The 72,089-nt window shown below is 47.0% G+C and overlaps 1 long non-coding RNA gene across 1 annotated transcript; it reads left to right on the forward strand.

The window, feature by feature from the left end:
• The first annotated feature begins 29,228 nt into the window (after positions 1-29,228).
• LOC142584202 (uncharacterized) lies at positions 29,229-47,629 on the forward strand. The gene is made up of 3 exons (XR_012828724.1): positions 29,229-29,297; positions 30,962-31,000; positions 47,545-47,629. It is a non-coding gene; the product is annotated as an uncharacterized LOC142584202 (long non-coding RNA).
• The last annotated feature ends 24,460 nt before the right edge of the window (positions 47,630-72,089 follow it).

Genomic DNA, 72,089 nt, shown 5'->3' on the forward strand with positions numbered 1-72,089 from the left:
CGAAATTTCCGGAGTCCTCCACTACGGCGTGCCTCATAATCAGAAAGTGGTTTTGGCACGTAAAACCCCATAATTTAATTTTTTTTTACATGCTGACAACGTCCGGTGTAATCTTTGAAAAGACCACGTAGCAATGGCAACAGCAGCCACTGTTGCCAGTGAGAAAGACCGGACTGTTTTTATGTATCCGTGAACGGATATCCTCGCCCGAAGAAAAACGGTAGGACATAAGTACGCGTACTGTAAATAAAGTTTCTTACTGAGCGATGTGAATCTAATTGTTATCGCGCATATAGGTTTTGGTGACGTTGCTTCCGATATTGCATTAGCATTATGCTCTATCCGAGACACTGATTTGGAAGCATGCCTGCTGGCTCCGAGTTTAAGGATTCACTCGACAGATCAACGACGTAGCTCCTTTTCACAACCGAGAGAAATTGCTTGGACGCAGAGCACGTAGTGCGGTGTAGAAAATGTATGACTGTGCACTTTTCGGTATTACGTCGGCTGCTGCGGGTCATGTGCACACGTAATAGTTTCTTGCTACGCTACCACTATATCGCAAAAATGTATTTTGGTATGAGGCACACGCACTTACATTTTTCTTGCTTACTGCAACTAACGCACTACTATTTGGCCACGAACGGCGGCAGTGTGCTAAGTCGCTTCAGCACTCGCAGAATGGCATGCTAATTTTGAAAAATTACGTTATTAACTTTTTCTCTCACTATTCTGAATTAACAGTTTTGTGTTGATTAAGGTATTCTGTTAATTTCAGAGAGGCAGATCTCGTATGAGCGAGCATGTGAGTCGTAATTCTGAAAACACCACAGCTGCTCCCTAGGCGGTTTCGAGGCACACAGTATCGTGGCTATATATGCTGGCAGCGTTGCTTCTTGAGTATCGCGTGTACGTGCGATGTCTTTCAAAGTTCTGCATTGGGCGTTTCTGAAATGTTTATGTATGTCATGATATATGTGATCTCGCGGCTAGGGGCCAGGAACTGCTGGACGCATATGGGACCTGAGGAGAAGGTTCCACCCCATCTGGTGCCAGCACCAGATGGGGTGTACAAAAGTTGATTCTCTCTCTCTCGTTGCATTTGACGCTGTCTTGTGTGTATATTTCGAAATTTGACCAGCAGCATCTGCATGTAAGGATCGTCGCGCAAACTCACGCGAAGCCTATTATTATACTCCCGTTGCACTTCGAAAAATCTCCGTCCATTGCAAAGCAAAGACAGAAAAAAAAACTCCCGTTGTTCCACGCGAAAATTCCGCTCGCGCGGAGTGAAATTTCTATTCCGATCATACGGAGCATAATAAACTCGCAACCGGGTGGTCGCTAATGGACAAGCATTATACTCCCACCTGGGAGTTCTTTCCGTTTACAGTGCACGCCGGGCTGCAACCGCGCAAACTTACCCGCAGCCCGTCGTTGTTGTGTCTGGTTGCGCGCTGAGCGCAAGAAATATAATGATGAGAGGAACATCTAGCCTGACAGGATGGCGGAGAGAGAGTAAAACATCTTTATTAATAATATCTGAATGGCGAGAGCAGTGTGGGAGGAACCCTCAGTGCAGGGTCCCTAAGATGATCTCGGCGATGTTTCGAGCCCGTTGTATCACTGCTCGGAGGACCTCGGGAGGTCCGTCGTGGAGGGCATCGTCCCACAGCTCTTTGTTGCGTAGGCGGTAAAGGAGAGTTGGCAAGGGAGGAAAGAGGTTTGCAGTGCACTCAATCGTGACGTGGAAGATTGTGGGCGAGCTGCCACAGCCAGGGCAACGATCCGCATAATAGTGTGGGTAGAATTTATGGAGAGAGACAAGATTAGGAAAAGTTGCGGTTTGTAACTGGCGTAATGCCACTGCTTCCTCCCGCGAGAAGAACGGCGGTGGTGCGGCGTGGGTGCGACGAATGCGTGTATAATGACGGAGTAAGTCTTTATAACGGAGCGAGGGATCCCCCCCACTCTGAACTAGTCGCCTCACCACGCCGAGTCGCCCGGAGGGAAATTTCTAGGGCAACCGCATGTGCGCGTTCGTTACCCGGCAGCGAGGTATGACCAGGGGTCCAGAGTAAGTGGATGCGGGGAGGTGTGGTTAGTGTATTTTGCGGGATCTGTTTGAGAATTTGGTGCGCCGCTCTCGGGATGCCATGTCCTGATAGGAACGCCCGGCATGCCTGTTGCGGAGTAACACCGACTTCCGGCGTCACTTTGTTTCACAAAGAGGGACGTCAGGGCCTCTCCTTAAATTTTTCTTCTTCCATGTCGGCTCCCTTCGCGTGCTTTCACTTGCACAAGCAGCATAAAGCGCGCGGCGGCGGTGTTATCGTCCTTGCACTTTGTACGGAACCTCATGGTGACGGCGACCCAGACGGCAGAAATACGCCAGGATTGTGCATATAGTTGCTGTCGCAATAAAACGGTGTCTACACCGCTTCGCTCACCTTCGCAGATAGCCGTTCAAAGCGGCGCGCGGGTTGGGTGTCGTTGTTCGCGTGCTCCCTAGGGAGCAGCCGACGGCGCACGCGTCAAAGTATTGATCCTCTTTGCGGTGATCCCGTGGGCGCTGCCATGTTTGATCACGTGGTGAGGCGTTCATTGCTTGCCTCAAGTGCCTACTTTGCTTCTGCGTTTACTATGGAGGCGTATTACGGCGGTGCTGCTTAGCAAACCTCTGTTTCAGGAGGTACCGTAGACGCTGACTAGGTGGACGACACGAAACTTGGGGCACAGCTTCAGAGAAAAGAGCAGAGCTTTCGAGGCTGCTTAACGGCGCGAGCAGCGCATTATGCGGCGCTTGTTCTAAAATCGGGGCCAAGCATGTGCCTTCCAAGCTACTGTGCGTGAAACTTACTATGACAGCAAGCGACGCTACTCCCTTTGTGATTTCTTAACGAACGGTACTCCCTCCTGCCGACATTCCAGGGATCAAGCCCTTTGTTTGAAGGTTAGCGATACAACGCGGGCGGATGAACAAATTTCTGTATGCTATGATCGAAGAAAGTGCTGGTGACATGTATGGGCACTTGCAGCAGTGGTCTGCGAAGTTGGCCACACGGATTCATTCATTGCTTAATATGGCAGTCAAAATTCTTGTAGCCAAATACTGTACACGTCTTCAATTGACATGATTCAATCGCGCATAATTGTAGCACAGTGTGTTAGCGAAAACTCAGTTGCATTTCCTACAGCTGATCGTACTGAAGCAAAGTAGAAGAGGTAATGGTCTCGTATTCGTGCGCTATCGCTGAGGCCACGTGCGCCACGCCGCCGAATGCACCATCTCGTTTCTGCAGAACAAACTGCTCCACGAGAAGGGTCTATAGAGAAGATGGGATTTCGGCTGGCGCAGCGCAAGCTGTGTAACGTGTCTGGCGGTAAAGTACGCCTGCAAGCGCTCCGAAAACGTCGGACTATCAACGCGCCTTTAGCCCGTGCCAGGGTTCGCAGCCATACCGGCACTTGTTAAGCATGCAATTGATTTCCCGGCGGTGCAAAGTAGTACGTTAACCCAAACGAACTGCAACAAAATTTTAGGCCTCCTAACAAGCTTAGTTCATGATAATGTAGATATAGAGAAACCTCCGCTGAAAATGTGAGGTTTGCCATATCAGGGGAAGCGTCAAGAACTCGCAAAAAGTTACAGGGACGTTTGACTTCGCGAACGTGGGTAACGCGCAAGCGTACGGGTGCTATAGCTAACACGAAGCTATCGGCCCTTGATGCGCCTCGACGCCTACACCGTCCGCGTCGTAGATCGTATTCAAGGTAGGGCTTGCGTGGCCGCGCTATACGCAGCAACAGCCGGAGTAGAACGCCCCGTTGTAAGCCCTCGACTACAATCTCTGATGGCACTGCCCCGACCTTGCTGATAACTGAGAAAATCCTGTCACAGACGCCATTGTTGCGGAGTGTTTCGCGGAACAGGCTGAACTGTGGGAGTCAGAAATGCCTCCGAGGGCAGTAAGGAAAGAACGGCCACAATCGCCGCCCAGAAACATATATTCCAACATACAAATTGCAAGTACAAGGTCACAGGGCATGGGGGCAAGCGAGACCAAACTTCCCAACGCAGCCTTCGGATTGACTACCACAGCGCACTCATAGCTTGACTGGCGTTGCGTCGCTCGACAAACTGTACGTGCGGATAGTGCAGGCGAGCTCTTGCACACTCTGATGGGCCGGCTGGTTGACGAGAGTGGAAGACGCGTCGATTGGACGTCCCCTTGACCGGGTCCCTCAGACAGCGGGTGGCCTCCCAAACGTTTACGTCCAATCCAAGCCAAAGCGTCTTCCTTACTCCCCTTCTGAGCTGCATCTGCCTTCCGACGTGGCTTTTTCGCCTTTCGTAGGTTGCTTGATGATGATGATGATGAAAACGTTTTATTGACAGGAAAAGTGCAGTGGAGTTAGGAGAATTGTGGTCGTATTCTTATTCCGGAATTTCGTTGGCTAAGGCCGCCTCACTGGCTCTTTCCAGGAGGGCTTGCTGGTCCTGGAGGGTTGAGCTGGACAAAGCTGCCTCCCATACTTCCTACGTTGGCTATTGTATAGTGTCTAAGGCACTATTAGCCTGGCAGCCATAAGGTACAGATCTGCTTTCATCATCATCATCATCAGCCTGGTTACGCCCACTGCAGGGCAAAGGCCTCTCCCAAACTTCTCCAACAACCCCGGTCATGTACTAATTGTGGCCATGCCATGCCTGCAAACTTCTTAATCTCATCCGCCCACCTAACTTTCTGCCGCCCCCTGCTACGCTTCCCTTCCTTTGGGATCCAGTCCGTAACCCTTAATGACCATCGGTTATCTTCCCTCCTCATTACATGTCCTGCCCATGCCCATTTCTTTTTCTTGATTTCAACTAAGATGTCATTAACTCGCGTTTGTTCCCTCACCCAATCTGCTCTTTTCTTATCCCTTAACGTTACACCTATCATTCTTCTTTCCATAGCTCGTTGCGTCGTCCTCAATTTGAGTAGAACCCTTTTCGTAAGCCTGCAGGTTTCTGCCCCGTAGGTAAGTACTGGTAAGACACAGCTATTATATACTTTTCTCTTGAGGGATAATGGCAACCTGCTGTTCATGATCTGAGAATGCCTGCCAAACGCACCCCAGCCCATTCTTATTCTTCTGATTATTTCCGTCTCATGATCCGGATCCACCGCCACTACCTGCCCTAAGTAGATGTATTCCCTTACGACTTCCAGTGCCTCGCTGCCAATTGTAAATTGCTGTTCTCTTCCGGGACTGTTAAGCATTACTTTAGTTTTCTGCAGATTAATTTTTAGACCCACTCTTCTGCTTTGCCTCTCCAGGTCAGTGAGCATGCATTGCAATGGGTCCCCTGAGTTACTAAGCAAGGCAATATCATCAGCGAATCGCAAGTTACTAAGGTATTCTCCATTAACTTTTATCCCCAATTCTTCCCAATCCAGGTCTCTGAATACCTCCTGTAAACAGGCTGTGATATAGCATTGGAGATATCGTATCTCCCTGCCTGACGCCTTTCTTTATTGGGATTTTGTTGCTTCCTTTATGGAGGACTACGGTGGCTGTGGAGCCGCTATAGATATCTTTCAGTATTTTTACATACGGCTCGTCTACACCCTGGTTCCGTAATGCCTCCATGACTACTGAGGTTTCGACAGAATCAAACGCTTTCTCGTAATCAATGAAAGCTATATATAAGAGTTGGTTATATTCCGCACATTTCTCTATCACCTGATTGATAGTGTGAATATGATCTATTGTTGAGTAGCCTTTACGGAATCCTACCTGGTCCTTTGCTTGACAGAAGTCTAAGGTGTTCTTGATTCTATTTGCGATTACCTTAGTAAATAGTTTGTTGGCAACGGACAGTAAGCTGATCGGTCTATAATTTTTCAAGTCTTAGGCGTCCCCTTTCTTATGGTTTAGGATTATGTTAGTGTTCTTCCAAGATTCCGGCACGCTCGAGGTCATGAGGCATTGCGTATACAGGGTGACCAGTTTCTCTAGAACAATCTGTCCACCATCCTTCAACAAATCTGTTCTTACCTGATCCTCCCCAGCTGCCTTCCCCCTTTGCATATCTCCCAAGGCTTTCTTTACTTCTTCCGGCGTTACCTTTGGGATTTTGAATTCCTCTGGACTAATTTCTCTTCCGTTATCGTCGAGGGGGCCACTGGTACTGTATAAATCTCTATAGAAATCCTCAGCCACTTGAACTATCTCATCCATAGTAGTAATGATATTGCCGGCTTTGTCTCTTAACGCATACATCTGATTCTTGCCAATTCCTAGTTTCTTCTGCACTGTTTTTAGGCTTCTTCCGTTCCTGGGAGCATGTTCAATTCTATCCATATTATATTTCCTTATGTCAGCTGTCTTACGCTTTTTGATTAACTTCGAAGGTTCTGCCAGTTCTATTTTAGCTGTAGGGTTAGATGCTTTCATACATTGGCGTTTCTTGACCAGATCTTTCGTCTCCTGCGATAGTTTGCTGGTATCCTGCCTAACGGAGTTACCACCGACTTCCATTGCACACTCCTTAATGATGCCCACAAGACTGTCGTTCATTGCTTCAACACTAAGGTCCTCTTCCGGAGTTAAAGCCGTATACCTGTTCTGTAGCTTGATCTGGAATTCCTCTATTTTCCCTCTTACCGCTAACTCATTAATCGGCTTCTTATGTACCAGTTTCTTCCGTTCCCTCCTCAGGTCTAGGCTAATTCGAGTTCTTACCATCCTGTGGTCACTGCAGCGCACCTTGCCGAGCACGTCCACATCTTGTATGATGCCAGGGTTAGCGCAGAGTATGAAGTCTATTTCATTTCTAATCTCGCCGTTCGGGCTCCTCCAGGTCCACTTTCGGCTGTCCCGCTTGCGGAAGAAGGTATTCATTATCCTCATATTATTCTGTTCTGCAAACTCTACTAATAACTCTCCCCTGCTATTCCTAGTGCCTATGCCATATTCCCCCACTGCCTTGTCTCCAGCCTGCTTCTTGCCTACATTGGCATTGAAATCGCCCATCAGTATAGCGTATTTTGTTTTCATTCTACCCATGGCCGATCCCACGTCTTCATAGAAGCTTTTGACTTCGTGGTCATCATGACAGGATGTAGGGGCGTAGACCTGTACAATCTTCATTTTGCACCTCTTATTAAGTTTCACAACAAGACCTGCCACCCTCTCGTTAATGCTATAGAATTCCTGTATGTTACCAGCTATATTCTTATTAATCAGGAATCCGACTCCTAGTTCTCTTCTCTCCGCTAAGCCCCGGTAGCACAGGACGTGCCCGCTTTTCAGCACTGTATAGGCTTCTTTCGGCCTCCTAACTTCACTGAGCCCTATTATATCCCATTTACTGCCCTCTAATTCCTCCAATAGCACTGCTTTATGCGCGCATAATAGACATTGGGCTGAAAAGGATTGTGTCTGGATAGCATGTAGCTTGACTGAGTTAATGTATGACATGGTTTGTGATCTTCGCAAATGAAATTATGCGGCTTTATTTAATCCCTTGGCTGGGCCCGCGTATTTTGCCCGCGTAAATGCTGTAATGCATCTGCATAAGTTACTGATGACAATGGGAAGTCCGAGTATTCGGGAAGGAAGGAGGAGGGACCCTGGGGGAAAAAGCTCATGTGGCAGCCAATGCACGCTCATTTCCCTGTACACCCTCACGACATGGCATCCAAATCAGCTCTTTGCACGAAGCGAAGTTCCCAGATTTCTTCAGGATCCTGCTAGCTAGCGCTGCATTTCGGCCCCACGTGTAATCTACATATGCAGCTTGAGAGTGCGTGACGATGTATTCGGAATTAGGAGGCGAAGCTGCCGTGGCGATCGTCACCTCTTCCAGTTCTGAAATTTCCCCGTGCCGAACATAAAGTACATTGATCGTCTGCCCTTCATGCATCACCGATATTGTGTACACTCCTCCTACCGGACCTGCAGCATCCACGAAGGCTCCCTCCTTGCATGATGATGTCCTGGGTGCATGTTTTAGCAAAGGGCAGTGTCGCAAACTTGTTGCTCCACTCGTTCGCAATGTCCTGTCTTGATGCCGCACAGTAAGGACAGCTGACATACAAGTCCTCCATCACTTTGCGTCCAGTTTTCGTTCCTTCCAATCTGGCATATTGACTTAATAGGTGGGTCTCAATTATCTTATCTGTTGTATTGTGCGCCCCCCAACTGCAACAAGCGCTCTGTAGATGTTTTTACCGACAGTCCTCGCGCCTTCTTATATGCTGTTCTAAGCACAACATCGAAATGGCTTAAATCGCACCTTCTAATCCGGAGGTACGGAGCCGCGCACATGATTCGGCTGCCTACAAAGGCTTGGAACAACCGAAGAGTGTCGCTCTCTATCATTCCTCTGGTCTTATTAGTAATACCACTGAGAATTTGCCTTACTTGTTCGCATGATGTACGGAGTGGAGTAATAATTGCTGCGTCGACACCCTTGCTGTTAGCCGGTAGCCCGAGGATACGCACTGAGAAACGCGTTATATGCCGATTCACTGTGCCCTCTTTTGCGGGGCTTGCTTATTCGTAGTTTTCTTCTTGATTTATTATTTCTTGTACGCGAAGAGCGCACGTGCAGAGAGGTGTCGTGCTTGTTGCGGATGATGCAGATGCTGCGGTGCACGTGCTTCCATGTTTTCGACGCCACTTCGTCGTCGACTAGGCGTCTCTTAGCACTTCATCACATCTTACGATAAAGTAGGGAGAGTTGGCAGGTGTGCTCCTGGGGTTGGACTTGTGCTCATATTGTTTTCGTATCGGCAAGCAGGCAGCACAAAAAGTTTACTAAATAGCAGATAATCGAGTAGTTTAATTAGCTAATCAAACTGCGAAATATGTGGCGAGTCAGACTCCAGTGTGTTTAACTTGTTACTTACATTGTTTTACGATCGCCAAGTTTACTATCGCTAAGATTAGCCCTGATAGTGTTGAACAGTGCCACTGACGGCCGCAGCGGTGCATGTGGAATGTTCTTTTTATGCGCCGACATAAAGTTAGGGGGCAGAAACCTGGAGGCTTACGAAAAGGGTTCTACTCAAATTGAGGACGACACAACGAGCTATGGAAAGGAGAATGATAGGTGTAACGTTAAGGGATAAGAAAAGAGCAGATTGGGTGAGGGAACAAACGCGAGTTGATGACATCTTAGTTGAAATCAAGAAAAAGAAATGGGCATGGGCAGGACATGTAATGGGGAGGGAAGATAACCGATGGTCATTAAGGGTTACGGACTGGATCCCAAGGGAAGGGAAGCGTAGCAGGGGGCGGCAGAAAGTTAGGTGGGCGGACGAGATTAAGAAGTTTGCAGGGACGGCATGGCCACAATTAGTACATGACCGGGGTTGTTGGAGAAGTATGGGAGAGGCCTTTGCCCTGCAGTGGGCGTAACTAGGCTGATGATGATGATGATGATAAAGTTAGGCATTCTGCACACGTATACTTGTGATGCTCTAATCAAGTCATGTTATCGTTGTATTAGTCACACTTTCACTGTGCGAATATCTCATTTGAGGGCAGCCGGCTGTCCTAGATACTTAAGGAAGAAAGCTGGGCTAGTTGGTGGTTATTCGTATAAGGAGACATTGCACTAGCGCATAAAAAATCACAGGGACAGGAGCATGAAAAAGACACACCGAACGCTAGACATCAACAGGCTTTATTCTCAGGAGGACACAAATGTATGGGCAAAAAGGACGCGTGCTACAGGATCAATCCCCGAAGCGCAGGCGCAATGGCGCCCTATTCTGCAAGAATTTTATTTCCTTTGCTGCCAAAGATAAGTTAGGTTTGCTGACGCAGGATGGCGTGGCCGATTGAGCGACAAGCTCATGAGCGGGCTAGATGCGGGGCACTACCCTATGTTCACCAGCTGAGACATAGCCTCAAAAAGGTGGCGGAGAAAGGCAATGTCCGAATTGTGCTCACGGCACCGAATAAACTCGGGAAACTTTGCAAAGTTGTCAGTGGCGCCACTCGCAGTAAACCACCCTGCCCAAATAAACATGAGCTGCCTTATGTGGAGTGCAGGGAAAATGTGGTTTACAGAATTCCGCTGTCATGCGGAAGTTGCTACATCGGCCAAACTGGCCGGTGTATCAACGTTCGTCTAATGGAGCACAAGCTGCTTGTAGAGGCACCATCGCGATTTTGGCACTTGGCGGCACATTGCAAGTGCTGTGAGATGAATGCATTTCCGATCTTTGATAAGGCTCAAGTGATTACTTCAAGCACAGATCAGAGAGAGGGTGAAATACTCGAGGCCTTCCTTATTCATCGTGAGAAACTGGCCTGCGTCAGCAAACCTAACTTATCTATGGCAGCAAAGGAAATAAAATTCTTGCATAATGGAGTGCCATGCGCATGCACTTCAGGGATTGATCATGTAGCACACGTCCTTTTTGCCTATATATTCGTGTCCTCCTGAGAATAAAGCCAGGGATTGTCTAGCGTCGGGTGTGTCTTTTTGATGTTCCTGTCCTCGGATTTCTTTACGCGCTAGTGCAATGTCCCCTTATACGAATGTCCTAGATAGTCGCCTGCCTACGACTATATGTGACCAGTGTTGCACAGGCAGTGTAAAGAAAGCGAGCACAGCTTGCTATGTTCACAATGCACGAAGAACATCACCATCGGAAGAAGACTATACTGTCCTCTTATACCTAAAGCGAACTTCTTGTAGACTAAAAACGGAGCATTTGGGGCTTTGTTTTTTTTCTGCTTCGCACAAGCTCTAGCGATTGCGTGCCAGGTGATGACCCTTAAAAAGAAAACACGGATGTGCAAAGAAAAGTATAAAACAGTTTTGTTGTACGCTTTTACCACTATCGTGTGGCTAGAGACGCATCTTGGGGCAGACCGGCAAATGACGAATTGTGAGACTGCATGTATAATCGGCTGGGCTCTTTATATAAAAATGCCGCAGTTTTGGTGCCGTTCTATTTGTTGTGCTTGATTTCGCACCAAATGCGTTTCCATCTTCGTTAGTAAGCAGAAAAAAAGAGACAGACAAGAGAAACGCTGATATCTCTGCTTGATGTCGTTTGCCTCGAGTTGGAGAAAATTTTCCTTGTCCAGACTAAGACCACACGGGAGTTTGCGGCTTCAACAACGCGCATGCTTGCCTCTCGCTCTTTTCTACTTGCGTTGCTGTAGGGCTCTCGTCACGTATTTTGATTACAATATTGTCCCAATCGCCTTTAACTGTACAGATGGTGGAATGAGCTCTGGCCGCGTCATTCCTGACGAAAAAAGAAAGTAAGACAGAACGAACAGCGCGTCTCCGTTTGCAGCGCCATTTCTTCGTATAGCGTAAGCTTTTCTGCATTCGGACTCGTCGCTCTTTGGTTTAGCGGTTGGCAACAACGGTCACATAGATAAAAAGAAATTTCAAGGAGCGAGCGAATACCGTGAGTCAGTATTTGACCAAACCGTCCATTTGAGGCACAATTAAGTCGCGCGTCCTCCACGACCGGCCGGGAAGTTTGCGCTTTTTGCTTCATTATAGCGACAGAAATATCCTGGACGATTATGCAAGAGTACGCTTTATATCAGTTTTTATCCACGAGTCTCGTCGTAGATTCTAAATATTAGTGGCCTGGTATAAACAACGCTGCAAGTTTTCGCATGACGCTTCACGAAAAGAGCGTGAACGAACACGCTACAGCGAGTTTGAAGGTGAGATAGTTGTAAACGCTCATGATGGCATCACTTGAAAAACAGTTACACTTTCTAAAGTTAGACTTAAGCCTTTTATACATAAGAGCTCTCAAGTGCGCACTCCGCATCCTTGTTTCTATCATATTCTCTTTTAGATGACCATACACATTAATATTTGTGCATAATTTTCGTAGTAACATAAGTTGTACGTTTAGCTTCATTATACGTTTTCCTTTGTCTATTTTTGGCCATTCATTGTGGCCGTTCGTCTTGATAAATTTTGGAACAGTAACATTTTTGCACGTGGAATCCCTATTTTATAGCTCCACAAAATAGGTTCACGCGGTCTAAATGAAGGAAATCAGTCAAATAAAAAGAAAAAAGAAAACTGTATTGGTGTAGTCGACAATGTTTTTTTTTTTTTCAACAGTTACAGTTTCGACTTAATACGTGAGGAAACAATCTGGTCTTGCTTACTCGGCTCTACGGCGATGTCAATATACCGTCTATGCCTGGATCAAATGGTAGCGCAGAGGATCCTGGCGTCTCGAACACTGGAAGAAGCTCAAAGGTACGCTTGGACATTTCGCTGGTTATGATTTGAAATGCGTTAGATGATATTTTATAAAACAAATTGCCGTGTCATTTGGAATTTCTCTTTAGCCTCTCGCAATCTATAGTGCGCACTTACAGCACTTGCAACAAGCGTGGTCCAATTGATGTTTAATTTTATTTCAATGGGGACTTGCTATGAGTCAATACATAATAACTATCAAACATTACTCATTATACCAAGGCTGTTCAAAAAAGAGAGCATCGTACTTGGCCAATTACTCGCGAGACACGTCCAATTGCCGCCGCACGAAGCTTCGTGACTGAAGTTTTGGAAATTTAAAACTGAAATTGCCAGCAGTGTTTTCTTCTTGTGCTCATTTGTGTAGAGAAAGCTTTGAAGCCTAAATCTCGTAAAATGTCATATATTAGTCTAGTTCACAAATTTTACCATAATTCTACGCCTCATGACGAACTACATTTTTCACGATTATATTGCTGCTCTCCGTATTGTTCTCATCGCGTCTACCACCATTATAAGGTTGGCATCAAATCCTGCAATGCTGAATCATTTTACGTATCTTAGTGCTCGGCGTGTCCTTGTATAGACTGGAAGCACCTTTTCGAAGACATTGTAACTATTTCTGACAACAAACCTATTCGTCAGACTTTAGCTAGCACTGCCGCTTAGGTTATATGTGGTGAGACAGCCGAATTCCATGAAACCACTGCCATTACAAACATTTGGGCAACCGGATAGGGAGTGTCGGGCTGATTCTTATTGTGAAAGGCAGCGGATGCGTAGAACGACGAGCTTACGGATGCATGAAATTGTCATCACATGCAGCGAGGAGGTCAGGATACACTGGCTCGCTAGGTTCCTGCGATCGCTGTGGATGGCACACGGAAGCGTAGCCAAACTAAACGCGCGAAGTACTCTTGCATATACTTCTATGAGTAACGTAATTATTCCTAACATCATTGGTACTGAACGTGAGTAAATCATCCTCTCTTTGTAATGACTATCTCATAATGCCTATAACTTCGGGAACTGCAACACCAAATTTGCAAAATTTCTTGCCTTCTTAGGTTCCGCGTTTGGGAAGTATCATTTATTTTATGTGCGAGAAACGTGTGGTAGAGTTTTTACAACTTAGAAAATATGTTTTAGTACTTCTTTAGAACACTACAGTGGTACTGAAAATTTAACAAATGATGTGCGTTCCAGCAAATTTAAGCGTTTAGTGAAACTTCTTTCTTTAAAAGACGCCTTTTAAGAAGGCATTCCATTGTATGCGTTTCTGCTGTTGACTAACGCTAAAAATTGTTGCTTTAACCATTCTTTCTTACTTACTGCTTGCCACAGAACAACCTGTGCTGGTGCGGTCCTCATCGTTGTGTTTTATTTTGCCGCTTTTTCTCTCGGAGTGGCGATGACCATCTGGTTTCATGGCTGTGACCCCAGCCTAATGGGAGCCATTTCGGGCATTGACCAGGTGATGCTGGCAGCTAGCCAGCCTCTCGTTTCTTTTTTTTTTCTAGTGGGAGCAACAAAGTGTGTTCTAAGTACAGATGATTACTGAGACAAACTAGTGCAAAATTTAACAAAAGTAAGATTTGTAATACATACATAGATGACCTGTATATAGTTGTAAGAATCGTTGCTTGATAATACAAGATAATATTATCCATGTCTTTAATAATGCATATCCTGCATTATGCGACCTTGTATACGTGTTTCAGACCTTAAAGGGACACTAAAGGCAAATACTAAGTCGACGTGGACTGTTTAAATACTAAAAAAATTTTGCGCCAAAACAACACACACAAGAAAGACGGAAAGACGTATTCCCGCAAAATCTTTTTAGTATGCAAGATCACCAACTAGCCCAGCAGTTAACTCTTATAATGTTCAAATACCATTACTGAAACCTCCAAATATTCGTTTCGAGCCAAGAAAATACTTAGTTTACGATAAAATTGCATCTGAAAGGTCCGAATACCTTTATCGCAATTCAAATCTCCCGCCACCCAACTGGGGGAGTAGTGACGTTGAATACGCCATCACCCCCCTTTACTGCCGACGTTGAGTAAAGCGGCGCCTTGCAGACGGCGGCACCGAGCCAAGACAGAGTAGCGGATTTGCCGCTGCAAGTGCTTTTTGGTCAAGTGGCATGGACCGTTCGGGCACCCAGCAACATCACGTGGAAGTTGAATTCTCTGATACTTGCTTTGTGCGATTTTTGCGAGCTAGCAAAACCAGTGCAGCCCTACGGCATAACTATCGAAACGTGAAAGCGTGGGCGGCGCGAAGTCGTGCGAAAACGAAACCTTTCGACCGCCCGCGTCGTTGTCAGGGTTATTTCAATGAGTTCTTTTTTCTAAAAGTGAAATAGATCTGGACAAGTAGCATTTAATTTCGTCTCATAATACAATACAAGAATGTTTTGTGCAACAAGTGGTTGAGTACTAGCGACAGAATTTAACTGAGGAGTGCTTTCGTCATCGGGCAAGTAATTGAATGCCCCTGGGAAGTCTCTAATCAGGTCCTGCATTTACCTCAATTTCTCGATTATTAAGGCTCTGTTCGCGATAATATTGACGCCTTAGAGATTCTCGAGGACTAATCTATTACTTTAGCTTGACTTAATATTTGCCTTTAGTGTCCCTTTAGGCTTTCGAAGGCGTGCTGGAAAAGCTTTTTTGCATGTTGCAAAGTTGCTGTACGTACGACAATGCGCGCATACAAAACACAGCGATGGCAGAAACAATCTGCGTGATTATCGAGTTGACAATGCTAGCTTGGTGAAAGGTGAAAAAGACTGCGATTTATTATAATTACCTGCACTGCGTTGAAGTTCTTTCTGTGGCCGTGACCTCCTATCGAATGAGCAATATGGTAACGAAGACTTCCTTTTCCAGGTCTTGCCATACTACGTTAAAACGTACCTCGTCAATGTGCCCGGTCTTTCGGGGCTCTTTCTCGCTGGAGTCGTGAGCGCTGCAACCAGGTAGCACAAACATTTTAGTAATAAGGAACTGAGACAATGTAATATATATCTTAATACATGACTTGAGAGATATTACGCGAGTGCTTTCACAATAATGCAAAACAAATTAAAATCACGATTTTTTTTCAGCAGACCACTTTTTGAAACGCAAGGCAACGTCCAGAAGTTTCTCTTCGGTGCTGCATGATTAAGACAGAAATTGTGGTTGGCGCGCGACAAGTTCGCGGTGAAAGCAAGGAAGAAAGATATTGCGTAGGTTTAGAGAGGGCTTGATACGAAAAGTTACAAAAAAAAAATGAAATATAGTGCAAATGCAAATTGATTCAGTAGTTGGCTCCGTGTAAAATCCTTAACTTTGCGCGACAGAGAATTAAAGGCTTATATACACGTTCGGTAGACAAAGCCATCAGTGGGATGTCGCTGTGGGCGCCTTTTTACATCGCAAGATCGCACGGTAGGAATTCGTCCATTACACGAGACGCGATGTGGAGACCGCAAAAAAAAGAAATAAAAAAATTGCCTGCATATGACACACACACAGCAAAATAGATACCCTTGGCGTGGTACCCCAATGGCACCTAAATCGCTAAACGTACCATACCGAAACTACACAAATTAAGCAGTCCCTCCAATAACCCAGAACATGTGACAGTAAATTAGGGTTGATCGCTTTTTCATAGAAATTGGTAGAACACGAAATTCAAACGTCTCTAGACAGAGGCTGTCGAATGTTTGCTTCGTGAACTCATAGTTCGCTGCAGCGAAGGGCGCATGATTTGAGGGCCAGCGATCGTGTTGCAGGTTTGCTTGGCGTGCGGCGTCTTGTTGTCGAGCGGCGTCGAGCTGCCGAGTCACTTCGGCGACGGTAGAATTGCATTTCGGTCCGACTGCAGTGTCTTGGGTAGGCAGTTCAGTTGCGACGCGCTTAACTTCAGGAATGCGAGTGACGGAGTTCGCAGGGTACGCCGCGAACGCGCGAAGGCGTTCTGCTTCACGCTGGCGTATCTCTCGCCGGACCAAAGCGAGATAGATGATTCACCTGTTGACCACGTTGCCTTTCTGCGCCGCTTAGCATAGCTGTTTTCTTAGTTACTGCCATCGCAAGCGAAGCAGTAACCGGCGTGTAGACATGCCGATGCATGTTCAAGCTGCACTCCGTAGGCGACGAGGCGCCACAGGCTAATTCGAAGCGAAAGACAAACCATGTGCGCAAATTGCCAACACCAGGCTATACCTTGTTAGAGTTTCCGCTGTGCTTTGTAGTTGAGGGGCTTTAGCGGATGGGTGGATGGATGGATGTTATGAGCGTCCCCTTTGGAACGGGGCGGTGGGTTGCGCCACCAAGCTCTTGTTATGATACTGCCTAATGTCCTACTTAGGTTAAACAAGAAAAAAAAAAAGACACTATGAACTCCCACAACCAAATTTTCTGATTCACTACTGCGTACTTTGCTTTTGTACGTCTCCGTTTTCAACCACTCCTCCAACCGCCTCTTACTAATCCCTATTGCGCACATATTTACTTTTCCACTCCTCTCGCGGAACCCAAGGGCTTCAAGGAGGCCATCATCATCATCATCATCATCATCATCATGGTTACGCCCGCTGCATGACCAAAGGCCTCTCCCATACTTCTCCAACTACCCCGGTCATGTACTAATTGTGGCCATGTTGTCCCAGCAAACTTCTTAATCTCATCTGCCCACCTAACCTTGTGCCGCCCCCTGCTACGCTTCCCTTCCCTTGGAATCCAGTCCGCAACCTTTAAGGACCATCGGTTATCATCCCTCCTAATTACATGTCCTGCCCATGCCCCCATTTTTCTTTCTTGATTTCATCTAAGATGTCATTAACTCGCGTTTGTTCCCTCACCCAATCTGCTGTTTCCTTATCCCTTAACGTTACACCCATCATTCTTCTTTCCATAGCTCGTTGCATCGTCCTCAATTTAAGTAGAAACCTTTTCGTAAGCCTCCAGGTTTCTGGCCCGTACGTGAGTACAAGGAGGCCAGTAGTGCGTAAATCGACCGCTGGTCAGACGTCTTCACATTCTAATTAAGTATGCTCCGTCGTTTCCCCAGCTTTACCGCCGCAAGCACATGCTTCTTCTTCCTTCTGATATCTCGCTTTATAGGTGCGTGTTCTAAGGCTGCCCGATCTCGCTTCGAAAAGTAATGAGCTTCCCTTTGAGTTATTATAAATTGTTTCTTTCCTGATTTCGTCTTTTCCTCTTAAGTAGTTACTCATGGCAAGTTTCTTTTCCATTGCCGCCACCCATGAGATTATTTCAGCCTCTCTGACTCTCCGCTTGACGTTCTTCGTTGCTGTGTTGCCCACCCCACAGGCCGCATACTTGCTGGTAAGCTTCCTAGTTCTTTGCCTCCACTGTGAATCAATGTTCTGCCTGTAAAGACGCCTCAACACTCTCCCTGCTTCCATATTCCTCAGTCGTTCTTCATACTCAATTTTACTGCGAGCTTCCCTCACTTCAAGGCTAGTCCAGCCCATATCATCTTGCACAGCTTCGTTTGTAGTCTTCCCGTGAGCGCCCAATGCGAGGCGTCCCACTGACCTTTGGTTCCCGTCGAGTCCTGATTGTACCCCTGATTTAAAGCAAACAACCGCATTTCCAAAAGTAAGTCCTGGAACCATTACACCTTTCCACATACCTCGGAGCACCTCGTACCTATTGTATCCCCGTAGCACTCTGCGCTTCATTATGGCGGCATTTCTCTTCCCCTTCGCTATTTTCGTTTTTTTCGTCTGTTTCCGTATATCTGTTGCCTTCGTTTATGCATATAACAAGGTATTTATATTCTGTTACCCGAGGTATTTCCTGGCCCTGTATTGCCATTGTCTGTTCACTGTTTCCATTGAATACTATAACATCTAATTTTCTAACACTAAATTTCAAACCTAAATTGTTGCCTTCCTTTCCACAGGTATTAGCCAGACATTGCAAATCTCTTTGCTTGTTTGCTAGCAACACAATATCGTCCGCATAAAATAAACCTGAAAGCTGCTGCTCTACTACTGTACCCGCCTGTTTGTATAAGAGATTAAACCCGATATTCATTCCTTCTAGCGTCCTCTCCATCTTCAGCATGTACATCATAAACAGCAATAGGGATGAATGGCACCCCTGCCTGAGTGTCTTGTTGACATACTTAATGAAAAAAGAGAGCGCTACGAAGACAAGGACGAAAGAACAACGTGTACGACAGACAAGGCGCCTTGTCTGTCGTACACGTTGTTCTTTCGTCCTTGTCTTCGTAGAGCTCTCTTTTTTCATTAAGTATGCTCAACCAACTCGCCCACATCAAGCTTCTGCTGCTTGTTGACATCAACTTTCTTCTCGCTCCTCATCACTTCCCACTCAACGCAAACGGTATTTTCTAGGTAAATCTCTCTCTGAAGCTGTAGACAATCGTCACCTAAAGCTTCCCCTTCCAGAACATTCCACAAAATGTTGCGGTCTAAGTTGTCATAGGCTCCTGTAATGTCTAAAAAGGCCACATATAACGGTCTGCTTTCTACGTTTGATATTTCAGTACACTGAGTAAGAACAAAGAAGTTATCATCTAAACGCCTTCCTATTCTGAAGCCATTGTGAAGTTCTCCCAAAATTCCATTATTCTCTGTCTATGTTTGCAGCTTTAATTTGACTGCCTGCATTGCTAGCCTGTATATTACCGATGTGATGGTCAACGGTCTTACGAGTGAATTCTATATTTTCCCCCTTACCTTTATAACTTAAATTCATTCTACTTTGTCTCCAACTGTTTCGTGTTCGTCTACCTTTTAAAGGTTTTTTCCACTGCTTTCACCAGAGCTTCCTTACTTTTTGGTCTTAGTTTATTAACCAGCCTAACGGGAACCTCGTCTAGCCCTGTGGCTGTGCGCTTAGGAATTTTCTCTTCGGCTTTCTTCCTGTTCAAATTTGTCAGCACCAGCTCGTTTTCCACCTGGGTCTCTTCCATGATCTTTTTTTCTTCAAATGCAACCTCGTCATTACCTTGGAAAAATTCGGCTGTTATTTTTCGGATGTAATTTATCGCCGCTTCTCCTTCTCATCTGTTTGCATCTTCTCTAGGATAAGTTGTATTGTTGTGGACTTCCTGCCTAATAATTTTATGTGGTTATGCGCTGTGACTACAGAAGCGCTCCCTGTCGGCGCTCGTTAGTATCACGATGCAGTACTTCGTTTCACCGCTCCTATATGCATCTCATTTGCTGCACTGCCGAAGGTGCAAGGCGTGCACAGGTAATGTCCTTGCGCAGCGCTATATAGATCCGGGCGTAACTGGCTGATTATTGGGTATACACTAGAAAATGTAATATTTAATCGCTACATGACATGGTACAGCGATGCATGACATGCTAGGGCGTTTGCGCATGCACGTCATATACTGAGATCTACTGTGGCAGTTACCGTGGGTAATCGTAATAGGCACCTTAACCCTTAACCCTGATCAACTGTAGTAACATGGCAGCGCTTATACAGTGCCTACCACCCGCTTATATCCGTATTCTCGTTTTTACTGGCTCTACGTCCTGTCAGCAAGAAATAAGCGGCAAAATTCGTTATAGCTAAGTCTTATCTCAAGCTGAGTTCGAATTATTAGGTATGTTTTGTCGTAAATATTGGGATCGGCTGCTTGATTTCATGCTTCTAGGACTACAGACACGGCACCGAACCATAACACTGGTGTGATTTCTAGTTAACAGATGGCGCCACAGCATTAGCAGTGGTGATGCGTTGACGATGTGGAACGCTATAAAAGCTTAATTGTTCACTGCATCATTAATTTAGTACCCCGCTCTTGCATGGTACGTGATGACCGTAGCTAGCAAACGCCAAGTAGAAACCGAACAGACGCTGTGACGCAGGACAACATTTGTAAGGACAATCGCCCATACTACTTGCTAAGGAAGCTGCAAGGTAATTGCAGGGAAAGCGCACAGGTAAAGCGAAACCCTGCTGTGGCATGCATGCAAACGCAACTTATGACTACGGCGTCAAAACATCTTTTGCGTCAATCCACCAGTCATGGAGCATGTAACAGGATGGCAAGCAGGCACTGAGCAGACGACGCGGCGTGAATGAGCACATCTCGAGGAGCACTCAGCATTCCTAATGGCTAAGAATTCGTGTAGCTTCCACAGTGTTGCAACCAGCCAGCTATTTTATTCCTTGGCGCCGACGTCACATCCGTTGCGGATATCAAGCGTGGACCCCGGCATAAAACACATTCGTGCTAATAACTGTGAGATTTCGCGGTACATGTAATGAACGCTCGGACACGATAGCGAAAAGCCAGTCACAGTCGCTCATTAATGTAAACAACTCAAAGCGTCGCTCCTTTGGCGGTCAAGCCAAAGCTCAAAGAGAGGTGCTAATATAATCACAGAGCGAGGCAGAAATAATAATTGCGGCGAAAAGCAGACGTTGTTCTTAGGTAGAGATATTCGCATGTTAATGAAGCGATCAAAACTAAATGACAGGTGCAGAAAGTTTGAAAGTATGCCTGAAAAGCTTTTTTGCATGTTGCAAAGTTGCTGTACCTACGACAATGCGCTTATACAACACAGCGATAGGAGAAACGATATGACAGATCGAGAAGAGACTATCCCCTGTCATCTTTCATAGGTTCGGAAACTAGGATGTGCTTATGTTAATTTGTTCAAATAATTGAGCTTTTAGTACAAGGTATGCGGTCGTCGCACGAGTTATTTGTGTTCCATGCTCATAAACTACGTTCAGTGAGATGTTATGAAAATTTTTCTGATGATTTCTTTCACAAAATTCAAAAGATCACTTAGAATTATTTTCATATTCGTATATGTAGTTCAATTAATACTGTAACAGCTCGTAATAAAGAAGTTGCTATGCTAGAACAGCTCGTAAGAGCCGGATTAAGTAATTCGTGATCTTGTACATGTTATTACAAAGGACACTGGCAAATGAAAAATGAAGCTGTTACAAGCAAAAACATTTGTAAATTTGGTGCCTGTATTTTTTTTCAGCACTGTGTCGTCCACAGTGAACTCCCAAGCTGCAATTGTCTACGTAGATGTGATTGTCCGTCGGTACAAGAACGCTGAAAAACATGTGCAATGGATTACTCGCAGCACAGGTAACACGCAGGGTGTTAATAGTCAAGATTTTTCTTACCATTGAATAATCGCTCATTTTAATTCAAAGTTTGAAAAAGGAATAATAGCATAACTTTCTCGTCCAAATGCGTGCATCTTGAGTGATTGATAACATGTCAGTAGCAAAGAAAGCACGTTTATCCCACGTATAGTACAAATTGACGTAGCTGAATTTGGTCAAACAAAGTGCGCACTGGCAGTGCGGAAAATTATGTGATGTCACAGTAGCATACCTGACGCAAAAGTTAAGAATAAGTTTAGTCACACAGTAACAAAGAGAAAGATTTCAGAGGCCAAACTCAGGGCATTGCCACTGCATTGCCATTGAAGAAAAGCGTGCAACATCCGACAGGTCTGATCAACAGCCTGACCTCTATATATATATATATATATATATATATATATATATATATATACATACTGAACTTACTGAAGCTCGTCCGAGTAGCTCTGTATGACCAGCCTTAGCTCTGGGCATCAGCAGCTCGAGCTCGGGTCTCGCGCGCAAGCGATGGCAGTGCGCACAAAGCTACATGCATATTCCCCACTACAATTTCCCCGCGGTGAAGGTTAGCTGTCTGGCGATCTAAGGTGATGACACGATGAGGGGGGCGTGGCACGGCTTCAGGTGGCTGGCGTGAGCCGTCTCGCGGCGACGGTGGCGCTTATCCGAAGATGGTGCCACCGGTTCGACCACGTAGTTCACAGGCGATGCACACTCGACGATCCGGAACGGACCGAGATATTTCGGAGCAAAATGTGGGCTAAGACCTGGAGACTAGAAGGCCAGCCGAAGCCGTGTGAGAATCCACGGCGAAGGACTGTGTGGGCTGGTCGTTGTCGCGGCAATATTTTTGGATGCCTTAGGTATGCGACGTGAATGAGCGAGCCAGTTGACGGCATTCTTCAGCATCGCGAGTAACTTCGGAAAGAGGTATGAATTCAGAGGCATCCGGATGATACGGTAGCACGGCGTCGAGGGTAGAGGATGGCTCACGTCCGTAAAGAAGAAAAAATGGTGAGAAGCCAGCCGTAGCCTGAGCGGCGGTATTATACGCGTACGTCACAAAAGGTAGGACGTCGCCGCAGTTGGAATGATCAGACGCAACATACATAGTGAGCATGTGACCAAGAGTGCGGTTTAATCGTTCCGTTAGACCGTTAGTCTGTGGGTGATACGCCGTAGTGGTGCGGTGAATAGTGCGGCACGCGGCGAGTAGCTCATTAATAACTTCGGACAAGAAGGCACGGCCTCGATCGCTGAGCAGTTCTCGCGGTGCGCCGTGCCGTAAGATGAAATGCCGTAAGATGAACGCGGAGACGTCGCGAGCAGCAGCCGAAGCAAGTGCAGCAGTTTCGGCGTATCTTGTTAGATGGTCTACGGCCCCAATTATTCTACAATTTGCCCTAGCACTTCATGAAAGCGGCCCATAAATGTCGATGCCAACCCGGTCACAAGAACCCGCAGGACACGGTAAATGTTGCAGAGGGTCTGTTGTACGAGGAGATATCTTGTGTCACTGAAAGGTTGCCCACGACCGAATGTATTTGCGGACATAGGAATACATGCCGTGCCAGTAGTACCGCTGGCGGAGCCGTCGTTGGTTTCCAGGACGCCAGTATGAGCTTGTTGTGGTTCCGCGTGAAAATACGGGCAGAAGTCGGAACGCGAATGGTGAGGTATGACTAGCAGCAATGTGCGACCGACTGGCTGATAGTTTCGACACTGCAAGATGGCGCCCCGTAGCACGAAGTGTGAGTCAATAAGTCATGTGACTACAACAAGCGCGGCATACTGGGTCGCTTTGTGACGCTCAATGGAGATGTTTTTCAGCTTTTTATTCACTACCGGCTGAAAGGAGTGCAGGCCATAAAAGTGTAATGTGAAGAGAGTAGACGGTTCGGTGCCTTGGCCGACTCTATATAGTGCCACATCATGTCTCGGTTGTCTGACAGTGTTCCTCTCGATGTGGAACTAGTGCTTGGCGGACTATTTTTCACTTCACCATAAGAGTTGCCGCTGCCCAGAAAGTCGAAAGTTCCATAAAACGGATGAGATGACTTTCTGTTACTCGAACTATCAGCACAATGCCAAGGGCTCCACGTATCTTCAGTTGACCGCAGCACTCTAGCTTGATATGTAGCCCGCGTGCTTCGCGAAACGAATATAAACACTGCTGTGCTCTGCTGCTTTTCCACGGTAGTTTCATTGGCACAATCGACATCCACGCTGGGCCAGCTTACGTGCTCTTTAGACTACGTCGTGAAATGGGGGCGAGTGTTCCATAGTTTGAATAGCGCACTGTAAAGCTGTCATTGACGGCAGATCAGTCATCGCATCTCTCAGTACAGCGCCTAAAATTATTCGTATCAGTCAGGCAAGACAACTCTGAATTCAGTTGATTTAAGACTCCAGAATCACAGTTGAACAAGTTATATCGACTATTGAAACTTTGGGTCACGTAATGATGCATCTACAGAATGGAAGCAAAGAAGAGATAGAGAGATAATGTTTAATGACAGAAAGGTGGAGAGGTCGGCCTGAGTGAAGTGCCTCTAGCCTGCTACTCCACGCTGGGGAAAGGGTTTGGAGAATAACAGAGGTGGGATGAGAAGAGGAAATAGGGTGGTGGTACGGCAAATTTGATGAGGGCTGCACATTATACTGTAGCTGATGTGCACGTGTTGCAGTTCACGAGAATACAGTTGATTCTTGGCCCCAGACAGGCCTCGTACTTCAATCATTCTGAAAATTTGGAAATTAAGACAGTTACACAAGGGCGTGATATTTTCAACGTACGAATTCAGGGGGCCTATAACGTAAGACTGTTCCAAAATGTTTTTATTAGAATATCCTTACGTCAAATTTGCGTAACCGCCGACGCAAGTATCGGGCGGTCACCCGCAGGGTTGTCTGAACAGCCCAATCAAACACTCTCCTCCTTCATAGGCGGCCACTTTTGTTTGTTTAAAAAACGAATAACATTGCCTACGCGAAGCGGCGTGTCTTATCTAATTGGCTGACAAGAGGCGAGGAGCACGCTTAAGTTGAGAGGGATTTGATGGGACTGGACAACACTTCTGAAAATTGATAACCGGATGAAGAGGGTGGTGCCGGCGTCTGCGATTAGTCCGCTTCCCCTTATTAAAGTCGCGGTGGCTGGTCGAAAATCACGGCGGCATGCAACGGAAGCTTAAGAATGATGCGAAAATGGATCCTCAGCAAAAAAGAGTTTCCAGAACGAGGTCGTAAACGTGCCGAAAGTGCTCGAAAACGTTACGCCGCCACGCAAAAAGTTTTATTATACACTAATGAACCCATGATTTCCGGTAGTTGCGAGTAGCCAGTGCCTGGGAAATCGGCGGCAGCCATATTTTATTCCTTTTGGAACGGGGCAGCCTGTGAATATTCAGAAGAAACACAGTTTTGTTAGGCATATTAATGCATCTTTAACGCGTACACGTCACTTTGGCGCGGCTAGTTTTTGTGGTTTTGTGACGTCGCATGACAGGCAGGTGAAGTGGGTACAGCCCGAAAGCCTTTGACCAATAGCTGAGGGCTAATGGCGAAAAGCCGTCGAATCAGAAATAACTATTTTGCTTTTGTTTGGTCAAATCATGCATAATCAGTGTGTACACGTCATATCAGATGGGGAGCTATCGTGGTTGTCGTGACGTCCGGTGACAGCCAGGTGGAGGGGGGGTGGTCCAAAAAAGCTTTTAACCAATGGTGTAAGACTGATTGCAGAATTGGAATAGAAATATTTGGAATAGTTTTACGTTATAGCGCCCCAGCACCACCAGGAAAGCACTAAAATTAGCAAACAATATGAAATGAAAGATTTAGGAAGGGTGGAAAATGCTATGCTCGAATGCGTTCTACGTAAATATGAAGATACCTTCTCGAAATAGAAGGCGGATATTGAATGCATTTCTACTGAACAACAAATGATTGAACTTACCAACGCTGTTCCATTCTATCATGCGCCATACAGATGTTTGCATGTAGACTAAGGCAAACAATTTGACAACATTACTAAGCAAGGTGTTGTGAGCGCCGCGCCGTTCATTCTAGCAAAACGGGACGTGAGGGGCGTGGTCTTTTATCGATTGACCATCCGTAAGCTGAACTCAGTAACAGTGCCCGATTACCAACCGATTCCATGTATTGTGGATGTTCATGACCATTCGGGAAATACCAAAATTTTTACTATGCTGGATGTAAGGTCCGGATGCTGACGTGGCGGAATGCATCCTGATGACACTAAAAAATCCGCAAGGTTCCTCCGTAACAATATTATAGGCTATAATGAATGGCTGGTGATGACAATCGGTTTAGAGAAAGCTTCTGCTACATTTGAAAGAGCTATAGTCAATGAAAGCGAAGCATCAGCCGATTAATGAAGTCAAATACTTTGACGACGTTGTATTATGCTTATCGACATTTGACGACCATTTGCGACACTTCGAGGGACGGCTGAATGTTTTGAAGGCCGAGAATATTAAACTGAAACGCGAACATTGCCAGTTTGAAAAGTCCGTCATCGAGCACTGGAGTCACTAACTTTACAAGGAACTGTGACACCTGAGGAAAGCAATGTTGTTGCCATACTCGATTTATCAGCAAGCAAACGAGACAAAGCTCTCGAGTGTTTTCTCAGCACCATAAACACAACCAGGGCACTCCTTATTTGAGTGAAATGGCTCTAACTCCTACAAAACTTCTCCGCAGGGCCACAACATGAAGGGAACTGAAGTATGCGAACAAAGCTTTCTGGAACTGGCGAAGTGCATAACTTAAGAACGAATGCTTCACATATATGACGCTTCAAGACCGTGCATTATATGGGTCAGAAGCAGCCAGATGGCTAATGAAATGAGCGTTCCATTGCCTATTATTCCCGTAAACTACTAAAGCACGAGGTACGCCTTAGTTGCGATCGTAGGTGTACTCGATAAATTGCATTTTTATCTTCATGGGAAACTGTTCACTCTTGCAACCGATCATTCTGCGCTCCAGCGGCTGAAGAATGTAAATAATCTTCAAGGTCTTGTCTTGAGGTGGTTGTTCAAGTTGTCAATGTACGAGGCGAACCTCAAACACCAGAAAGGCATAGGCAACGTTGAAGCTGATGCACTCTCTAGGGCTCCTCTAGATGGGCTGTTCTCACCCACCAAACTTCAGGACTGTGACAACCAGCGCCGAAAAGGAATGTACTCGCTAGAAAACAACTTGGTCTTCGTCAAAAATAAATGATTAGGGAAACATACGTGCCCGTTTAATGGCGCCCAACCATTATTACGAACGCTTTTCAACATTTCGGGCATGTCGGCTTGAAGAAGACATGATCGTTCCTGACTCCATTATACTGCTTGCCTAATATAATAACAGACGTTTCAAGCTACACTCGACATTATTACATATGCCAGAAATGAAAGAAGACAAGAAGTATGCATCACTTGATTCACTCCCTCCACCTGAAGAGCCTTTGAAGTCCTTGCAATTATAGTGTTGGTTGATATTTTTTTGGATGCGCTTCACATAAATATTTCCCCACGTGGTTATTGACCATGCCCTCGCTATGCATGGGCGTTTGCTCACAAAAGTGAAAACCGCAACATGTACATTTGGTGCTAAAAAGCATTTTTGTTGCCGCGAAACCACGGAAGTTCCTTTCAGATTGCAAAACAGGGTTCACAGCAGAAAAATTTAAGCAGTTGCCATAATCTCATAATTCACAATGGAGTGGTATCGACGAGCGGACAAATGAAACCATAGTCACCAGACTTAAGTGCAAGATCAATAATGAACCTTTGAAGCCTTGGACTAAGCTGCTCTCCGGTTTCATCAATGAATACAGCAGAACTGCCCACGAAGTTATAAGTTACGCAGTTTCCTACCCGATGTACGGAATTTCACCGTATCCGAGTTCGTGCTGTTTAACTTCACACACACACACACACACACACACACACACACACACACACACACACACACACACACACACACACACACACACACACACACACACACACACACACACACACACGCACACGCACACGCACACGCACACACACGCGCACACACACACACACACACACACACACACACACACACACACACACACACACACACACACACACACACACATGCACCGAGACCGAAACGAAACGTCGAAATGAAATGTTTGTTTTTTCTCTTCCACGTGCGCCGGCATTACGAGAAATGCATTTGAAGTTACATTATACAATTTCAGAAATGCTTCACCTCAAAGAGTCCTTCAATGCGTTCGGCAGAAACGGAATTATGCGTAATCAAACACGCCGTTATCTGTGCTTCCGCTCGTTCTTCAATGATTTGCGCTGCGAAAGGCTACGGCGGAGCGGGGTTAGCGCACAGCGCTCCGCATACTGAACGTAAGCGTGGCGCGCACTCGAAATTTGATTTTGGACGTAGACGCCAATCTTTCGGATTTCGGCAACTACGACGCGCCAGACGCGGTTGTCCTCAGCGAGCCGCAGTGCTTTGAACCAGTGTGACTCGTCGCAGCACTCTGCGGCGGCCGCGGTACCTACGCTACGTGGCAGACGTAGAAGCTACACGCAACTGCAGCGTTTGCTTTCTAGAAGTCAAAACAAGAAAAGTGAACGGTCGCGCTCATATGCTCCTGTACGGCTGTGCCACGAGCTGCGGACTGGATTTGTCCTGCACCAGCCTGACCGACGGATAGTAGCCGATTCCGACTTACGCATTTTGAAGTTCATTGCGAAGCCAAGGCGTCTAACCAGTAGCGGCCAGGAGCGAGCACGTGCAGGCAAGCGTGAGTGTAGTCTGACCTTAAGTTTCGCTTGGTTCGAAGCTAGTTGAATGTTCAAAACTAGTTTAAGTTGGCGAGACCCGACGGCCACGACACCCATAAGCAGGGTGGTCAAAGTTTATTTTTTGTACGGGTGGCCGCGGCCGAGCGGAAGCAGAAGAGCGGGAGCAGTACCTAACTATTATGAAAATTGGAAGGGAGATTCTTGCTTATTTCTGCCTGCTCATTAAACTGTGTCAATAAATATACACAGTAAGTGCAGCAGAACTGATGGTTGGGCGAGTTGGTACGAATTCATAGCACCACTCGTCGATTGCACCATTTGTCGTACCACTTGTCGATTGTGCGTGCTAAATATTCCATCATGTACACAGTAACAGTAGGAAGAAGTGCACTGACCGTAACACCTTTCTTGATTGACGTCAGCCATTTGCCAATAGCAGCCGCGTGTGGGAATCCGCTGTATTCCGAAACAAAGCGTCCAGAAAAGAGTGAGGAGCAAGCCTTTGTTGGAAAGAGAGCGTTTCAGAAAAAGGTGACTTCCCAGTCCACTTGCGAAATCCGTACGCCGAGCACTGTAGAATTTGGCTCGTATGTTCGCAGCAGCGTATGCTATCCGCTGAATGTTCTTTAACAAAGCCCAAGAGGTGGTACCGGGTCCCTTTAAACACCAGATCCGAAGAACTACTTCTTTGATATATGTATATATATATATATATATAGGGAATCACTTAATGGGAAATTTTACCCCCATACGCAATAAGTTCTTCTGTAAGAAATGACGTTCACCTGAAAAAGGCTTTAGTAATCGAGCGTTTTGATTGTAAAATGAGTCTTTTGAAAGTCTGGGTAGCCTTGCGGCAGCTAGAGTGGTGTGTAGATTTATGCACCTTGATTCTCGCTTCTGCAAGGCTCCACCTAGACGAAGTGCACGAGCGAGAACAATGATTAGATCGAGAAGAACGAATCCTGCAACCGAACGGGACTGTAAAGTTCTTTTGCATTTTCAGCGCTGGCATTGGGAATTTTGATGACAGTGTGCAGTATGCTCTGTGCATACATGGGCTCTATGACAAAGGTAAGGAAGGAATGCCACTCTTGTATATTTAAGACTGCGGAATGGTGCTCAATAAAGATATCGCATAATAGATAGCTTTCATGGAGCACATAAGCGTGTTGATCACGTACGTAGTGATTAAACTAAGGTAGAGTGTTATCAAAGAAAACACGAAGAAAGAAACTTCATCGGATGTCACTATCAGTGTTAAAGAAAAGCTGACCGCCTGTTGAAATCTTTCGTCGTAATTAGGTAACGAATAGGAACATGCGGTTCACTGATTAAAGGAATGAGCCAGATCGTGTCTATTCTATGTTTTCTGGCTACCAGCAAAACATGGATGTCTAATAGGATTTCAAATTTTGCGTCTATATGGCATTAGGTTTATTTAAAACGCGGTCTTATTTAGTATTCACGCAAGCGCTGTGGTGCCATATTTTCCTTTTGTTTAGTTCAGATATCACTAGGGACGCTATAACGTGAAACTATTCCAAACTTTTCTATTCCAATTCTGCTATCAGCCCTCCACCATCGGTCAAAAACTTTTTTCGGCCACCCCCACTTCACCTGTCCGTCACGCGACGCCACGGAAACCGCGATACCTCCCCATCCGATATGATGTGTACATACTGCTTATGCATAATTTGACAGAAAGAAGAATAACAGTTATTTCTGATTCGACCCCTTTTCGCCATTAGCCCTCGGCTATTGGTAAAAAGTTTTCGGGCTGCACCCACTACACCTGCCTGTCACGCGACGTCACAAAACCGCACAAACTCACCGCGTCAAAGTGACATGTACGCGATAAAAATGCATTAGTATGCAGAGCAAAACTGAATTTTCTGTGGAATAGCCGCAGGCTGCCCCGTTCCGAAAGGAATAAAAGATGGCTGCTGCCGATCGCTGAGACGCTGGGAACTCGCACCTGCCGGAGAGCATGGGTGTATTTGCGTATAATAAAACTTTTTGCGTGGTCGTGTAACGTTTTCGAGCACTTTCGGCACGCTTACCACCTCATTCTGCCAACTCTTCATTGCTGAGGGTCAGTTTTAGCGTCATTCTTAAGCTGCCGGTGTATGCCACTGCGATTTTCCACCAGCCACCCCAAGCTAAGTAAGGGAAAGCCGACCAATCGCAGACGCCGGCACCGCCCTCTTCAACCGGTTATCGATTTTCAGTGCACTGGCTCTGCCCCAGCGAATCCCTCTCCACATGAGCGTTCTCCTCACCTCTTGTAAGCCGATTAGATACGACAAGCCGCTTGGTGCAGGCAATGTTATTCGTTTTTGAAGCAAACAAAAGTGACCTCCTATGAACGAAGAGAGCGTTTGATTGGTCTGTTTAGGCAACCCTGTGGGTGCCCGCCCGGTGCTTGCGTCGGTGGTTACGCAAGTTTGACGTCAGGAGATTGGAATATAAACATATTGGAATAGTTTTACGTTATAGGGCCCTACGTTTATATAATTGCAATGTCATAGTATTCTCGTTATTTGAGTTCATAATGATTACGACCCCTGCACGTGTCACTTCCATTACATAAACTTGTAGTAATCGTTGTTATTATTTTTCGCATGTACCCCACTCCCCTCTATAATGCCTTGGCACTTCAGGGTATGTGAAATAAAGAAATAAAAATAAATAAATAGCTTGTTCTAACAATGTCTTTGAAAATTGCCTGCTTGCAGAACAATGCCGGTGCTGTACCATCGGTTCTGATTTACAAGGTACGATCTTTCTTAAAAAAATATTTTCTATCCTTATATATGCATGCTGTGTAAGTAGTCCACGCGTCAGCTAACCTTTTCCTTTTATTGCAAATTATATTGGCACCCTTGGAAAGTTTTGCGATCAGCTTCGCCGTTGCAAGGGTTGCCTTGATGTTCCATATAAAGTGCAAGTGCGATAACATCGCGGCCCCGCGGCGTGTACTGTAGCTGCGAGCGAAAGCTTGCGAGGGTGAGCCGAGAAGGAACGTGGCTTGATGCGGCGGTGGCTTCTCGCGTTCGCGAAGGTGGAAGGCGGGTAGAGTGAGCGCCGACTTCTCACGCGCACAAGGGCAGGGATATGTGCACGCGCTAGTAAGGGGTGAAGGGGGCAGGTTAGGGCGCATCTTCTACTCCAGCTGCGGCGGCTGTGTGCGGCAGCACGCGTCCTATCTTGAAGGCAATCTGGGCTTGGTTCGAAGGCTAGTCGACAGGAGACAGCTGATGGCTTCGTGTGCGCTGTGTTCTCGCGCGCCTACTTCGCTGAAGCGAGACGCTGCACGAAGGGGAGACGCTTGCCGCTGCTGGCGCTTTTCATCGCGCCAGCGTTCTGACAGTGAGAGTCTGCCGTCACCGAGTGAGATAGGTTCGTGTTTGTCTTTGCGCGCGTCACAACGTGCTTGTTAATTAAGTTGGTAAAACTTACAGCAGGTTATGAAGCTGATAAAATGACCAACCTTACTTCGTATAGCTGTCTAATAATTTGCTATTGCAATGAATGCTTCGTCCGGTCGGGTGAAATGGTGACTTTCTAAATGCATCAAGTTGTCTGTTCTTACGTTTTCGCTGCTGAAGTACAGTTCGTAGCTCGGAGTCCAGAACACGGTGACTGCTTTTACGACGGGGTAGAGTAAGGAATGTTCGACAGAACCACCGGTGCACGAGATTCTCAGCAAACCTTCACGAAGTGCTGATAAAGAATATTTACTGGCGTGGATAAACAATAGGCTCGCACCTGCACTGCAACGTTTCTCCTGAACCCCCACTGTAGACTTTCAGTTCAGTTCACTGGTTCAGTTCAGATGTTCAGTGGTTTCATTGACTGAATTTTAACCCAAAAGTGTATTATGCTGTATTTGTTGGAGAAGTATGGGAGAGGCCTTTGCCCTGTAGTGGGCGTAACCAGGCTGATGGTGATGGTGATGATGATGGTATTATGCAGGGCTCCGCGGAAAATCGGTGCGCTTCACGTGCGTCACGCAGTCAACATCACGCACATTACCTGGCATGTTTACGAGGTGGCGGCACTCTGCCCTTTTGTTTGGGAGAACGGTATGACGACACAGAGGTGGGAGGGAGGTGGTGGTGGTAACAACTTTATTTCGTCAACAGAAAGGATTTGGTTGACTTTAATGGGCTTCCAGGGTGCGTGAGATGGCTGTCCGATCAGTTCCTCTAGTGCCGCCTGTTATGGTCGTGAGGGCTTGTCTGTCGGCGACTTCCAAAGCCCAGCTGACGGCCTGCAGTTGAACCGCTGGGTCTGAGCTGGACACCGCATCCTCTCCCTTTTGCTTGTTAGAGAGTTGCCATTCCCTTTTCGGTTTTAGATTGTCGCAATCGAATAAAATGTGTTTTAAATCTGCCTTTGTAACCCCGCAGAGCTTAGATTCGGGGGTGTAGACTCCTGGGTAGGCCTTGGAGTATATATAGGGGTTGGGGATGGTGTTAGTTTGTAGCTTCCGCCAGGCCACTTGTTGATGTTTATTAATACTTTTGTCCGGTGGCGGAAGCGTCCTTCTGTTGTTTCCCTAATATAATGTTATCTCGTGGTAGGTGGTCAAGGTCTCTCTGGCCGACCTCAGGACCGGCTCGCCCACTGCCCGGTTGACGAAACCTCGGGCTAAGTTGTGGGCCGCCTCGTTCCAAGGATGCGACGCGTGGGCCGGAACCCATATGATTCTAACAGGTCTGGCGTTTAAATTTTGAGGTTTTAGGATTTGTTTGGCGGGTTTGTGGACCCACCCTTTTGCAATGTTTCGAACCGCTGTCTTCGAGTCGCTAAAAATAGTGTTGGCTTCAGTGCTTATAATGGCTAGGGTGATGGCCGCTTCCTCCGCCTCGTGTGCCTTTCTTGCTCCGAACGGATGCGGCGGAGATTGGCTTTAAGTCCATTTCCACGATGCCTATCGAAAAGGCATCGTGATAACGGAGCTCTGCAACGTCCGTACAGACTGCCTCCTTATGGTTTGAATATATTGCCTGTGGAGAGCTTTGGCTCTCGCCTTCCTCCTTTCTGATTGGTGTACGGGATGCATGTTTTTCCGTATTGGATCTATTCTCAGATACTTGTGTATGTCTCTAGGCATTTGCACGGCATCCGTCCCTATGCATTTTTGCCTGATATCCAAGGTTCTTAGAATGTGTCTTCTCGTGGCCGTTTTTGTTAGCCTGTCGTACTATGCGATTCTGAGCGCCTCGACTAGCTCGGGAAGCGTGTTGTGTATGCCTAACATTAGCATCCCTTCTGTTGATGTATACATAAGGAGATGAAGGGTTGCCTTGTATGATTGTCTTATGAGGCATTCAACCTTGTTCTTTTTCGTTGCCTGAAGTTTGAGACAGGGGAGAGAATATACTATACGGCTGAGCACGAAAGCCTGCACTAGCCTCCTCAAATCTATTTCTTTCATACCCTGGTGTTTCTTAGCTATTCGTCTTATGAGCCTGTTGGTTTGTCCAACGCATGCGACTAGTTTGTTTAGTTGTGTTTTTCCGATTGTTTTGAATGTGCATTCCTAAGATTCTCAAGGTTTTTACTTCTTGCACTTTTGTGCCATCAACCCTAACGTCCAATTGTGCCAGGGGATCGTTTTTCTTTGGTCTGTGTCTGATAACTAGGAGTTCGGATTATTGTGGCCAGCACGTTAGTCCGACTCTCCTGGCGTATCCGGTCACTATATTCGCTCCCGTCTGTAGCGCGCTCTCTAGATCACCTTCGTTTCCCCTGACTGTCCAGAGGGTGATGTCCTCTGCGCAGAGTGCCGAGGATAAGTTTGGTACGGCGGCAAGAAGCTTGGCCATGGGTATGAGGGTTATGTTGAACAGAAAGGATGGCAGCACTAACCCCTGCGGTGTGCCTTTGCTTCCTAATTGTAGTGTATCTGATTTGATGCTACGGAATGTTATTTGAGCTGTTCTGTCAGTTAGAAAAGCCTTGATGAGTATATTCTCTTTCTCACGTTTAAGTCGGAGAGGGCATTCATGATGGCATTGTGGGTGACATTATCGAAGGCTTTGGTGAAGTCCAGTGCCATTATTGCTTTAGTGTTGGTGTTATTCGGCGTGTTTATTATCTCTTCCGAAAGCCTGAGCAATATATCTTGCGTAGACAGGTTGGGGCGGAAGCCTATCATCGTGTGCGGAAAGAGATTGTGCTTGTCCATGTGGTCTTGTAATCTAATTATCGCCACGTGCTCCAATAGTTTCCCTAAGGATGATGTTAGGGTTATGGGTCTGAGGTTGCCTAGTACAGGTTTCTTGCCTGGCTTGGGTATGAGAGTTACCATGGCGTGTTTCCACGTCTCTAGCAGCCACCCATATTTCCAGCACTTGTTAAAGTACTCCGTGATCCCTTGAATAGAGTCCTCATCTAGATTTTTTCATATTTTGTTCGTCCCCCCATCCGCTCCTGGAGCGGATGATGTTCTAAGTTTCTGCATGGCCGCCTTTACCTCTGCTTTTTCGTCAAGTTCAGGGTTGGGGTTGCCACTATAGTTGGGAAACGTCAGGTTTTTCGTTGTGCATAGCTATCGGTTGTGTGATTCCGTTATCATCTCTTCGTCATTAAGTGGGCTTGCATGAATTATGCGTGTTACATCCCTCTGGTGAGCGGCTCTGCTGTTTTCTGGGTCTAAAAGATGTCTCAGAAGATGGCATGTGTCTTTGAGCCCCCATTTTTCGCTCATTTGATCACATGCTTGTCCCCATTGCTGTTTTATTGTGTTTTGAGAATGACTTTCGATTTCTTTTTCTAGTTTGGCTATTCTAATTCTAAGTTTTCTGTTGTGTTTTTGTTTCATTCATCTTTTTTATAAGCTAGTATGTGCCCGCCACATGTAATAACCTGCTGTCAGCGGCTTTGTTTTGGGCTGCTGTCTCTATCGTCTAGGTGGTGCGCTCGGCGTGTTTCAAGAGTTCGTGAATTCATTCATTTAGGTTTTCAATCTTCTTGCCATCTTGGTTAACCTGTCTCCTTTCTCTGAATTTATCCCAGTCTACCACCCGCGTCACCCTTCTTCTTCCCTTCTTGAGCGTACTGCTGGGCATAGTGGTCTCTATAATGTAATGGTCGCTCCCTAGATTTTCGTTCGTGTTGTGCCATTGTGCACCTACCACGTTTTTGCATAGGGTCAAGTCAGGGCATGTGTTTGCTTGCACCCTGTTCCCTATCCTAGTTGGCTCCAGCGGATCTGTCAGCAGCGTGTATCCTTCGTCGTGAACATGTTGCCAGTGGCTAGTTCTTTACTTTAAATTTGTTCTGTAACCCCGTGCCATGTGTTGTACGTTCATATTTGCGAATACTATTAGGGTTTCAGTTTTACTGATTTTTCTGGCTTCGTTCATGGCTTTTATTATGGGGGAGGATGCCGCCTCGGGGGTGCTATATATATTTAGAATGAAGAGCGGGGCCTCGCTTCTTTTTAGGGGTATGACCTCTATCAGGAGGCAGCCTGCACCGTTCGATCGAATTTCGTGCTCTACTGCCGTTAGATTTCTATGGACCAAGAAGGCCGTGAGTGGTTTTTCTTCCTTGCCGTTTTCATATGTTTTATAATCCCGAACTTTTACTTTTTTTCCTGGTTTCTTGTAGGGCTATGACATCTGGGATTTTTTTCTTTTTCAAGGTTTTGAATGTAGAGCTCTAGGTTCTCCCGCTTTCCGCGGAAGCTCCTACGGTTCCATTGCCATATTCTTATCCCCGTCTGGCGCTTCCCCATGATTGGCTTTAGGGAGGGAGATGGATTGCGCTATGGTGGAGGCCATGGGTCTCGGGGCCGGAAAGAGTTTGCCCATCACCTTAACCAATTGCTTGTCATGTTTCTGTACTAGCTCGTTTGTAGCCTTTGCTGCGTCTGTAAGGACTCTTACTTGTTCTGCTAAGGTTTTATATTGTTCCCTGGTCTCGTTTCTGATAGCTGTAAAGCGTGCTTCTATGTTTGCTTCAATATTGTTTTGCCTTTCCTCAATTTCGTCTAATCTCGTTGCCGCTGTTCTTAATAGGCTCATTACTTCTTCGTGATTCCGTTTTTCGTGATTATCTGAGTCTTCCATCAATCTCTTTTTTGCCGGTGGTCCTCTTGCAGGTGAGGGTGCCCTCGATGATACGTTTGACGGGGGGAGGGAGGCCCTCGGCGGTTCCTGTGTTAAGATCGCGGGTTGTAGAGCAATATGTGCTTTACTTTCTTGCTGCTGTTGCGTTATTGCCTTCGTTAGTACCTGAATGATCGTTTCTTGTTTTTGTATGATTGCTTTAAGTTCTTTAATTTCATTACTCTCGTGGGAGGATTCAGGTGTACCGCTCACCTGATGTGGTGTTCCTTCCCGCCAGGCGTTCGGCAGCGCCGGGTATCACTCCGAGCGGTCTCATTTTTCTCCGTCGTTACCCTGGGCTCGGTTTCTCGATCTGTTTCTGCCTGACTGTTGCTGCTGCTGGTTCGGGCGCGCAGGTTGCGCTCCCTGTCCCTACGGTCACTGAAATTCCACTTGAGGCTTGCCATTCCGTTTCTTGTTTCCCTTGGCGGGCGGTCTCTCATATCTGATCCCGCGAAATGTTCTCCCTTACACATGATGCACTTCGGCGTGCTCGTTGGCTCGTCTTGGACCGGACGCTCGTCGCCGAACCTGTAGCAGAGGTTTCCTCGTTCTTCCGGACACACGTCCGAGCGATGTCCTGGTCTTCTACAGTTTTAGCATGCTTTCACTTTGGGTCTGAAGAGGTAGCAGCTGTGGATTCTTCCGCCGAATCGAATGGAGTCCGGGACTCTCTTGGTGTTGGCGAAATTGATGAACAGGGCTTTTGATTATTTTTCCATCCTTCTTGCGTCCACAATCTCTAGTTGTTGGTTGACTTTAACGATGTCCTCCACGATCTCGGCGTGGCTTTGGTCTTCTAGAACGTGATACGCTATCCCCTTGATGCTGTTTTCCGGTGTCGCTACGTAGGCATACGTCGAATAGACTTGGTCTAGGATTTTGATATGTTGTACTTCCGCGTATTTTCCTGCGCGTTCCCTAGAAGGGGTGCTCACTGTAAAGGAGTTGTCAAAAGGATTGATCCTGACTTGGTCGTGTTGTTTGATTTCCCCAAATTTCATTCCGATGTCCAGGCACAAGGCGTACAGTAGTGTAGTGGCCGTGTGGTCTCGGAGCCGAAGTCCGCCTCTTGGCCGGTGTACGATCTTGTAGTCGCTCTTTGGCATACACGGGAGCGGCTTCTTTTTATATTGGCGGCGTCTTATCGATGGACTCACTCCAATCGGAGGCATCACGTGGCAGTCGAGACTACCACTGCCACCTTCCAGAAAAGGGCGTCACCGTGCCCCTATAAAAGGCGACGGAACGGCTGGCACAGGCTACAGTTCGGCAGCAGCGCACCGTCCATACAGCGCTAATAACCATCGTCTGCTTTCGCAGGTGAGCGAACTGTTTAGGAGTCTAGCGTTTTATTGGATTGTCCTGTGCGCTGCTGCCGAACAAAGTGTGTATTGATATTGATGTATACTTGCTTTGTTGTCTGACCTAATCAGGCAAAATGGATGTGATAGAGTTGTGCCGACAACTAGAGAATTTCAAAAGGGACATGCGAACGGAACTCAGAGAATTGAAAGACAGCGTAGATTTTTGTTCCACTGCATGTGATGGAATGCACGGCCTCACGAAAGATATAGCTGATTTGAGGGCTGAGATCAAGGAGCTAGTGAAACTGAATGTTCATTGCAAGGCAGAGAACGAAAGGTTGTCACAAAGAATAAACGAACTAGAATAGTATCAAAGAGCCAATAATTTAGAAATTAAAGGCGTGCCCGGTGGAAATGACGTCATGACAGTGATAGAAAGAATTGGAGTAGCGGTTGGCGAGAGCGTTTCAGAAAGTGATATTGATACGTGTCATCATCATCATCATCATCATCATCATCATCATCATCATCATCATCATCATCATCATCATCATCATCATCATCATCAGCCTAGTTACGCCCACTGCAGGGCAAAGGCCTCTCCCATACTTCTCCAACTACCCCGGTCATGTACTAATTGTGGCCATGTTGTCCCTGCAAACGTCTTAATGTCATCCGCCCACCTAACTTTCTGCCGCCCCCTGCTACGCATCCCTTCCCTTGGAATCCAGTCCGTAACCCTTAGTGACCATCGGTTATCTTCCCTCCTCATTACATGTCCGGCCCATGCCCATTTCTTTTTCTTGATTTCAACTAAGATGTCGTTTACCCGCGTTTGTTGCCTCACCCAATCTGCTCTTTTATTATCCCTTAATGTCACACCCATCATTCTTCTTTCCATAGCTCGTTGCGTAGTCCTCAATTTCAGCAGAACCCTTTTCGTAAGTCTCCAGGTTTCTGCCCCATATGTGAGTACTGGTAGCACACAGCTGTTATACACTTTCCTTTTGAGGGATAGTGGCATCCTGCTGTTCATGATTTGAGAATGCCTGCCAAACGCACCCCAGCCCATTCTTATTCTTCTGGTTATTTCAGTCTCATGATCCGGATCCGTGGTCACTACCTGCCCTAAGTAGATGTAGTCCCTTACCCCTTCCAGTGCTTCGCTACCTATCGTAAACTGCTGTTCTCTTCCGAGCCTGTTAAACATTACTTTAGTTTTCTGCAGATTAATTTTCAGACCCACCCTTCTGCTTTGCCTCTCCAGGTCAGTGAGCATGCATTGCAATTGGTCTCCTGAGTTACTAAGCAAGGCAATATCATCAGCGAATCGCAAGTTGCTAAGGTATTCTCCATCAACTTTTATCCCCAATTCTTCCCACTCCAGGCCGCTGATGTACTTCGCTATAAAAACGCGCGAGATAGTGTCGAGCAGCCTATATTGGCTTTTGTGTGTGTATATATATATCAATTCTAAATATTGTAAGGCAGTTTGTCGTGTGCGTATCATGGACACGCATGCTTATATCGCCTTCCGTTTCCCTACCACGGTTGCGCTTTAAAACCAACAGCGCGCGCATGCGATCCCATAGATGAGATGAATACATATATATAGAAAAGTATCAGTCATAGCTCTCGTAGTATAGCCTTCTGAGCCGTTTCCCTTTTCTTTTTCTTCTCTTTGTTTTCTTCTCTTTGAAAGAAGTCCTATTAGGGTTATTATAATTACACGAAGGTATTTCGCCCTCGCCAGCAGCAGTACTTGAGATAGCTATTCCGGCGGCTAGCTTCCCACGCTATGCGTGCCGCCCCCGCACCTGTTTAAGCTTTTTCCTAGACGCTAGAGCTATACAATATCCGCGCAACCTTGAGCGATCGGAAAGCTCGTTTTCCACCCTGGGCCGGCGGAGAGGGGAGATTTCGTTCCGGCCGCGAAGCTCTCTACATCTCAGTAAGGTGCCTCGCGGTGGTCTCGTGCTGAAGATGCCCTCTCGGTGAGCGCATATTCCCCCCCCTCATCTTTTAAGAGATTCAATACATACAAGCATTTGTCTCGCAAACCAGATTTATTTCAAGGGAATTTACCACGTCTCAATAATTTCTCTCGTCGTATACGAGTGCTGATTGCCGTGTTATAGTTTGTTAACGAAGCTTCCCCTCAAGTCTAAATATATTAAGGCAGTTTTCCTAGTCTATAAAGCCGCTCGAGTTCACGCTGCTCCTCTGGCGGCCATTTTTCAAAGAAATTATGCCTTCCAACCACTCAGAATGCCGGTCTGCCGCGGACAACATCAGTCCCTTTTCACATAAGTATGAGGCTCGGAGCGGGAGCTTTGGCGCTTGAAAGTAACCGTTGGCTTGACGAACCAACCGACTGAGCTACCTTTCCGGGCAACATTGAAGGATCACGAGTTCAAATCACATGTTATGTTCCTTTTTTTTTCTTTTTCTTTTAATGTATTTTCCTTCCTTTTATCACTGTACGGAAACCCTCCTAAAAAAAAAAAATTATATATCCTCAATTATGTGTGGCCACACATGTGCAGGTCATAAATACCAGGTTCTCTAGCCGAGTGCCATCCATGCGGTATAACCGAGCTCAGATTAGTCCACCTTGACTGATCAAATAGGGCACCACTGTAGGTTAAATGAGGCGTACAACTCCTGCGGGACCCGCCGTGGTTGCTCAGTGGTCATGGTGTTAGACTGCTGAGCACGAGGTCGCGGGATCGGACCCCGGCCACGGCGGCCGCATTTCGATGGGGGCGAAATGCGAAAACACCCGTGTACTTAGAATTAGGTGCACGTTAAAGAACCCCAGGTGGTCGAAATTTTCGGAGTCTTCCACTACGGCGTGCATAATCAGAAAGTGGTTTTGTCACGCAAAACACCATAATTCAATTTTTAATTTAACTCCTGCGGGGACGGTAGAGTATCCGTCTCCAGTGCAAGAGGACCGTGATTCAAATCCCGGTGCCGCGCAATTCTCCACCGGGAAAAAAAAAAAAAACCGTGTGTTGAGAAAATTGCACAAACAGGCCTGGAGTGCGGCCTGATCCCGGTGACCAGAACCGGTAACGCACTCTCTCACCAGAGCAGGATTGGCCACCCTGGTGCAGTACTTGGCCACAACCTCCTATATGAATGATACGTGTCACTGGGTGTCAACTGCAAAGACTGGCGTCAAAAACATTGTTGTGCGCTTCGTGCAAAGAATGAAAAGAAACCGTGTGCACATGAAGGCAAGAAAAAAGCAGCTAACTAGTAAAGATCTTGGTTTCACCTCAGACAACTCAGTGTACGTCAACGAGCATTTGACGCAACAAAACAAAAAGCTTCTCGCGTCTGCGCGACAGAAAAGGAAGGAAACAAAGTGGCAATATGTCTGGACTGCCAATGGCATGGTGCTGGCTCGGAAAGATGATGGCTCGCCCATTCTGCGCACCACCACTATTGAGGACTTATCTAAAATGACCTAATGATAAACTATGACACTAATATGGCGTCTACTCATTCATCCTATCACCAAGTGACAGACGCTTATTATGACATGCAAAAGCTGAACAAAGAATATTCTGGATGCAAGACGTTATCCTGTATACATGTTGATACAGGAAGCATCAGAAATAAGTTGGATGAAATTATTGAGTTAATACAATCCAAAACCGAAAAATTTGGTGTTGTGCTTTTCACGGAAACATGGTTAACTGCAAATGATCCTGTTCCAGAGTTTTTAGGGTATAGCTCGCATCATGTAGGAAGAGAAAATAAAGCCGGTGGAGGGGTAGCAGTTTATGTTAAAGAGCCGTTGAAGTTAGTTGTCATTGATGAATTTTCTGTTATTACTAATGATGTGGAATGCTTGACCGTGCACCTAAATAAAACTGCTGTAAGTGTCGTATATAGGCCCCCAACTGGAGACATGGCCACATTTTGTAGTTTTATGGAACGGCTGCTGCTTTTGACCCGATCAACTAGTAAGACTTGTGTAATTATGGGGGATGTGAATGTCAACGTGATCACTGATAACGCATGGTCAATAGATAATAATAATATTTGGGGTTTTACGTGCCAAAACCACTTTCTGATTATGAGGCACGCCGTAGTGAAGGACTCCGGAAATTTTGACCACATGGGGTTCTTTAACGTTCACCTAAATCTAAGTACACGGGTGTTTTCGCATTTCGCCCCCATCGAAATGCGGCCGCCGTGACCGGGATTCGATCCCGCGACCTCGTGCTCAGCAGCCCAACACCATAGCCACTGAGCAACCACGGCGGGTTTGGTCAATAGAACTCAAAACATTGTTTTCTTGTTATGGCTGCAGTAATTACATTACTGCACCAACAAGGGTAACAGTCAATAGTGCTACATTGTTAGACATATGCGTTTAGAACTTAAATGAATGTGATGTCAAGTCGGGAGTACTGATAGCAGATGTAAGTGACCATTTACCTGTGTTTTGTCTTATACCTAAACACCCTGACAAACAAAACAATTACTGCGAACAACGATTCCGCAGAATAATCAGATCAAATACTCTAGAGCAATTCCGATGCCTCCTCCAGTGCGTAGACTGGCAAGAAATCTATAATGAAACAGATGTAAACAGAATGTTTGCTCTATTTCAACGAAATGTACTTGCGTGCTATGATTTGGCTTTTCCACTTCAGCCAGCCTTCTGGAAAGAAACATAAAGAGGCGCGCAAACCTTGGGTCGACAAAAACTTGTACGAACGCATCAAAAAGAAAGACGCTATGTATCACACCTTCATCCGCACGCGGCAGCCTGACCTATTCGCGACGTACAAGAAATTTAGGAATGAAGTACAAGGTGATTTAAAGAAAGCAAAGTGTGATTACTATGAGCGCCTTTTCTCGAATATACGAAGCAATCCGAGAAAAATATGGGATGCCGTTAATGATATGACAGGAAAAAATCCAAACACGCATCCGCAAATGACACGCTTAAACGGACGGGAAATAGAACGTGCGGAAATGGTTAGCTGCATGAATACGCATTTTATTAACGCTGGTATGAACCCTGCACACGTTGCAATCGGAAACGATCACAGGTTTTCCACACCACGTGTATCAAACTCACTTTTCTTTAAACCGACATGTGTGGGTGAATTACGTGATCTTATCAAGACATTAAAGCATGATGTTTCAGCTGGCGTAGACGGTGTCAGTCCTATTCCGGTTAAATATGTGTCACACGAAATAGGGCCAGCGCTTGTGCATGTCATAAACTTGTCGCTTAGCACAGGCGTTTTTCCAGACGAGCTTAAGATAGCACGTGTCACACCAATTTATAAAGGGGGAAGTGCAGACCAATTATCGAACTACAGGCCAATTTCAGTTCTCACGGTATTTTCAAAACTTTTTGAAGGTGTTATCTATGCAAGATTATCAAATTTTTTTTACGAAAGACAACGTTTTTGCGCAATGCCAATACGGTTTTTAAAAAAAATAAGTCAACTGAGCAAGCTTTACTGGATATTAAAGATCGAATGATTGCTAACATCGAACAGAAGAAGTTAACGCTTGGCCTGTTTTTGGATCTGAAAAAGGCGTTTGATTCGATTGACCACTATATCCTAAGTGAAAAATTGGAAAGATACGGAGTACGAGGCGTTGCAGATGACTTGATAAAATGTTATATATGTAATAGAAAACAGTTGGTGCAGCTGGGAACTACTGCATCTGAGATGCTTACCCTACATCAAGGTGTCCCACAAGGTTCAAAGTTAGGACCGTTACTATTTCTCATTTATGTTAATGATATTACAGATTTATCAGGTTCACAAACATTAGCAATGTATGCAGATGATACAAATGTGTTCTTTACAGCTGATAACACAACAGAATTACAGCAGTGTGTAAATGAATATACAATTTTGTTATCTGACTGGTTGGCGACCAACAAACTCCAGTTGAACGCAACTAAAACAACCTACATTATATTTAGGGCACCTAATAAAATAATTGATGCTATAATACAAGTAAAATTTAAGAACTACCTCATTAAACAGGTCGAACAAAAGAAGTTTCTGGGAATACATTTCAGTGAAGAATTGTCATGGAATACACACGTAAATTCCCTTTGCGGCGAATTATCAAAAGCATCGGTGTAATCTATAAAATTGCACACCTGATCCCTCTATGGCTGAAAAAACAACTGTATAATGCACTTATTTATTCAAAGCTTTGCTACGGGATGTTGGTTTGGGGTACAACCACCAGAACAAATTACACGAAATTGATTACCTTACAAAAAAGAGTTATCCGCTTATATGCAAATTACTATGGCCGTTTTTCAGATCTAAGAACCGGTCCATTATTCCAAAAATATGATATGCTGCGTGCGGACAGGATATATTATATGAAAATTCTTCTAGAAATCCAAAAGAGAAATCCAAGCGCTCAAAGTAGTCAATGTAACATCTCCGGATACTCCTTGCGACACAGCTCGCGACACACACCAAAAGCAAGGACCAATTACGGGAAACAAACATTTCTCTATCAGTCCACAAAAATAATGAACAGTTACAGTGCATCTGTATCCTTAAACACGTCTTTACAGACATTTAAAGAAAGAATTAGAGATTGGTTAGATAGGGAAGACGTATACTTTAAAATTGAATAAATGCGTGTAATAAAATGAAAAATGTTTCTGCCATGAATTACATATTCTCTCTTTTCAGGATTCACATGATTTCATTTAATATCTATTGTTGGGTTTTGTATTAGCACATATGTTTGCATCCACGTACTGTTCCCAGTGTTTTATTACTTTTGGCACGCAATTATGATGTTTTTTTTATGCGCATGTTGTTGGTCTATATTGCTCCATAAATTAGCTGACGTTTATTTCGTGTATAATTGTACAATTTTAGCATACCATTAGCATCTCAAATGCTTACTTGCACTTAGCCGTTGCTGTACATTGTACTATACATTTCAAGAATCGAATGACCATGGACTTTCACAGTAACCAACGCTGTTGTAACGCGCAAAATTGTGCATATGTGTGTGACCTGCTGTCAAACCTGTCGTTCGTGGGGGCTGAGAGCTTTGTCAGGCTTTATGCCTTTAGTCTCAGTCTACCCTCGTTTAAATGAACGAGAAATAAAATTCAATTCAAATTCAATTCAAATTGGTCTGGACGGCCTTGCGGGTGGCGTCCGTCGGCGTCATATCTGTATCCTGTTGGGCATTGGCGTCCCCGTGCTTGGGGCGAGCTCAATCATGGGCTTTGATGGCAGCATGTATCCATAGGGTTCGGTCTTCATATTCATCCGGGGAGATTTCTTCTCCGTCTACGGCGTACTCCGTCGCGGCAACGTCGGTGATGGCCTCCCGCGGCGGGCGGCGACGGCGATAGCGTCCCTAATCGCACTAGGCCTGAAGTAGGCCCAGCACGACTAGTTGCGGCCGGTAAACGAAAGTGCCCCTAAAGGGGCAAAAAGGGGTCTTGAGGGCCTCGAAAAACAGCGGCAGGGTTCCAGGCACTCTCTGTGACCTTGTGGGAGCAGGTCCGGGTCTTCCGGTACAGATATTCGCTCGGAAAAGACGTTGAACTCGTACGGCGTTGAACTCGTAAAAGACGACGAGCCCATACGGAGCACATCCGCACGACTCAACGCGCCAAGCGTTCTCCGTGGGAGGGAGGGATTGCCCGCGGAATGGGGGTATCTCCGGGAGCGGTTGGAAAGGAGCGGAACGGAAAACGGTGCGTCCGGCGGTCACGCGCTCTTCGTCGCACGCCCAGATATGCAGTTTGCCGAACGCGCGTTTGCTTTCCTTTGAAGAAGTGCAGAGGTGGGCGCGCGCGAAATGCCGCTACAGCTTTAAGACCAGCGCAGTTTCGCTAAATCCGCGCTCACCGTCACATCGGTTATGCTTACGGCGACTAGAAGCCTCCTGCGTTTTGTTTGCGCTGCGCTGCAGTCCATAGCCTGCGTGCTTGCTGTCGCTGTGACTGCTTTGCCCTTCGAGCGAAACTGTGATGCCTACTTATGAACTTGTATTTACGAATAGCATGAGAATGTACCTACTTACGCACTTGTATTTACAAATGCTTAAGAAAACTGCCACGTCTCCTTAGAATACACGTCTCACTTTTGTGTTAGGACCGATTCCCTTGAAACAAAAATTAATCAACTAAAAGAAAGCCCCAGGCCTGCGCGGCACACGCAGCACATTCGCAGCGTAACCTGGAGTAGCGGCTGCATAGGAGCTCCATTTTCGGCACGACGCACTACAGGGACTTCGCGGCAGAGTATCTTCGCATCGTTTTCACGAGAACGATCTGGAATGTCCGCCCGGCGTCGACGCGAGCCGCTTCTTGTCCTGCTCTCTGCACAGCAGTCTGCTGAGCCCAATGTTGCATGGGCGCAGCCGCGCGTGTAGCTCTTCGAATTCCTTCTTCAGATTCATACCTCGCGAGGAGGCGTCATAAATGTACCGAAGAGTAAACACAGGTACCCAGACTACGTGGCGCACATGTCACATCCCTTGACTCATGGCACGGTACATTGCTGTGGATGGTGTTGATGATAATGGCGCCATCCCCTTCGAAACGGGATGGGGAGAAATAGTCGCTTAGCCTATTATATTTAGGGTCAGCTAGATGACGCATGCAACTGCTGTGTGCAACTGCTACATGTCGCGACACCTTGTAGAATATAACGGAACTGCAATGCAAAGTTTGTACGTATCGACCCTACGCGGCGCGCATGTCAAATGGCACAATACGATGGTAATGATGATGCTAAATTAATGGCAGTCCCGTCGAAACTAGACGGTGAAAAACTGTCACCTAGCCTACTTGAAATAACCTGGTACGTCATACATCATTTTCTTTACATCAATATTTGTAGGCATCCATTATCTTCTTTTCCTTCGTCATAACTTCTCTATTTACCTCGTACCGCTACCTGTGCAACTGCTACATAAAGTGCCTCCTGGAGTAATAGTATGCAACTGCACTGCAAAGGGCGAACGTATAGTCGCTGCGCTGCGTGAATATCATATTGCAAGGCAAGATACGATGCTAATGATGATGATGATGATTTATTGGCATCCTCTTTGAAACGTGGCGGTGATATAGTCACCTAGCCGGGTTGGTTTATTCAGGTACACAATCTATATTTTTTTCTAACAATCTTGCACACATCTCATTAAACTTTTGTTTATTCCTCAAACGTTCTTTAACCGCCTTGTACGGCAACACGTGCATCTGATACTTGGCGTTTTACCTGGTGTAATAATATGCAGGAGCGGCGCAAAACGTGCACGTATCGACGCTACCCAGCGCTATGTCCTATGCCTGCTCGCGCACTAGGACGTGTTTGTAGGGCATGTGTTCCCGCCGTATGCGAGTAAGTGCTGACGTGGCTCAGTGGTAGAGGTGGTAGAGTTGCTGCCTCTCACGTAGCGGGCCCGGATTCGATCCCGACGGCAACTGGGTCTCCTTTTTCTCATTTTCGGCAATAGCTGCTTCGGACACCGGACACCGGCGGCAGACACCAGGCTCACCAGAAATGTCTGTTCGAATGAGCCCGAAACAGTTTACGCTGTTAAAAAAGAAAATATTACGTGTCTGAAGAGTCGTGAGCATGGCGTACAGCGCGGCGTTTCATGGCGCCATATCTTAATTTGGCACATTCCAATTGCATCAGCTTCTTGCTATGAATTTCCGCTTTTTGCCAATTCCTTCTTTAGCGCTGTCACATTTCATTGTATTTCATAACCTCGTGACATGTTTTATTTCTCGACGCCCTTTGACGGCATTCCTATACCTCATTAGTTAGACTTTTATATGAGAACAGGGTGATAAACGTCGTGTAGATGATGATATTATTTTTCTTGCTTTCTTTACAGTCCCTTACTATGGTGTACAATGGCATGACTGCACCTTTTGTCGGTTTATGCCTATTGGGCGTCCTATTCCCGTTCGTTCGTGCAAAGGTGCGTGCACTAGAAGCATGATCTGCGCAAATATCCATTCACTTCAGTTTGTTTAGGGTGATGAATGACATTTTAAGGAGTACCTGTAGTGAGACCAAATTGAACAGAAATATTATGAAACAGCTGAGCTCAGAGTGCCCAATGTATTACTACGATGGAGATGCACGAATAAGTCTTAGGAAATACACTATAGCATCACCTTTAGAGCGAACGTATGATGCGATCAGGTGTTACGAGAGCAGAAACGTATGGATCATGTTTGTTTGTAGCGCTTTGGCATGCAGATTCAACGATGCGACTTCCGCGATCTTAAAGCTATTCATAATTTCGACAGGGCATCCATTACCACATAATTAAATTCTCATTAATAATTCTTGGACATTCCATTTGTAGCATCAGATACAATAATCCACAAAAAAGAATCCGAAAGTCGTAAGTTATTCAGAGCCTCTTGGAGTTAATCAGTAGTGTACACTGCTTTATGATGTCTCGCCCTGTCATATTATAAACATAAGCCTACATATTGACAACTTGTAGTGACGGTGAAGAACAGAGTAGCAAAATTGTGAGTGCCGAATCGAACTTTTTTATCGCGCGAACCTTTGCCCACAAACGCAATGACCCTCGAATCAGAACGACCGCGGCGAGCACAGTCGGTGATTTGAGATGCGGATCAAGTGTGTCGGCTTTGATGCATGACTAGTCGAAGGTTACAAATGAATCGCTGGTGCCCCCTTCCAGAAAGTATTACATAATTCCGTGTCGCGCATACAGTCAGATTACACACGGTTCGGTGACAACAGACAACGGATAGAACTAGCGATATCATTAACGAAAGTTCAGATACAGAAAAACGCATATTGCGCTGGGCGATAACGTTTAACAATTGAGAGCCGGTGAAAAGTGGTCAACGGAGAAAGGTAAAATGTACACCTGTCGGAATGCTTCAAACGCGTATGTCAGGTCAGGTATATTGTGTAAGTTTGAAGCTATATTCTACAATGTATCTTAACTAGCGACATTCTGCCCTTTTGCAACACCTGATATTAAAGAGGCAGCCAATCCTGGCGTTTGCACATCATTAGCTTACGCACCCTTATAGCGGCAGTCCGGGCGTCTAAGATAGTAATTCAGGGTTGTTTTGATACAGTGAAGTCTCGCCTTATTTTCGCGAAAAACTCTGGCAGCTTCTGTTTAGGTGCTCCAATTTTACTTTTTTACTATACAAAGGAGAACTCGAGCTCTAATTTTAAACAGCTACGATAAAGGAGTGCTTTGCAGTATACACAGCCGCACATCTGTGAAAGAGGCTTCTAACTGACTACGAGTGTGTTTTTACTTGAAAATGATATGTAAACTACTGGTTTTTTTTTTTCATTTTCCGCCCTAACTTGTGTCTTCAGTGCTGTGGCGGCTCGAGCAGTATCACCTCTAATAATTATAAGCTTTCTCATCTGTTCAAGACTTTAACTAATGTATAGCTTGAAAAATTGCGAGGGGATGTCGCACGTTTCGTACGGAAGCCCATAATAAATATATATCCTGGCTCGTGGTAGAGTAATATAACAGACCCAAATATACCGATTGATAGTTGCAACTGCACGCTTTACATAAGGCAGAGCTGCCCGCTTTGTATTGATAATTCGTTAAAATACGCTCGAAAGCGACGTTGAACTTTACTGTAGCCAAATAAACTTTGAAATCAAGTGCGTTCATTTTAATGTCACAAAGTTAACGTTGAATTGTACGTATGCATAGGGTGCCGGGGTGGCGACAACTGCTATGGTTGCGTATCAACTGTTACACATTGCAAGCATACTACGGAGTGGAAGAAACCTACCCAGAATGGAGACGTCCCTGGACTACTGCTGCTTCCACAACGACAGTGGCATTTCTTCGCCATTAAACACTACCTTCAATATTCCACAGGAAGAGTAAGTTTATTTTTGGGTTAATTAGTTTTCATTAAATAAACAATGATTCGAGCTCAATTCATCGCATACAACATCGCGAACTCTTCACTGTGAGCAGTCGGCAGGAATTATAGGGGGAAAGCCAAACGAGCTTTATTTCATTGGAGGAAAAAATGCAGCAAGCTTCAGCGATTCCTTCGCCTTTGAAGTCGTTTACTGCGACAGCGGTTGACTCTCGTAGCGGTGAATGCCATCTTCTTAAGAATATCTTTGCGATGCGCTCGAAGTTGTTTGGATCCGATAAACTACTGCTTGTAGTGGCCTCCATAAAGACACTCAAGTGTTTCCGCTCTTAGAGACTGCACGGTGTACAAAACCTCGCACAAATGACTAAGCACGAAAGTTGCGGAATAGAACAGTGCTTAGTTAGCGACTCCCAGCTGCACAATGCTGTAGGGTCAATCCGTAGTGTTACTTTTTATTTTCAAACGGTTTTAAAGTGAAGCTTTATTTGCCTACCATCCCATGGTTTGGCATTCGTCGTTTGGTCAGTCGGTCGATCGAATCGTTGGGTTGTCACCGAGTAGATTCAAGCTTACTTAAAAAAGGGGAAAAAAGCGCGTCCGATGGCTTGATTCGAACCAGCGGAGCAGTCAGAAGCTGAAACCATTTAGGTCACAGGCGCTTTCTTTCTTTTTCTTTTGTGGTATTTATCACAAAAATAAAACACAAGTGCGTAAGGTATATACATAGCATCCAAAACAGCCATTGCCGCGCGTACTAGGACACAAATAACACTTTACAATACATGAAATTATTGCTTTTGTAGTGGGCAACATGCATGTGGCGCTGTGCGAACTGCCACCGCTGCGGCGCGAGACCCGAGCTCGGGCTGCTGATGCGAACGGCTAGGACTCGCGATCAAGAGCGACTTGCGATCCCTCGTACGAGCTGCAATAAACCCCCTTTCATTTGGTGGAGGTGCGGGGTAGACCTCGGAAACTGGAACTCCGAAGCCGGACGCTACCGACTGCTACGACCATGCCTGACGAAACCACCCAGGAAGATGCACCACAGCCTCCGGCGGTCATCGTTTCCGGTGTGTTGCGCCAGCGTGATCCTGCCATCTTTAGCGGCACCGATGATCATGACGTGGAGGATTGGTTGTCATCTTACGAACGGGTGAGCCAGCATAACAAGTGGGACGACGTCACCAAGTTGCACAACGTGTGTTGTTTTACTTAACCGGCGTCGCGAACCTCTGGTTCCGAAACCACGAACACGATTTCGGAACATGGAGCACATTCAAAACAAGTTTCGCTGAAGTGTTCGGGCGCCCCGCTGTGCGCAAGCTTCGCGCAGAGCAACGCTTACGGGGGCGTGCGCAAGATCACGCTGAAACTTTCACAAGTTACATCGAAGATGTCATTGACCTGTGTAAGCGCGTGAATCCGTCAATGTCAGAACAGGACAAGATCAAACACATTATGAAAGGCATTGATGAGGACGCCTTTCAGATGTTGTTAGCGAAGGATCCGCGTACCGTGGCCGAAGTTATCAATTTGTGCCAAAGTTTTGACGAGCTACGGAAACAACGCATCTTAGCTCGGCGCCCACCGCCTACGGAAGATTCGTTAGCAGCATTAACTATTGGCGACAACCACACAACTTTCCTGACGCAAATAAAGGAATTTGTGCGCGAGGAGGTCGCACGACAGCTCTCGATTTTGCCGACCACGGAGAAGCCTTCTCAATGTTTGGCTCCAGCGCTCCGACAGATAATTCAAGAACAAGTGACCGAAGCTCTTCCACCTCCGTGTCAGCCGGCTCCCGTGGCCGCGCCTCTGACGTATGCTGAAGCCGTTGCACGGGCGCCTCGTCTACAGGGGTTCTCTCCTCCGCCTTCAGCGCCTCGCCCGCCGGTGTTCTCTCCTCCGCCTTCGCCTCGCCAGCCTGCGGATCCCTTTTTCAGTGCACAGCAGCAGGGTCCAAATCCTTGGCGCACTGCTGACAACCGCCCAATATGCTATGCCTGCGGTACCCCGGGTCATGTAGTGCGCTTCTGCCGCCGGCGCTTGCCGGCCTTCGTGGGCACCCCGCGACGACCCAGCTCCGACTTCCGACCTTTCCGTATGCCTTCACGACCACCACCGGAAGTCTACGCTGCTGATGACATACCGGCACCGCAGTCACAGCTCTACGGCACTCGTCGCTCGCCTTCCCCTCGTCGGCGCTCACTCTCACCCATGCGTCGTAGACCCAGTGCCAGTACTACTGAGGCGGAAAACTGATTTCCGCAGTTCCTGAGGCACGAACTGCGTCATCGTCGGAACATCAAAGTCCTCGTTTTTCCCCCGCTAACGTCATTGAAGTGTGCGTTGATGGCATCAAATCCCTTGCGCTCGTCGATACAGGTGCTACTGTGTCCGTGATTAGTGAGAAGCTTTGTCGTGCATTGCGGAAAGTGACCATGAAGCCTTCGGTTCCATTGCTTAGAACAGCGAGTGCGCAACAAGTACAGCCAGTCGCTATGTGCACTGCCAGAGTGCTGATTCGAGACATTTTGTATTCCATTGATTTCTTTGTGTTAACTAGTTGCTCCCACGATGTCATTCTCGGTTGGGATTTTCTGTCGCGCCATCATGCCGTCATCGACTGTGCACGTGCTGAGGTTCAGTTCTCCGTTCTGTGCGATTTGCCATCTCGCGACTTTCAAGTTCACGATCTTAGCAGGATCTGTGTAGCTTCAGATACTGACCTTCCTCCTCACAGTGCTGTATTTGTCCCTCTTTCATGCGCATCGCTTGCCGAAGCGACGGTCATGTTTACACCCGCTGCCGTCTTCATTCGCCGCCAGCCTATATTGTTGCCTTTCGCCCTCCTCACGGTTCACCATGGTGCTGCAGAAATACTGATTTCTAACCCAAATTCGTGCACTTTGGCTTTGCACTGTGGCGAGACTATTGGCACCATCGAGTCTGTAGACGCTGACGCTATTGTGCACTTCCCCATGGCCGACGACGTCGATACTGCCAACGTAACAGCACTGACGCCCCATGTGCCATCTCACCGAGTCCCACCGGATGTTTTTTGTCGCTCCATTGCCGATGACCTCGAGCCGACACAACGTGAGCGGCTAATTACTCTTTTAAATGAGTTTCACGCGTCTTTTGACTGGAACCAAGCATCGTTAGGCCGCACAAGTACCGTTTCTCACCACATTGATACGGGACACCACGCACCATTACGCCAGCGTCCGCACCGCGTGTCATCCACCGAGCGTCGTGTCATCACCGAGCAAGTTGAAGACATGCTTGACCGTGGTGTTATCAAGCCATCCTGCAGCCCTTGGTCATCGCCCGTAGTACTCGTTAAGAAAAAAGATGGCTCGATTCGTTTCTGTGTGGACTATCGTCGCCTCAACAAGATTACACGAAAGGATGTCTATCCTCTACCGCGCATAGATGACGCCCTGGATTGTCTACATGGTGCTGAATTCTTTTCTTCTTTGGACTTGCGATCGGGCTATTGGCAAGTGCCAGTGGATGAATCCGACCGCTCGAAAACAGCTTTCATTACGCCTGATGGCCTGTATGAGTTTACGGTAATGCCATTCGGCCTCTGCAATGCACCAGCGACATTCGAAAGAATGATGGACAATATTCTGCGAGGCCTCAAATGGAAGACGTGCCTGTGTTATTTAGACGACGTGGTAGTTTTCTCCCCTGATTTCACCTCTCACCTCTCTCGTCTACGCGACGTCCTTACTTGTCTTGCCACCGCCGGCCTTCAACTTAACTTGAAAAAGTGCCGCTTCGGCGCCCGCCAGCTGACCATACTTGGCCATGTCGTTTCCAAAGACGGCGTCCTTCCCGACCCTGACAAACTTCGTGCTGTCGCAGAATTTCCGCGGCCGACTACACTGAAAGAGCTCCGTAGTTTTGTCGGCCTTTGCTCGTATTTTCGACGCTTTGTACGCAATTTTGCCTGCATCATCGCTCCTCTCACGAAGCTCCTGGCTGGCCCAGGTGACCTTCGCGATTGGACTCCGGCATGTGACCAAGCCTTCACCACTTTGCGTCGTCTGCTTACCTCACCACCTGTTCTACGCCACTATGACCCGACTGCTCCGACCGAAGTTCATACGGACGCCAGTGGCGTTGGTCTTGGAGCCGTCCTTGCGCAACGCAAGCCTGGCTTTCCGGAATATGTGGTTGCATATGCGAGTCGGGCCCTCACGAAGGCAGAAACCAATTATTCTGTCACAGAAAAAGAATGTTTGGCTATAGTTTGGGCGTTACACAAATTTCGCCCTTACTTGTATGGCCATCCGTTCGATGTTGTGACAGACCACCACGCGCTCTGCTGGCTTGCGTCACTGAAGGACCCGTCAGGCCGTCTTGGACGTTGGGCTCTTCGGCTCCAAGAATTTGACATTCGCGTCATCTATCGATCCGGGCGCCAACATTCTGATGCCGATGCACTCTCCCGATCGCCCTTGAGATCCGACGAAACGCCACCCTCCCCCGTAGAGTGCCCGGTTGCTACACTTGCTGTTACTGACATGCCGTCTGAACAGAGGAAAGATCCGTGGATTGTGTCTCTCATTGACATTCTTCACAGTTCTTCGACGGCTACATGCCCTCGAGCCCTTCGTCGCCAAGCCACCCATTTCGTGCTACGGGACGCCATCTTGTACCGCCGAAACTATCAGCCGGATGGTCGCAAATGGCTGCTAGTCATCCCTCGCCATTTGCGCTCCGCCATATGCACGTATTTTCACGCCGACCCCCAACAAGCTCATGCTGGCGTCCTGAAAACCTACGAGCGGCTCCGTCAGCGCTACTACTGGCGCGGCATGTATTCTTATGTCCGCAAATACATTCGGTCATGTGTAGCCTGTCAGCGACGCAAGACATCTCCTCATACGACTGGCCCTCTGCAACCTTTGCCGTGTCCTGCACGTCCTTTTGATCGGATTGGCATTGACCTCTATGGGCCTCTTCCATCCACTGCTAAAGGAAATCGTTGGATAATTGTTGCTGTAGACCACCTCACAAGATATGCCGAAACTGCTGCACTTGCTTCGGCTGCTGCTCGCGACGTCGCCGCATTCATGTTACGGCATTTCATCTTACGGCATGGCGCACCGCGAGAACTGCTCAGCGACCGAGGCCGTGTCTTCTTATCCGAAGTTATTAATGAGCTACTCGCCGCTTGCCGCACTATTCACCGCACCTCTACGGCGTATCACCCACAGACTAACGGTCTCACGGAACGGTTCAACCGCACTCTGGGTGACATGCTCACCATGTATGTTGCGTCTGATCATTCCAATTGGGACGATGTCCTCCCTTTTGTGACGTACGCGTATAACACCGCCGTTCAGGCTACCACTGGCTTCTCCCCATTTTTCCTTCTTTATGGACGTGAACCATCCACTACCCTCGACACCGTGCTACCTTATCATCCGGATGCCTCTGAATTCACCCCTCTTTCCGAAGTTGCTCGCCATGCTGAAGAGTGCCGCCAACTGGCTCGCTCGTTTACGTCGGATACCCAAGGTATCCACAAAGATCGACGCGACAACGGGCAGCCCACACAGTCCTTCGCCGTGGACTCTCACGTCTGGCTTCAGCTGCCCTTCCAATCCCCTGGCCTTAGCCCAAAGCTTGCTCCGAAATATCAGGGTCCGTACCGGATCGTCGCGTGTACATCGCCGGTGAATTATGTGGTCGAACCGGTGACGCCATCTTCGGACAAACGCCGCCGTGGCCGCGAGACGGTTCACGTCAGTCGCCTGAAGCCGTACCACGACCCCCTTATCGTGTCATCACCTTAGGTCGCCAGGATGGCTCCACTTCGCCGTGGGGGCAATTGTAGTGGGCAACATGCATGTGGCGCTGTGCGAACTGCCACCGCTGCGGCGCGAGACCCGAGCTCGGGCTGCTGATGCGAACGGCTAGGACTCGCGATCAAGAGCGACTTGCGATCCCTCGTACGAGCTGCAATAAACCCCCTTTCATTTTGAATAAATATCTAAACGGGAGGCAACAGGACAGATTCATCGACAATCGGTACCAGTCCTGTTGGAAGTTTCTTTGCTCAAAGATGTCTTTCATTTGTGAAGTCATATGAATGAAATGTGACTGCGAAGACACCATCGGCTCGGCACGTATGCACGATTGATTCTAGCTCCGTGAGATGGTCGCCACAGGTTGATTATGATAAAGAGTTTTTACTACGGTACATATCCACATCGGTGGACGGACCAGGAGCACGGCCGGTACATATCGTGAAAACGCAAACAAGCTCTCTCAGATTATCGGTTTGTGCTGTTGATTATGATTCCTATACTGTGGGAAATATACGACGACGGGGCACCAACGAAGCAGTTTGTCCGCGTGTTGAGTATGCTGATGATTTCCATACTACGGCATATACTAACTACGGGGGATTGCCCAAGAAGCGGCTGGTGCATGTTGTGCCACCAACTCGCGCTGGGATATGAACGTTGCTTTTTGATAATGATTATGATTTCCATACTATGGCACATACTTGCAGCGAGGGATTGGCCAGAAAGTAGGTGGTGCACATCGTGCTTTGCCAACCAGTTCGTTGGTATGATGGCCGTGCGTTGACCATAATTGTAATTTTCATACTACGACACATGCCGACAATGGGCGAGCCACTTGCCACTGCGACTGAGGAATGAAGTGGGCGAGTTTATGGCCTTGCATTAACCGCTTCGAGAAAGCTTTCGATTCGCAAAGATTTCAGCGTGTGCGTTAGATGTGCATGAAATTTTTCTGCGCTCTTTCTACTTTTACTAAATTACACTCCGGGTACTTATCTGCAGAAATGCACACTTTCCGCAAAATACACTGCAAAACAATTTTGAGTTATGGCCTCCCACGTGAAGAAAGAGAGAGAGAGAGAACTCATAAGGGAGAGGCAGCGGGAGTGAAAGCGTGCAAAATTCTTCCCAGGTGGATACATTCATTTTACTTCCAGTCCACGCTGGCCTAAATCTTTTCGTAAATAGAACAAAATTGTTTCGATGTAAAAGATATTGCCCATACAATGGGACGCTGATAAAGATATTCTGTATTTTTAGGCTTACTGCACGCGCACGAGAAACTAATTTTTCCTATTTCTTTGCAGGCCAAACGACTCGTTTATCCTGTTCCGTGTGTCCTCTCTTTGGAGCAGCTTCTTTGCTATTTTCGGTACAGTTTTGCTGGGAGTAATCGTGAGCGCGGTGACAGGCAAGTATATTATTGCGATAGCAACTATATGGACACTCCAGGCGCATTTCGGCCTTCGTCGCCGCCGTGATGTTCCATATCAATTCCAAATGCGATAACATCGTGGTCGCGTGCCGAGAGAGATTCTAGTTTTGGGAGTGGTGAAAGGTTGAGTGATAAGCTGCGCAGTAACTGTCCGTCAGTGGAAGACACCTCAACTGCGCAGCGCGGCGGAGGGGGCATATAAAGGTGGGAACGAGCAGCAGCAGTAGCACCAGTAGAAGGAGCGCAGTGGATGCGTAAATGAGATTAGAGGCGATTGACAAGGCAGGCGTCATCAACATAGGTCAGCACAGCAAGGAGAAACACCCTGTGATTGGGCTTGCAGCCCAAGGGGTGCATAATGTGTTTGACCGCCGGGCAAGGGAAATTTTGCTCGCGGCAGACCTTTGCGACAGTCGCTCTTGCGAGAGAGGAAGCTGGGCATTCACAAAACAGGTGATGTAGCGCTTCCATTGCGCCGCAGTCTCTGCAGACGGGTACCGGCGCCGGCTGCGGATGGCATGGCATCACGGGTTCTATCTTGACGGCGATATGTGATGGGTACTCAGCGCGCAGAGTGCTGATAGCTTCGTGTCCGCTGTGTTCGGGCCGCTTAGCTCGCGTTGAGGCGAGAGACAGTACGAAGGTCTCGGCGCTCGCTGCTGCTGCTGCGCTTCCTCATGCCAGCGTTTTAACCGCGAGTGTACGCGGTCATCAGCGAGACGTGTTCATGTCGGATTGTGCGTCTATATGACACCACGCTTGTTTAGTGTGGGAATGTTTACAAGCTTAGGCAGCCGATAAAACTACTACCCTTACTTCGTGTAACTGTCTAATAATTTACTATCGCAATTGATGCTTCGCTTTCGGGCGGAACTGCGACATTTAGAGAGCCACAGTTTCTTATTGGCGAGCACTTTGTGTTTGCAGGTGAATATCCTACCACTTGCCTTATGCACGTAATCAAGGTTGTCTTCAATTTTCAGACTTTAGTTTGCAGTTAAATGACTTTATATATGACGGAGGCAACAAAAATGTTTCGCAATTCGGAATAAAGAAACAGTGTCCATTATTGGATTTAAATGTATTTTGAGCGATTTCATGATTCCTTCATGCCAGAACGTGGTCAGACTGTTTTGTTCTATAGAGCAGCCTTTCTCCTGTATCTCAAAACAGCCTTTAATATTTTCCAGCTGCTTTATGAGTTTATGTTCACAATACTACATGGTTTTCAGAACCACAAGGCGAGTGGAAGGCAGCATACAGAAATTTGAACAGTGCGCATTCAGCTTCTGCATTTTGTCAATATGCCGCTTAGGGGCAGCTTTATAGATACATAAATAAATATCATTACACAGCTTAATACACGCAGTCAAAATATTGGCAGGGGCTTAGCTAGGATATGCCAGGATATACGTAGCGAAAGCTAAGGCATAGCATGGTTAATTTTGCTTAATCTTGATTGCAAGACCAGGTTAGTCGGATTGTCTAGCTATGTGGCGGCGCTTAGCCAGTCGTTCGGCGCTGTTCGTCTGTTTCCTGGGCGATTTGTTTCCTCTTCATCTCGTTCCGATGTCGATTCCAGGCCTCCTCCTGCTTATCAGAATTGTCGCCGTCCATACTGCTGTGGTTGCGGCGCACGCGAGCTCTCCTTTTCAATCCTCCGACAGGTTACCAGGCATGCGACGCAGCTGGCGAAGCGAGCGGAGGCGAGCGCAACGAAGAGGAGCGCGGTGTGACGTCATACCAAACGGTGCCAGCGGAAAGGCGCGGCGCTGCGCAGCGGCGGAACACCTGTGGCTCGGTGCTACTGGTGGCGCATGCGCTTTAGTGACTAGGGAGCGAGAGATAGAGAGAGAAATATCCGCGGCCAGGCGCGCGTTGTGAGGTCATGTGCCTCCTCGGAGCACCGCCACGGCGAAATCGCAAGTTCGCGGCCAGTAAAGCTTTCGCTTTAAAAAACATCAATAGTACGGCCTGCACCCATAATTTGGAGCCATTATGTAGTTTTCTTAAGAAAACAGGGAATAAACATCGGCACTTTGTCAATCACAAGTGACGATGCAGCGAGCAAAAACGGAGTGAAGCGACCGTTTAAAACGTGAAGTACGAAGAAAGAATTCAAGAAGTTCGAAGGATGCCTTGGATGCGGTAGTAGTGAAAAGGACGATCTTGCATAGTTCCGAAGGCTCGCTGGGATTCATGAGTTGCACGGGCACGGGCGCGAACATGCAAAAACATAAAGCGCATAGAACAAATTTGGAGGGCGCTTAAACTTCGCCTTTAAGGGTGGAGCGCGATCGAATATAAAGATTACTGACTGCTTCCACGCTTACCCGCAGCCGAAGATTGCATAACCGTAATATTTACAGGAAATGCTGGCGGCGAACGCTATGCACGAAGGCGAGTTTGATTTACGGTAGGAACGCGGCCTCTTGCTTGGGTCGATGCTGGAGTTAGCGCACAGCCGCGCCAAAATATTAAATCGTTTTCAGTTCTTTATTGTTTCACATTTTTAAGTTTCAGTATTAGAAGACTTAACATAAGATGCATGGGCTGTCGTGGTTTCGTTTCATGTCATTTGTTTGTGGACTGTCATTGTGGAAATTCCGAGGAATAATTTTGTCAAGCATGTAAGAAAAAGTATGAGTAACTTTAGTGATAGAATGGTGTGACAGTATAACTTGATTATGCCATATACCACATAAGATATAGCAAGGCGTGGCATATGCATATACTTAAACATATACGGGAATTTTCGCTCACGGGGCCGTTAAAGCTGTCGCGTTAAAATATTACATCCTGTATTTGCTAGCATTGGCGCTCACGTGTTGGCGTCACGTGTGTACCCGGTGCGTCACGGTGTTCACAAGAAAGAAGTCTACAACTCTTGTAGAATGAATGTCATTTGCAACGATGTGCAGTCATTTAGAACGAGTAGTACAGCCCGTATGGTAAACTCATCAGCCATATCTAATCTAGGACCTGCGCAACAATGCAAAACTGCGCGTTGTCGTTGGCGATTGGAAATAACACTTATGTGTGACCGGTATGATGCCAAAATTATTGCTTCAATTCCGACAGTCAAACAGGATCGTCGCGCTTCTATGCCTCCCGCATAAGATAATTCAGTGCGGTCACACTGCTTCGCTTTCACCTTCTCATTCTTGCGGCATGTTGTCTTTACAACCACAAACCCTTGTCGCATGCGTTCACCTAATACAATGATATTGTGCTGCTGGACCTGGTGATTCTTCATATCGCTCCGCGATATTCATTGTGAAGCAGTGGTGACGACAAGCAACAATTTATTTTTGGGGCTCCCTTCAAATGAAATTTTCGGTAAGCAGAACCCAAGAGTACGCAGCCTTGAAGCTGATTATTTGATGCCGAAATAATTGGAATTTCCTCTGACTAATTATTTTTATTTTGGCAGGCGAATTCAAAACCACAGAAGACCTATCTCCGTTGTGCTGGAATTATGCGGTGAGATTTTGGGAAAAGTCAACATTGTCATCTCGTCAGAAATCAGCAAAGGTAAGAATGTTGGAAGAACGTCATCCATCAGAGCAAATCTAAGATTTCCCCATTTTCTTTTTTTTACAGGAAAGCAAGGCAGCATATTTCGGCACTGCTACACTGAACTTCGAAATAGAAGACGCAGCGTTGCTTTCGCAAAATAAACAGACATCTGCATAAATAAAAGCGAAAAATAAAATGTGGCGTTCACAACAGCGCAACACAGGTCAACGAACAAAGGGAAGCAACGCAACACGTTAGCAGGCGAGCCACAAATGCACTGTGTGTGGGCCGTTCTTCAAGAAACCCGCCGTGGTTGCTCAGTGGCTATGGTGTTGGGCTGCTGAGCACGAGGTCGCGGGATCGAATCCCGGCCGCGGCGGCCGCATTTCGATGGGGGCGAAATGCGAAAACACCCGTGTGCTTAGATTTAGGTGCACGTTAAAGAACCCCAGGTGGTCGAAATTTCCGGAGTCCTCCACTACGGCGTGCCTCATAATCAGAAAGTGGTTTTGGCACGTAAAACCCGAAATATTATTATTATTATTATTCTTCAAGAAACCTCCCGCGGCCGCGGCGGACGCATTTTGAGGGGGGCGAAATACAAAAAAAAAAATATCCGTGTATTGTGCACTGGGGTCATGTTATAGATGGATCAGAATCTCCAACTATAACGCGCCTCATAATCAAATCGTGGTTTTGGCACGTAAAACTCCAGAGTTCAATAAACCTCCCACCAAGTTGGGTCGCTGAGCATGTGCCAATGAGTGTGCTGCCAGGGTACGCCACGCTTCTCTTTTTGGAAAACAGGTGGAGCTTCTCGGCAGTGCCACTAGATGGCGCAGCGGGCCCAGAAAGAAGCACGACCGAGGAGCCCGGTTGTCACATGGCGCCTTTCAAAGCTTTCGCGCGCACTGGCACGCCATAAATTTTGGAGGGCACGCGCAGGTTTCGCGATGGCGGCGCGAGGTGGGCGTCGAGTGTTCTTAAGGAAGCGCAAAAGAGGAGGCTCGCTACAATACACGCCTCATGCATTACTCGTCTCGACGGTGGCAATATGTTGGGCCGCCATATTGATTCAAAGCTAATGCATCACCGTCGGCAGTCATCGAGAGATGAGTATTGCTGCAATTTTTTATCTAAATGAACTACGAATTTATAGCCTAAAATTGATTTCTGAGCTCTTTTAAAATATTTAAGTAACGTAGTTGCAGCACGCAAGCGGAAATGATGTCGCTGTGCAAACTGTGCTAAAAATCCAGCATCCTAAGCCATATTCGCAGCAAGCTATGTCAGCACTTTTATAGGTTGCTCTACATAGAAAGAAAACCTCTGGACAACAACGAATTGCCCTGATTGACATGAAACCTAACTCGAATTAAAACGGCGTGTGAAGGACTGACCTTACAGGATGTAGTAGTCTTAAAGTAGTGTACCACTACGCACCTGGACGAGTATTAATTATGTAGAATACATTTTTTTCTCTGCCGAGACCTACTCAGGTTGAACCACGACGTTCACCCGTCACTTTCAGCGAACAACGCCGATACCCCGGCAGTTCTTTCCTGCGTACCAAAACACACCCAAACACGTGATTACTCGGACTCTGCAATGCTACTCTGTCCAATGTTTCTCTACGTATGGTTGGTACAGGGATAATTTCCGTGCATAGATGAGTGGCGCAACGCCACGACCACTTTGCTGTGATCTATACTAGGTATAAGAGTCGGCTTGTGCCAATATTTACCTGTCATGCTTTGTTTGATGCTGCATCATCTGTTTGTTTCACGGTTATCGATAAATATTTCATCCAAAGCGCACCTAAATCGGCAGCATCGCTATGCTCAATTTACGAGCACTGGCCATCCACACCTTGTCGCTCACTTCATGAGATGCGTTTGCTGCGCTGAAGTAAGCTCATACGTTATACTTCGCATGCTAATGAGAATGTAATTTGTTGTGAGGGAAATCAAAATACGCCGTAACACCAGCAGTTCCATGTTTCTCTGCCGCCATGTTTCTCTGGGGTCATTGACCTTTACTTTTTTCTCTGTTCGAGCACAGTGATGTGCGTGTCTTTTGCGCCAAGTCAACACCCAGCTCCTCGGACGAACAGGGTTGCCTCCGGATTGGCGGAAATTTCCATATGAGCTTTCTCCCTCTCTCTCGCTATATGTGTGTTGTAGGAACGGCGCCGTCCCCCAGTCCACGCGAGCAGGCCCCATGGCAGTCCTGACCGGCCGCGCCCAAAAGCGCTCCGCCGAGCCTCGGACCGCCGCTCGTGCCCACGAGTCACATTGTCCTCCTCTTCTTCGGCTGCTGGCTCCGATGCCGGAGTTCACATACTGCCCTCCCTGTTCGAAGGCGATGATGGCACCGGCCAACGGCGGCTTGCAGCGATGGCATCACAACCCCGGCTGTGGGCAAGCCTCGCAGACTGCTGCACCGAACGAAGATCGGCTGAGTAGGCAAAGTCCGAGCCACCAAGGCCTTCCCGGAACCCCAAGTTCCTAAACGTGGCTGTTTTCCCGGATGTAGGCTACGCGAAGATGCGGTAGACCAGGCGGTGGAGCCTCCGAGTTGTCGAGGTCTTGCAGGAACCAGAAGGCCCTAAATCATTCCCGGAGGCACACCTTGTCCAGTCTTCCTCTTCGACTTCGTTATGAAGAGTGCACGCAGCAGGTCACCGGAAGTGGCAGCCGCCCGCTCACTGCCATTCCACCGCACAGACACCACACGGCACCGCACCACGCAGTTAACAGAAGGGGAAGATCGAAGATGGTCATGGTCGTCGCTCGAACGGGGCTGCTTCCACTACCGTTAGCAACTTACACCAACCACCCACGAGGTTCTCTTCGTAGTCTCTTCTCTTCTTCTCCTCTTCTTCGGAATCGTCAATATCGGCGCCTTCGCTGCCGCTTCCGCCGGCCGGCGCCGAGGAGCCGCCACCAAAGTTCGAGATTTACCCTCCTAGGGCCCCGAGGACGGCGCGCCGCTCTTCTCGGCTTCGCTACGCTACGAACAGTTCTTCCGAGCCGTTTTTTCGATAGCTTGCCTTTGCGCGCCTTCGCGGCTCCTTTACCGTCATTGGTCCAGTCGTTGTCACTCTCCGACGTCTCCGAGTCGCTGCACGCGGCCGCGCCTCAAGGTTTGCAGCCACGCATGGCCTCCATGCTTCGACAACTTGTAGCGTTGATGCAGTAGCCCGCGCGACAGGTCCCTTCTGCAACGGTGGCTGTGGTGGCTTCAGCAGCGCGTAGGAGACCGCTCCGCCCACGTGTACCAGGCCAGACCTGATGATGGCGGCAGAGGTGCCCGCGGAAACGCTCTTCAGCGACGCCGGAGCCGCAGCTCGCACCGCGGAGATGGTTACGCACCAGGCCAGGCAGGCATTCCCATTACACACACACACACACACACACACACACACACACACACGCACACGCACACGCACACGCACACACACACACACACACACACACACACACACACACACACACAAACACACACACACACACGCACGCACGCACGCACGCACGCACGCACGCACGCATATATATATTGTGAATTACTATTACATTAAGTGAAATAGCATGGAAATGTTTCTGTCAGTTAATTTTGTGTTTTACAGACGTAGACCTATTAATCAATCACACACAGTGAACCATAGGGGCCAGAAAATTATCTTAATTTTGGTCCATTTCTTGAAACTATCTAAAATCGGGTGATTATGCAGGGACAAAGAGAATGAGCGCCTGTCAAAGGGTCCCACCCAGTAGCGGTTGTACAGCGCCCATAAAGAAAGCACATTTTCTACAAACAATTTAAATTTTAAACAAAGAATTGTACTCGGTGTTTAAGTCTATAGCACAAATGTATCGCTAGTTAACGCAGTGGTATTGTTGAGGTCATACACAATAAAGTACAATACACATAAATGACTTGCAGTATTCACAAGAAAGAAGACAGCAGACCTTGGAGAATTTCAACCGAATTTCAAGTGAAGCTGTTTCTTTTTAGCTGTTGCAATAAAAGATTCTGTTGCCTGTATTATATCGCACGCTTCGATAGGTTGCCTGTATATGACTGCTCCGTTTGAAACCATGTGTGCATGGAACGTTGTGGAGCGCTGTTTATTGGGATTTCAAAAAGCCAGCAGTTCATCAACACATGTTATTTCGCCATATCTGTTATAATTGTGTCTCCCGTTTCCCTCCCCCCTCTGCCTTCCCTTCAATCAATTTTCGCTACATTTGATATCGGTTGAGTTTACAGTTCTTCGAAGGCAGCGGGATGAATTCAGCTTTGCTCGTAAAACATTCATATAGCTCCGGAGAGCTTGCATGCGTAATTTACTGCAAATGTCATAATTAGTCACCCAACTGTGAAGTTTGCCTATATATAGCGCATAACGTGCCCTTTATTTTCGCCAAATATACACAATGTGCCACGTTAAGTTCGCTGAAGACATCATTGAAACCAAGTAATGTCTTATGACGTACGGGGACAGATGAAAAGAAACGACGGCGCAGAAATTATTTGCAACCCTTATGACTACATCAGCATCATCACTATCATCATCATCAACTTATTTTAAGTCTACTGCAGGACGAAGGCCTCTCCCTCAGATATCGAATTACCTCTCTGCTGCGCTAAGCGATTTCAACTTACGCCTACGAATTTATTAATTTCATTACCCCACCTAGCCTTTTGCCGTCCTCGACTGCGTTTCCCTTCTCTTTGCACCCATTCTGTAACTCTAATGGTCCATAGGTTATCGAACCTACGCATTACGTAACCTGCCAAGCTCCATTTTTTTTCTTAATGTCAAATAGAATATCGGCTATGCCCGTTTGTTCTCTGATCCACACCGCTCTCTTTCTGTTTCTTAACATTACATCTACAATTCTTTGTTCTATCGCTCTTTGTTCGGTCCCTAACTTGTTTTCGAGCTTCTTTGTCAGTCTTTAAGTTTCTGCCCCTTATGTTAGCATTGGTACAATGCATTGTTTGTACACCTTTCTTTTTATTGATAATGGCAAGCTTCAAGTAAGGATCTGAGTATGTCTGCCGTATGCAATCCAACCCATTTTTATTCTTTTATGAATTTCTTCTCATGATCAGGGTTCCCTATGATTAATTGAGCTAGGTAAACGTACTCCTTCATAGACTCTAGAGGCTGACTGACGATGCTGAGCTCTTGTTCCCTTGCCCGGCTATTCATCATTATCTTTGTCTTCTGCATACTCTCTGTTCAGGTCCTCAATCATTTGTTATAACTCCTTCGCAGTGTTGCTGAAAAGGACAATGTCATCTGCAAACAAGGTTGCTGATATATTCGCCGTTGACCCTTACTCCTAAGCGTTCCCAATTTAATAGCTTGAATACTTCTTTCAAGCATGCAGTGAATAGCATTAGAGAAAGTGTGTCACCTTGTCTGACCCCTTTCCTTATAGGTATCTTCCTACTTTTCTTGTGCAGGACTAAGGTAGCTGTGGAATCTTTGTAGATATTTTACAAGATATTTACGTAAGCCTCCTGTACTTCTTGATTGCGTGATGCCTCTATCTAACGTAAAATTTTTGTCACATACTGCACTTACCAGGCCGTCCCCTTTCTACGAAAATACAAACCTGTTGTAACTAACACCTATGTTGAGACACTAAGAAGCATATCTTCTAGCGGCCATATCACACGCTCTAACACTTGAGTAAGAATTATTTTGTGACAAAGGCTGTATTTGATCCAACTGCATTTAAATGCACACAGAGAGTTTTTATAGCACACCAACTTCCGCTAAATTAGGTATTGGGGGCATCTATAGTTCTGCCAGGGCACCTGGCTTAATTCTGCTCCACTTGTTAGACTTACTCACAATGCTCTAGAGCGCTTTAATACGTAATTTATTGCGAAATCCCCAATTACCCCTGAGTATTAAGCTTTACTTACACATCACCCAGTACCTGGTTCTTACAGTTACGAAATATAAAGAAGCTGCCTCTTTTAGTTCAGACAGGACACCAGGCGGACCTAATATATGACGCATTAAAAATACATAAAGGTTGTGATACCCACTCGTTTTAAGCTTTAATTACACATCACCCCTTAACTGGTCCTTACATTCACGAAATATAAAGAAGCCTCTTTTATTTCAGACAGGACACCAGGCGGACCTAATATATGACGCAATAAAGATACATAAGGGTTGAATAATTAATCGTAATGCTTCTAAATAAACGGGAAACGCAAGAAATTAGTGCTAGTTTAAATTTAAAACGCTGCTTATTCCTTCAAGGTTTGAAATTTCTGAAACGCTGAGTTCTCTTGGGACATTGGGAAGCCTAGCTAATAACAGAAGCCTGACATATTTGAATGCTTGCTTAAAATTAATTTTAAGCTTTAGTTCTTCAACGCGCATATACCATCGCACAACAACTTGGCGCATTGTTCCCCCTACGTTCACAAAATTTGACCTCTGTTTTAGTTATAATTAGGCGTGCGCAGCACTTTTACACCGATCGTAAAAGAAATTAATAATTACCGTTATAAACTGCTTGCATACCTATTTTATAGGAAAAGGTGCACTTCGCCCACCCATTTAGAACATTTCCTATGCATCACCGATGCCATTCCCCTTGTTTAGCCCAGACATAAACAAGATACCTTGTTTAGCTCACCGACGACACTGGAGAAACAAACTACGAATCTCGTAGGATGCATGAAAACACATGCAACTACTAGGGTTTAGTAATTTTCTGCAGTACTTGCAATTAAATCAGGCGCATGAAATTTGTGCATTGCACTGCACTTGAAATTCTCCATATTTTCACAAAATTTTAAGTTCGTATCTTGTGCAGTAGTTTTAGGAGTCTGGGAAACGTTTCAATTAGCGGCCGTACGAGATCGCGGAATGCTTGAATGAGTAATTTTCTATAAAGGCTGTAGTAAACCTACACAAAATAAATGTTTATCGCTCCTCACTCAGAACATTGTTTCAAACTTCGAAGAATATATAATCACCATTCCCCGCGTAGTGTACCGAGGATACCGAAAAAACAAACAAACTAAACGCCATGTATAGCGCACAAAAATTGCGTGGGAGTTGGTTGAAGAAAACGCACATTGGCCAACCGGAAAACGAAAAGAAAAACGAGAATGTTTTGGACGTTTTGGCGCTCGATACGACTGCTTTGTTCACAAAGTACGAGGTGCGCATGACAGTCTTTATTGTACATGTGCCGATGCGGGTAGCGCAGGGAGGAGTCCTCGTGCTGGTTTATCGTGTGAGTCGTAGATGGTGTGCACAGTGATTCAAGGAGTAGGCAGGATGATAGCTCCTTCTGCTTTTCTATGACGCCAGCCGATTGCCAATCAATACTGTGAACTGCTTTTTCGTGACGCTCCGCGAATGCATTTGACACCGTGTGTGCTTGGACTACATCATTTGCGGTGCTGTTGTAGCCTTGTTATCGGGTTTTCAGTTTCGCCTGTCTTTGGCATTCCGATTATGCTCTGCTGCTGTCGCACCAAAACTTAAGATGAAGAGAGTGAAGAAATGCTCAGTCAACAATGGTCTATCTCGACCAGCTAATAATGACGAGAAGAAAAAAAGAAGGCGTGCCGCTAACCCCCCTGCCTGAGCGACGACTACAAGCAAGCGGGCTTCACTTTCGTATGTACGAGAGGTGAGTGAGGCAATTTCAAGGATATTCAAAGACTATGTGGTACAAATCTTCCACATCCCTACAAGCAAACTAAAACAGCAACTCGTCAGAGTCACAGACAACCTCGAGAAATGCGAGGGCACTTCTTATTAGTTGTGAATGCGAAAGCGTTAATGCCCAATCCAACGCCACTGAATGGACCTTCGAGTTTTGCGCGCGAGTAATGTTTAATGTCTTAGAGTTTTGCTGCGGGATATGTTATCAAGTTGTGTCATCAAATTGGGGCTGGTCATTTTTTGACAGTTTAGACGTTAGCATGTTGGCTGTTGACCTGAATCATTTGGACTTTATTGCTGAGAAATCACGGACGCCGCATGCCACCGAAGTCCTGCGCGACGAGAGCTGGAGGAAGCAGCAGCAGCCACCAAGGCCGGCAGGTGCGCGCAGCAGCTAAGTCCAGTGGGGGTGAGAGAGAGAGCGAGAGAAAGGGATACGGTACGTGCACCGGATTCCGAGCACGACACGGGGGCACCCGCACGCGCGTGTCATGCGACTGCCTCGCCGACGACAACCCATCTCACCCCGAGGCGTCGCGTCGCCTTACCTTCTTCGTCGAAGAGCGCGGGTGACGTGGCGTCGTGGCGATGCCCTCTCCCCTCACGCAACACCGTGTCGCCTGCTCTGCTCCGTCGAGGCGTGCTCATAGCGTGGCGCTGGAACCAATGCGAATTTACATGCCGTTTCGCTGGTACAGGCGCCGGTATCTTCGCTCAAATAGCCACTTTCGTATCAAAAAGAAAAAACATCCTGGCGTCGTCTACAAAACTCCGTGCCAACACTGCCAGGCACGCTGTGCATTTCATCAAAAGTGAGAGCTGGCCGAGTTGGTGTGGTTCTAGCTTAACGAAAAGTGCGCGAAAAAGACGTAGACGAGAAAAGAGAAACGAACAGAGAAATAGCGAAAAGAGAAACACTCGAAAAACCGGAAACTGGGACCCCTTCCTGAGCTCTACGCAAACGTAATATGCCATCCGTCCCGTGTATTACGAAGATCACCATGCACCTCATTCATTGAAACGGCATAAACACGCTCGTTTTTCTTTTTTCGGTAGACGAGTTTTCTTTTTTTCAACCATATTGTTTTCTAGCCAGAAGAACTTCCGTCGAACCATCGATTATAAAAATTGGGAGGAAGTGATCATTCGGCCAGTGCTTCCAGAGCATATTGTCACGTGGTGGTGACGTTGAAAAACACAGTAGCAATACTGTGGAAGACAAAACTAACTTTTATTGGGTGAACCTGTGGCCACAAAATATAGCGGCGAACACGGTCGGCGATCGTCGAAAATCTGATCAGCGGGTCCAGCGCGTCGGCTTTTATACAGCAGTCGACGTTCCAGACTAATCGTTGGGACCCGCATGCCTTCCACAAAGTTCTACACCATTCGAGTCCCGCGATGAAATCAGATAACACAAGGTTCAGTGACAACAGACAGCGGATAGAAGCATCGATAACTTTCCAGAAACTTCAGATAAAGGCAGGTGCGTCCCGCGCTCTGCGACAACATTTGTTAGGCGGCGAAACGTGGTCACCCGATAAAGATAAGTGCACGTGTCAATACCCCGCTCTTAAAAAGCATCGACCCGATGCTTCAAACAATCAAAAGTAATAAAGAAAAGCACTCGTAGCAAAGAAAACAACAAAATAAGGAAGTTCGTCAGCGTCCGTAAAAGGGTTTAAGACGCACCCCGTGGACCACTTAAGATCGTGCGCGGCGCCGCTGCGAATGCGAAATTCCGTCTGGCACGACCTCATAGTCCAGTGCGCCAATACGTCGAATGACCTTGTAGGGTCCGAAATATCGTCGCAGTAGTTTCTCACTGAGTCCTCGTCGGCGTATCATGGTCCATAGCCAAACACGGTCGCCGGGCTGGTACTCGACGAAGCGTCGTCGGAGATCGTAGTGTCGGCTGTGGGTACGCTGCTGGTTCCTGATCCGTAGGCGGGGCAGCTGTCGAGCTTCGTCAGCGCGCTGGAGATAGGTAGCGAAGTCAAGGTTCTCCTCCTCAGTGACGTGCGGCAGCATGGCGTCGAGCGTCGTCGTCGGGTTCCTGCCGTAAACCAGCTTAAACGGCGTGATCTGTGTTGTTTCTTGCACCGCCGTGTTGTAAGCGAATGTTACGTACGGCAGGACAGCATCCCAGGTCTTGTGTTCGACGTCGACGTACATTGCTAGCATGTCGGCGAGGGCCTTGTTCAGGTGCTCCGTGAGACCATTTGTCTGCGGGTGGTAGGCAGTTGTGCTCCTGTGGCTTGTCTGGCTGTATTGCAGAATGGCTTGGGTGAGCTCTGCTGTAAAGGCAGCTCCTATGTAGGTGATTAGGACTTCTAGAGCACCATGCCGCGGCAGGACGTTCTCGACGAAAAGTTTCGCCACTTCGGCTTCAATTCCTTTCGGTAGAGCTTTAGTTTCAGCGAAGCGGATAAGATAGTCCGTCGCCACGACGATCCACTTATTTCCGGAAGTTGATGTCGGAAATGGTCCTAGCAAGTCCGACCCGATCTGCTGAAAAGGTCGGTAAGGAGGCTTGATGGCTTGCCTTGTCGGTGGTCTCTTGCATCGTTGACAATCTCGACATGTCTTGACGTAACGGGCGACATCGGCGGTTAGGCGCGGCCAGTAATACCGTTCTTGTATCCTCGATAGCGTCCGGGAGAAACCGAGGTGCCCAGCTGTTGGATCGTTATGTAGGGCGTGCAGTACTTCTGGACGCAGCGCTGACGGAACAACAAGAAGGTAGTAGGCGCGGACTGGTGAGAAGTTCTTCTTCACGAGTACGTTGTTTTGAAGCGTGAACGAAGACAATCCACGCTTAAAAGCCCTAGGGACAGCGTCGGTGTGCCCATCCAAATAATCGACGAGGCCTTTAAGCTCCGGGTCCGCTCGTTGCTGCTCAGCGAAGTCTTCCGCGCTTATTATTCCAAGGAAGGCGTGGTCATCCTCGTCATCTTGAGGCGGCGGGTCAATGAGGGCGCGTGATAGGCAATCGGCATCTGAGTGTTTTCGTCCGGACTTGTAGGTTACAGTGATGTCGTGTTCTTGTAGTCTGAGGCTCCACCGCGCCAGCCGTCCTGAAGGGTCCTTTAAGTTAGCTAGCCAACACAACGCGTGATTGTCGCTGACTACTTTGAATGGCCTCCCATATAGGTAAGGGCGGAATTTTGCTGTAGCCCAAATGATGGCGAGGCATTCCTTTTCAGTGGTAGAATAATTGCCTTCCGCTTTTGACAGCGACCGGCTAGCATAAGATATCACCTGTTCGAGTCCGTCTTTCCTCTGGACTTGGACGGCACCGTGGCCTAGGCTACTTACGTCAGTGTGGATTTCGGTATCGGCGTCCTCGTCGAAGTGTGCAAGTACCGGCGGCGACTGCATGCGTCGTTTGAGTTCTTGAAATGCATCGGCCTGTGGCGTTTCCCACTTGAACTAGACATCACATTCGGTTAGATGTGTTAGCGGCTCCGCGATGCGTGAAAAGTCCTTGACAAAGCGCCTGTAGTAGGCACACATGCCAAGGAATCTAAGCACTGCCTTCTTGTCGATGGGCTGCGGGAACTTTGCGATGGCAGCTGTCTTCTGCGGATCGGGGCGCACTCAAGATTTGCTGATGAGATGGCCTAGAAATAGAAGCTCCTCGTAAGCGAAGCGGCACTTTTCCGGCTTCAGAGTAAGTCCTGATGACCTGATGGCCTCTAGTACTGTTGCAAGCCGCCTAAGGTAATCGTCGAAATTTCCGGCGAAGACGAAGACGTCATCCAAGTATACGAGACAAGTCTGCCACTTCAATCCCGCTAAAACCGTGTCCATCACGCGCTGGAACGTTGCAGGCGCTGAGCACAGTCCGAATGGCATAACCTTGAACTCGTAGAGGCCGTCTGGGTTGATGAAGGCGGTCTTTTCGCGATCTCTTTCGTCGACTTCTATTTCTCAATAGCCAGACTTGAGGTCCGTCAACGAGAAGTATTTAGCGCTGCAGAGCCGATCCAATGCGTCGCCTATTCGTGGGAGGGG

Source organism: Dermacentor variabilis, chromosome 6 (genome assembly GCF_050947875.1).
Source record: "Dermacentor variabilis isolate Ectoservices chromosome 6, ASM5094787v1, whole genome shotgun sequence".
In the NCBI taxonomy this organism is placed as follows: Eukaryota; Metazoa; Arthropoda; class Arachnida; order Ixodida; family Ixodidae; genus Dermacentor; species Dermacentor variabilis.